Here is a 72,089-nt window from a genome sequence, read left to right on the forward strand (position 1 = left end):
CTTGCAAAACTCTTTGCAGACCTCCGTGCAAGCTTTAGAACAAGATTTTGGATGTTTTCTTTACTGGCAGAGTTTCTCTTTGCAAGATATGGTGGAGAAGATTTTTGCTGAGTGTTGAGCGGCAAGACACGCAGAAGACGCAGATACGCAGCTCTCCGAAGCTAAGTGCCGGTCCACGGATTCTTTCGGCAGAAGCCGCTCTTAGGTGCTCACCGCGACCGGCCCAATGCTCTGTGTGCGAAGAAGCCGCTTCTTCGCCTCCGGGAGAATCGACGAGCGGCAGATTCCCAAAGGCGAAGATGTAAGCCGCACCACGCAGGCACAGTGTGGGCAGCATTCAGACTTAGAGAAACCAGTACTTTACCACTCTCCTGCCTTTTCCATTGTTATTATATTCGAAAAGAACGAGTTTTGGACAACTACCTTTCATTCTTGCAAAATTCTTTGCAGACCTCCGTGCAAGCTTTAGAACAAGATTTTGGATGTTTTGTTTACTGGCAGAGTTTCTCTTTGCAAGATATGGTGGAAAAGCTTTTTGCTGAGTGTTGAGCGGCAAGACACGCAGAAGACGCAGATACGCAGCTCTCCGAAGCTAAGTGCCGGTCCACGGCTTTTTTCGGCAGAAGCCGCTCTTAGGTGCTCACCGCGACCCGCCCAATGCTCTGTGTGCGAAGAAGCCGCTTCTTCGCCTCCGGGAGGATCAGCGAGTGGCAGCTTCCCAAAGGCGAAGGTGCAAGCCACACCATGCAGGCACAGTGTGGGCAGCATTCAGACTTAGAGAAACCAGTACTTTACCACTCTCCTGCCTTTTCCATTGTTATTATATTCGAAAAGAACGAGTTTTGGACAACTACCTTTCATTCTTGCAAAATTCTTTGCAGACCACCGTGCAAGCTTTAGAACAAGATTTTGGATGTTTTCTTTCCTGGCAGAGTTTCTCTTTGCAAGAAATGGTGGAAAAGCTTTTTGCTGAGTGTTGAGCGGCAAGACACGCAGAAGACGCAGATACGCAGCTCTCCGAAGCTAAGTGCCGGTCCACGGCTTCGTTCGGCAGAAGCCTCTCTTAGGTACTCACCGCTACCGGCCCAATGCTCTGTGTGCAAAGAAGCCGCTTCTTCGCCTCCGGGAGAATCGGCGAGCGGCAGCTTCCCAAAGGCGAAGGTGCAAGCCGCACCACGCAGGCACAGTGTGGGCATCATTCAGACTTAGAGAAAACAGTACTTTACCACTCTCCTGCCTTTTCCATTGTTATTATATTCGAAAAGAACGAGTTTTGGACATCTACCTTTCATTCTTGCAAAACTCTTTGCAGACCTCCGTGCAAGCTTTAGAACAAGATTTTGGATGTTTTCTTTACTGGCAGAGTTTCTCTTTGCAAGATATGGTGGAGAAGATTTTTGCTGAGTGTTGAGCGGCAAGACACGCAGAAGACGCAGATACGCAGCTCTCCGAAGCTAAGTGCCGGTCCACGGATTCTTTCGGCAGAAGCCGCTCTTAGGTGCTCACCGCGACCGGCCCAATGCTCTGTGTGCGAAGAAGCCGCTTCTTCGCCTCCGGGAGAATCGACGAGCGGCAGATTCCCAAAGGCGAAGATGTAAGCCGCACCACGCAGGCACAGTGTGGGCAGCATTCAGACTTAGAGAAAACAGTACTTTACCACTCTCCTGCGTTTTCCATTGTTATTATATTCGAAAAGAACGAGTTTTGGACAACTACCTTTCATTCTTGCAAAATTCTTTGCAGACCACCGTGCAAGCTTTAGAACAAGATTTTGGATGTTTTCTTTACTGGCAGAGTTTCTCTTTGCAAGATATGGTGGAAAAGCTTTTTGCTGAGTGTTGAGCGGCAAGACACGCAGAAGACGCAGATACGCAGCTCTCCGAAGCTAAGTGCCGGTCCACGGCTTCGTTCGGCAGAAGCCGCTCTTAGGTGCTCACCGCGACCGGCCCAATGCTCTGTGTGCGAAGAAGCCGCTTCTTCGCCTCCGGGGGGATCGGCGAGTGGCAGCTTCCCAAAGGCGAAGGTGCAAGCCACACCATGCAGGCACAGTGTGGGCAGCATTCAGACTTAGAGAAACCAGTACTTTACCACTCTCCTGCCTTTTCCATTGTTATTATATTAGAAAAAAACGAGTTTTGGACAACTACCTTTCATTCTTGCAAAACTCTTTGCAGACCTCCGTGTAAGCTTTAGAACAAGATTTTGGATGTTTTCTTTACTGGCAGAGTTTCTCTTTGCAAGATATGGTGGAAAAGCTTTTTGCTGAGTGTTGAGCGGCAAGACACGCAGAAGACGCAGATACGCAGCTCTCCGAAGCTAAGTGCCGGTCCACGGCTTCTTTCGGCAGAAGCCGCTCTTAGGTGCTCACCGCGACCGGCCCAATGCTCTGTGTGCGAAGAAGCCGCTTCTTCGCCTCCGGGAGAATCGACGAGCGGCAGCTTCCCAAAGGCGAAGGTGCAAGCCGCACCATGCAGGCACAGTGTGGGCAGCATTCAGACTTAGAGAAACCAGTACTTTACCACTCTCCTGCGTTTTCTATTGTTATTATATTCGATAAGAACGAGTTTTGGACAACTACCTTTCATTCTTGCAAAACTCTTTGCAGACCTCCGTGCAAGCTTTAGAACAAGATTTTGGATGTTTTCTTTCCTGGCTGAGTTTCTCTTTGCAAGAAATGGTGGAAAAGATTTTTGCTGAGTGTTGAGCGGCAAGACACGCAGAAGACGCAGATACGCAGCTCTCCGAAGCTAAGTGCCGGTCCACGGCTTCGTTCGGCAGAAGCCGCTCTTAGGTGCTCACCGCGACCGGCCCAATGCTCTGTGTGCGAAGAAGCCGCTTCTTCGCCTCCGGGAGAATCGACGAGCGGCAGATTCCCAAAGGCGAAGGTGCAAGCCGCACCATGCAGGCACAGTGTGGGCAGCATTCAGACTTAGAGAAAACCGTACTTTACCACTCTCCTGCCTTTTCCATTGTTATTATATTTGAAAAGAACGAGTTTTGGACAACTACCTTTCATTCTTGCAAAACTCTTTGCAGACCGCCGTGCAAGCTTTAGAACAAGATTTTGGATGTTTTCTTTACTGGCAGAGTTTCTCTTTGCAAGATATGGTGGAGAAGCTTTTTGCTGAGTGTTGAGCGGCAAGACACGCAGAAGACGCAGATACGCAGCTCTCCGAAGCTAAGTGCCGGTCCACGGCTTTTTTCGGCAGAAGCCGCTCTTAGGTGCTCACCGCGACCGGCCCAATGCTCTGTGTGCGAAGAAGCCGCTTCTTCGCCTCCGGGAGAATCGGCGAGCGGCAGCTTCCCAAAGGCGAAGGTGCAAGCCGCACCATGCAGGCACAGTGTGGGCAGCATTCAGACTTAGAGAAACCAGTACTTTACCACTCTCCTACCTTTTCCATTGTTATTATATACGAAAAGAACGAGTTTTGGACAACTACCTTTCATTCTTGCAAAATTCTTTGCAGACCTCCGTGCAAGCTTTAGAACAAGATTTTGGATGTTTTCTTTCCTGGCAGAGTTTCTCTTTGCAAGAAATCGTGGAAAAGCTTTTTGCTGAGTGTTGAGCGGCAAGACACGCAGAAGACGCAGATACGCAGCTCTCCGAAGCTAAGTGCCGGTCCACGGCTTCTTTCGGCAGAAGCCGCTCTTAGGTGCTCACCGCGACCGGCCCAATGCTCTGTGTGCGAAGAAGCCGCTTCTTCGCCTCCGGGAGAAACGACGAGCGGCAGCTTCCCAAAGGTGAAGATGCAAGCCGCACCACGCAGGCACAGTGTGGGCAGCATTCAGACTTAGAGAAACCAGTACTTTACCACTCTCCTGCCTTTTCCATTGTTATTATATTGGAAAAGAACGAGTTTTGGACATCTACCTTTCATTCTTGCAAAATTCTTTGCAGACCTCCGTGCAAGCTTTAGAACAAGATTTTGGATGTTTTCTTTACTGGCAGAGTTTCTCTTTGCAAGATATGGTGGAAATGCTTTTTGCGGAGTGTTGAGCGGCAAGACACGCAGAAGACGCAGATACGCAGCTCTCCGAAGCTAAGTGCCGGTCCACGGCTTCGTACGGCAGAAGCCGCTCTTAGGTGCTCACTGCGACCGGCCAAATGCTCTGTTTGCGAAGAAGCCGCTTCTTCGCCTCCGGGAGAATCGGCGAGCGGCAGCTTCCCAAAGGCGAAGGTGCAAGCCGCACCATGCAGGCACAGTGTGGGCAGCATTCAGACTTAGAGAAAACAGTACTTTACCACTCTCCTGCCTTTTCCATTGTTATTATATTCGAAAAGAATGAGTTTTGGACAACTACCTTTCATTCTTGCCAAACTCTTTGCAGACCTCCGTGCAAGCTTTAGAACAAGCTTTTGGATGTTTTCTTTACTGGCAGAGTTTCTCTTTGCAAGATATGGTGGAAAAGCTTTTTGCTGAGTGTTGAGCGGCAAGACACGCAGAAGACGCAGATACGCAGCTCTCCGAAGCTAAGTGCCGGTCCACGGCTTCGTTCGGCAGAAGCCGCTCTTAGGTGCTCACCGCGACCGGCCCAATGCTCTGTGTGCGAAGAAGCCGCTTCTTCGCCTCCGGGAGAATCGGCGAGCGGCAGCTTCCCAAAGGCGAAGGTGCAAGCCGCACCATGCAGGCACAGTGTGGGCAGCATTCAGACTTAGAGAAACCAGTACTTTACCACTCTCCTGCCTTTTCCATTGTTATTATATTCGAAAAGAACGAGTTTTGGACAACTACCTTTCATTCTTGCAAAATTCTTTGCAGACCTCCGTGCAAGCTTTAGAACAAGATTTTGGATGTTTTCTTTACTGGCAGAGTTTCTCTTTGCAAGATATGGTGGAAAAGCTTTTTGCTGAGTGTTGAGCGGCAAGACACGCAGAAGACGCAGATACGCAGCTCTCCGAAGCTAAGTGCCGGTCCAGGGCTTCGGTCGGCAGAAGCCGCTCTTAGGTGCTCACCGCGACCGGCCCAATGCTCTGTGTGCGAAGAAGCCGCTTCTTCGCCTCCGGGAGAATCGGCGAGCGGCAGCTTCCCAAAGGCGAAGGTGCAAGCCGCACCATGCAGGCTCATTGTGGGCAGCATTCTGACTTAGAGAAACCAGTACTTTACCACTCTCCTGCCTTTTCCATTGTTACTATACTGGAAAAAAACGAGTTTTGGTCAGCTGCTTTTCATTCTTGCAAAACTCTTTGCAGACCTCCGTGTAAGCTTTAGAACAAGATTTTGGATGTTTTCTTTCCTGGCAGAGTTTCTCTTTGCAAGAAATGGTGGAAAAGCATTTTGCTGAGTGTTGAGCGGCAAGACACGCAGAAGACGCAGATACGCAGCTCTCCGAAGCTAAGTGCCGGTCCCGGGCTTCGTTCGGCACAAACCGCTCTCAGGAGCTCCCTGCGCTCGCCACAATGTTGTGCGCAAAGAAGCCGCTTCTTCGCCTCCGGGAGAATCGGCGAGCGGCAGCTTCCCAAAGGCGAAGGTGCAAGCCGCACCATGCAGTCACAGTGTGGGCAGCATTCAGACTTAGAGAAAACAGTACTTTACCACTCTCCTGCCTTTTCCATTGTTATTATATTCGAAAAGAACGAGTTTTGGACAACTACCTTTCATTCTTGCAAAATTCTTTGCAGACCTCCGTGCAAGCTTTAGAACAAGATTTTGGATGTTTTCTTTACTGGCAGAGTTTCTCTTTGCAAGATATGGTGGAAAAGCTTTTTGCTGAGTGTTGAGCGGCAAGACACGCAGAAGACGCAGATACGCAGCTCTCCGAAGCTAAGTGCCGGTCCACGGCTGCTTTCGGCAGAAGCCGCTCTTAGGTGCTCACCGCGACCGGCCCAATGCTCTGTGTGCAAAGAAGCCGCTTCTTCGCCTCCGGGAGAATCGGTGAGCGGCAGCTTCCCAAAGGCGAAGGTGCAAGCCGCACCATGCAGTCACAGTGTGGGCAGCATTCAGACGTAGAGAAAACAGTACTTTACCACTCTCCTGCCTTTTCCATTGTTATTATATTCGAAAAGAACGAGTTTTGGACATCTACCTTTCATTCTTGCAAAACTCTTTGCAGACCTCCGTGCAAGCTTTAGAACAAGATTTTGGATGTTTTCTTTACTGGCAGAGTTTCTCTTTGCAAGATATGGTGGAGAAGATTTTTGCTGAGTGTTGAGCGGCAAGACACGCAGAAGACGCAGATACGCAGCTCTCCGAAGCTAAGTGCCGGTCCACGGATTCTTTCGGCAGAAGCCGCTCTTAGGTGCTCACCGCGACCGGCCCAATGCTCTGTGTGCGAAGAAGCCGCTTCTTCGCCTCCGGGAGAATCGACGAGCGGCAGATTCCCAAAGGCGAAGATGTAAGCCGCACCACGCAGGCACAGTGTGGGCAGCATTCAGACTTAGAGAAAACAGTACTTTACCACTCTCCTGCCTTTTCCATTGTTATTATATTCGAAAAGAACGAGTTTTGGACAACTACCTTTCATTCTTGCAAAATTCTTTGCAGACCACCGTGCAAGCTTTAGAACAAGATTTTGGATGTTTTCTTTACTGGCAGAGTTTCTCTTTGCAAGATATGGTGGAAAAGCTTTTTGCTGAGTGTTGAGCGGCAAGACACGCAGAAGACGCAGATACGCAGCTCTCCGAAGCTAAGTGCCAGTCCACGGCTTCGTTCGGCAGAAGCCGCTCTTAGGTGCTCACCGCGACCGGCCCAATGCTCTGTGTGCGAAGAAGCCGCTTCTTCGCCTCCGGGAGGATCGGCGAGTGGCAGCTTCCCAAAGGCGAAGGTGCAAGCCACACCATGCAGGCACAGTGTGGGCAGCATTCAGACTTAGAGAAACCAGTACTTTACCACTCTCCTGCCTTTTCCATTGTTATTATATTAGAAAAAAACGAGTTTTGGACAACTACCTTTCATTCTTGCAAAACTCTTTGCAGACCTCCGTGTAAGCTTTAGAACAAGATTTTGGATGTTTTCTTTCCTGGCAGAGTTTCTCTTTGCAAGATATGGTGGAAAAGCTTTTTGCTGAGTGTTGAGCGGCAAGACACGCAGAAGACGCAGATACGCAGCTCTCCGAAGCTAAGTGCCGGTCCACGGCTTCTTTCGGCAGAAGCCGCTCTTAGGTGCTCACCGCGACCGGCCCAATGCTCTGTGTGCGAAGAAGCCGCTTCTTCGCCTCCGGGAGAATCGACGAGCGGCAGCTTCCCAAAGGCGAAGGTGCAAGCCGCACCATGCAGGCACAGTGTGGGCAGCATTCAGACTTAGAGAAACCAGTACTTTACCACTCTCCTGCGTTTTCTATTGTTATTATATTCGATAAGAACGAGTTTTGGACAACGACCTTTCATTCTTGCAAAACTCTTTGCAGACCTCCGTGCAAGCTTTAGAACAAGATTTTGGATGTTTTCTTTCCTGGCTGAGTTTCTCTTTGCAAGAAATGGTGGAAAAGATTTTTGCTGAGTGTTGAGCGGCAAGACACGCAGAAGACGCAGATACGCAGCTCTCCGAAGCTAAGTGCCGGTCCACGGCTTCGTTCGGCAGAAGCCGCTCTTAGGTGCTCACCGCGACCGGCCCAATGCTCTGTGTGCGAAGAAGCCGCTTCTTCGCCTCCGGGAGAATCGACGAGCGGCAGATTCCCAAAGGCGAAGGTGCAAGCCGCACCATGCAGGCACAGTGTGGGCAGCATTCAGACTTAGAGAAAACAGTACTTTACCACTCTCCTGCCTTTTCCATAGTTATTATATTGGAAAAGAACGAGTTTTGGACAACTACCTTTCATTCTTGCAAAACTCTTTGCAGACCGCCGTGCAAGCTTTAGAACAAGATTTTGGATGTTTTCTTTACTGGCAGAGTTTCTCTTTGCAAGATATGGTGGAGAAGCTTTTTGCTGAGTGTTGAGCGGCAAGACACGCAGAAGACGCAGATACGCAGCTCTCCGAAGCTAAGTGCCGGTCCACGGCTTTTTTCGGCAGAAGCCGCTCTTAGGTGCTCACCGCGACCGGCCCAATGCTCTGTGTGCGAAGAAGCCGCTTCTTCGCCTCCGGGAGAATCGGCGAGCGGCAGCTTCCCAAAGGCGAAGGTGCAAGCCGCACCATGCAGGCACAGTGTGGGCAGCATTCAGACTTAGAGAAACCAGTACTTTACCACTCTCCTACCTTTTCCATTGTTATTATATACGAAAAGAACGAGTTTTGGACAACTACCTTTCATTCTTGCAAAATTCTTTGCAGACCTCCGTGCAAGCTTTAGAACAAGATTTTGGATGTTTTCTTTCCTGGCAGAGTTTCTCTTTGCAAGAAATCGTGGAAAAGCTTTTTGCTGAGTGTTGAGCGGCAAGACACGCAGAAGACGCAGATACGCAGCTCTCCGAAGCTAAGTGCCGGTCCACGGCTTCTTTCGGCAGAAGCCGCTCTTAGGTGCTCACCGCGACCGGCCCAATGCTCTGTGTGCGAAGAAGCCGCTTCTTCGCCTCCGGGAGAAACGACGAGCGGCAGCTTCCCAAAGGTGAAGATGCAAGCCGCACCACGCAGGCACAGTGTGGGCAGCATTCAGACTTAGAGAAACCAGTACTTTACCACTCTCCTGCCTTTTCCATTGTTATTATATTGGAAAAGAACGAGTTTTGGACATCTACCTTTCATTCTTGCAAAATTCTTTGCAGACCTCCGTGCAAGCTTTAGAACAAGATTTTGGATGTTTTCTTTACTGGCAGAGTTTCTCTTTGCAAGATATGGTGGAAATGCTTTTTGCGGAGTGTTGAGCGGCAAGACACGCAGAAGACGCAGATACGCAGCTCTCCGAAGCTAAGTGCCGGTCCACGGCTTCGTACGGCAGAAGCCGCTCTTAGGTGCTCACTGCGACCGGCCAAATGCTCTGTTTGCGAAGAAGCCGCTTCTTCGCCTCCGGGAGAATCGGCGAGCGGCAGCTTCCCAAAGGCGAAGGTGCAAGCCGCACCATGCAGGCACAGTGTGGGCAGCATTCAGACTTAGAGAAAACAGTACTTTACCACTCTCCTGCCTTTTCCATTGTTATTATATTCGAAAAGAATGAGTTTTGGACAACTACCTTTCATTCTTGCCAAACTCTTTGCAGACCTCCGTGCAAGCTTTAGAACAAGCTTTTGGATGTTTTCTTTACTGGCAGAGTTTCTCTTTGCAAGATATGGTGGAAAAGCTTTTTGCTGAGTGTTGAGCGGCAAGACACGCAGAAGACGCAGATACGCAGCTCTCCGAAGCTAAGTGCCGGTCCACGGCTTCGTTCGGCAGAAGCCGCTCTTAGGTGCTCACCGCGACCGGCCCAATGCTCTGTGTGCGAAGAAGCCGCTTCTTCGCCTCCGGGAGAATCGGCGAGCGGCAGCTTCCCAAAGGCGAAGGTGCAAGCCGCACCATGCAGGCACAGTGTGGGCAGCATTCAGACTTAGAGAAACCAGTACTTTACCACTCTCCTGCCTTTTCCATTGTTATTATATTCGAAAAGAACGAGTTTTGGACAACTACCTTTCATTCTTGCAAAATTCTTTGCAGACCTCCGTGCAAGCTTTAGAACAAGATTTTGGATGTTTTCTTTACTGGCAGAGTTTCTCTTTGCAAGATATGGTGGAAAAGCTTTTTGCTGAGTGTTGAGCGGCAAGACACGCAGAAGACGCAGATACGCAGCTCTCCGAAGCTAAGTGCCGGTCCAGGGCTTCGTTCGGCAGAAGCCGCTCTTAGGTGCTCACCGCGACCGGCCCAATGCTCTGTGTGCGAAGAAGCCGCTTCTTCGCCTCCGGGAGAATCGGCGAGCGGCAGCTTCCCAAAGGCGAAGGTGCAAGCCGCACCATGCAGGCTCATTGTGGGCAGCATTCTGACTTAGAGAAACCAGTACTTTACCACTCTCCTGCCTTTTCCATTGTTACTATACTGGAAAAAAACGAGTTTTGGTCAGCTGCTTTTCATTCTTGCAAAACTCTTTGCAGACCTCCGTGTAAGCTTTAGAACAAGATTTTGGATGTTTTCTTTCCTGGCAGAGTTTCTCTTTGCAAGAAATGGTGGAAAAGCATTTTGCTGAGTGTTGAGCGGCAAGACACGCAGAAGACGCAGATACGCAGCTCTCCGAAGCTAAGTGCCGGTCCCGGGCTTCGTTCGGCACAAACCGCTCTCAGGAGCTCCCTGCGCTCGCCACAATGTTGTGCGCAAAGAAGCCGCTTCTTCGCCTCCGGGAGAATCGGCGAGCGGCAGCTTCCCAAAGGCGAAGGTGCAAGCCGCACCATGCAGGCTCAGTGTGGGCAGCATTCAGACTTAGAGAAACCAGTACTTTACCACTCTTCTGCCTTTTCCATTGTTACTATACTCGAAAAAAACGAGTTTTGGACAACAACTTTTCATTCTTGCAAAACTCTTTGCAGACCTCCGTGTAAGCTTTAGAACAAGATTTTGGATGTTTTCTTTCCTGGCAGAGTTTCTCTTTGCAAGAAATGGTGGAAAAGCATTTTGCTGAGTGTTGAGCGGCAAGACACGCAGAAGACGCAGATACGCAGCTCTCCGAAGCTAAGTGCCGGTCCCGGGCTTCGTTCGGCACAAACCGCTCTCAGGAGCTCCCTGCGCTCGCCACAATGTTGTGCGCAAAGAAGCCGCTTCTTCGCCTCCGGGAGAATCGGCGAGTGGCAGCTTCCCAAAGGCGAAGGTGCAAGCCGCACCATGCAGGCACAGTGTGGGCAGCATTCAGACTTAGAGAAACCAGTACTTTACCACTCTCCTGCCTTTTCCATTGTTATTATATTCGAAAAGAACGATTTTTCGACAACTACCTATCATTCTTGCAAAACTCTTTGCAGACCTCCGTGCAAGCTTTAGAACAAGATTTTGGATGTTTTCTTTACTGGCAGAGTTTCTCTTTGCAAGAAATGGTGGAAAAGCTTTTTGCTGAGTGTTGAGCGGCAAGACACGCAGAAGACGCAGATACGCAGCTCTCCGAAGCTAAGTGCCGGTCCCGGGCTTCTTTCGGCAGAAGCCGCTCTTAGGTGCTCACCGCGACCGGCCCAATGCTCTGTTTGCGAAGAAGCCGCTTCTTCGCCTCCGGGAGAATCGGCGAGTGGCAGCTTCCCAAAGGCGAAGGTGGAAGCCGCACCATGCAGGCACAGTGTGGGCAGCATTCAGACATAGAGAAACCAGTACTTTACCACTCTCCTGCCTTTTCCATTGTTATTATATTCGAAAAGAATGAGTTTTGGACAACTAACTTTCATTCTTGCAAAACTCTTTGCAGACCTCCGTGCAAGCTTTAGAACAAGATTTTGGATGTTTTCTTTACTGGCAGAGTTTCTCTTTTCAAGATATGGTGGAGAAGCTTTTTGCCGAGTGTTGAGCGGCAAGACACGCAGAAGACGCAGATACGCAGCTCTCCGAAGCTAAGTGCCGGTCCACGGCTGCTTTCGGCAGAAGCCGCTCTTAGGTGCCCACCGCGATCGGCCCAATGCTCTGTGTGCGAAGAAGCCGCTTCTTCGCCTCCGGGAGAATCGGCGAGTGGCAGCTTCCCAAAGGCGAAGATGCAAGCCGCACCACGCAGGCACAGTGTGGGCAGCATTCAGACTTAGAGAGACCAGTACTTTACCACTCTCCTGCCTTTTCCATTGTTATTATATTCGAAAAGAACGAGTTTTGGACAACTACCTTTCATTCTTGCAAAACTCTTTGCAGACCTCCGTGCAAGCTTTAGAACAAGATTTTGGATGTTTTCTTTACTGGCAGAGTTTCTCTTTGCAAGATATGGTGGAAAAGCTTTTTGCTGAGTGTTGAGCGGCAAGACACGCAGAAGACGCAGATACGCAGCTCTCCGAAGCCAAGTGCCGGTCCCGGGCTTCGTTCGGCACAAACCGCTCTCAGGAGCTCCCTGCGCTCGCCACAATGTTGTGCGCAAAGAAGCCGCTTCTTCGCCTCCGGGAGAATCGGCGAGTGGCAGCTTCCCAAAGGCGAAGGTGCAAGCCGCACCATGCAGGCACAGTGTGGGTAGCATTCAGACTTAGAGAAACCAGTACTTTACCACTCTCCTGCCTTTTCCATTGTTATTATATTCGAAAAGAACGATTTTTGGACAACTACCTATCATTCTTGCAAAACTCTTTGCAGACCTCCGTGCAAGCTTTAGAACAAGATTTTGGATGTTTTCTTTACTGGCAGAGTTTCTCTTTGCAAGAAATGGTGGAAAAGCTTTTTGCTGAGTGTTGAGCGGCAAGACACGCAGAAGACGCAGATACGCAGCTCTCCGAAGCTAAGTGCCGGTCCACGGCTTCTTTCGGCAGAAGCCGCTCTTAGGTGCTCACCGCGACCGGCCCAATGCTCTGTGGGCGAAGAAGCTGCTTCTCCGCCTCCGGAAGGATCGGCGAGCAGCAGCTTCCCAAAGGCGAAGGTGCAAGCCGCACCATGCAGGCACAGTGTGGGCAGCCATCAGACTTAGAGAAACCAGTACTTTACCACTCTCCTGCCTTTTCCATTGTTATTATATTGGAAAAGAATGAGTTTTGGACAACTACCTTTCATTCTTGCCAAACTCTTTGCAGACCTCCGTGCAAGCTTTAGAACAAGATTTTGGATGTTTTCTTTACTGGCAGAGTTTCTCTTTGCAAGAAATGGTGGAAAAGATTTTTGCTGAGTGTTGAGCGGCAAGACACGCAGAAGACGCAGATACGCAGCTCTCCGAAGCTAAGTGCCGGTCCACGGCTGCTTTCGGCAGAAGCCGCTCTTAGGTGCTCACCGCGATCGGCCCAATGCTCTGTGTGCGAAGAAGCCGCTTCTTCGCCTCCGGGAGAATCGGCGAGTGGCAGCTTCCCAAAGGCGAAGATGCAAGCCGCACCACGCAGGCACAGTGTGGGCAGCATTCAGACATAGAGAAACCAGTACTTTACCACTCTCCTGCCTTTTCCATTGTTATTATATTCAAAAAGAATGAGTTTTGGACAACTAACTTTCATACTTGCAAAAATCTTTGCAGACCCCCGTGCAAGCTTTAGAACAAGATTTTGGATGTTTTCTTTACTGGCAGAGTTTCTCTTTGCAAGATATGGTGGAGAAGCTTTTTGCCTAGTGTTGAGCGGCAAGACACGCAGAAGACGCAGATACGCAGCTCTCTGAAGCTAAGTGCCGGTCCATGGCTTCTTTCGGTAGAAGCCGCTCTTAGGTGCTAACCGCGACCGGCCCAATGCTCTGTGTGCGAAGAAGCCGCTTCTTCGCCTCCGGGAGAATCGGCGAGCGGCAGCTTCCCAAAGGCGAAGATGCAAGCCGCACCATGCAGGCTCAGTGTGGGCAGCATTCAGACTTAGAGAAACCAGTACTTTACCACTCTTCTGCCTTTTCCATTGTTACTATACTCGAAAAAAACGAGTTTTGGTCAGCTACTTTTCATTCTTGCAAAACTCTTTGCAGACCTCCGTGCAAGCTTTAGAACAAGATTTTGGATGTTTTCTTTACTGGCAGAGTTTCTCTTTTCAAGATATGGTGGAGAAGCTTTTTGCCGAGTGTTGAGCGGCAAGACACGCAGAAGACGCAGATACGCAGCTCTCCGAAGCTAAGTGCCGGTCCACGGCTGCTTTCGGCAGAAGCCGCTCTTAGGTGCCCACCGCGATCGGCCCAATGCTCTGTGTGCGAAGAAGCCGCTTCTTCGCCTCCGGGAGAATCGGCGAGTGGCAGCTTCCCAAAGGCGAAGATGCAAGCCGCACCACGCAGGCACAGTGTGGGCAGCATTCAGACTTAGAGAGACCAGTACTTTACCACTCTCCTGCCTTTTCCATTGTTATTATATTCGAAAAGAACGAGTTTTGGACAACTACCTTTCATTCTTGCAAAACTCTTTGCAGACCTCCGTGCAAGCTTTAGAACAAGATTTTGGATGTTTTCTTTACTGGCAGAGTTTCTCTTTGCAAGATATGGTGGAAAAGCTTTTTGCTGAGTGTTGAGCGGCAGGACACGCAGAAGACGCAGATACGCAGCTCTCCGAAGCCAAGTGCCGGTCCCGGGCTTCGTTCGGCACAAACCGCTCTCAGGAGCTCCCTGCGCTCGCCACAATGTTGTGCGCAAAGAAGCCGCTTCTTCGCCTCCGGGAGAATCGGCGAGTGGCAGCTTCCCAAAGGCGAAGGTGCAAGCCGCACCATGCAGGCACAGTGTGGGTAGCATTCAGACTTAGAGAAACCAGTACTTTACCACTCTCCTGCCTTTTCCATTGTTATTATATTCGAAAAGAACGATTTTTGGACAACTACCTATCATTCTTGCAAAACTCTTTGCAGACCTCCGTGTAAGCTTTAGAACAAGATTTTGGATGTTTTCTTTACTGGCAGAGTTTCTCTTTGCAAGAAATGGTGGAAAAGCTTTTTGCTGAGTGTTGAGCGGCAAGACACGCAGAAGACGCAGATACGCAGCTCTCCGAAGCTAAGTGCCGGTCCACGGCTTCTTTCGGCAGAAGCCGCTCTTAGGTGCTCACCGCGACCGGCCCAATGCTCTGTGGGCGAAGAAGCTGCTTCTCCGCCTCCGGAAGGATCGGCGAGCAGCAGCTTCCCAAAGGCGAAGGTGCAAGCCGCACCATGCAGGCACAGTGTGGGCAGCCTTCAGACTTAGAGAAACCAGTACTTTACCACTCTCCTGCCTTTTCCATTGTTATTATATTGGAAAAGAATGAGTTTTGGACAACTACCTTTCATTCTTGCCAAACTCTTTGCAGACCTCCGTGCAAGCTTTAGAACAAGATTTTGGATGTTTTCTTTACTGGCAGAGTTTCTCTTTGCAAGAAATGGTGGAAAAGATTTTTGCTGAGTGTTGAGCGGCAAGACACGCAGAAGACGCAGATACGCAGCTCTCCGAAGCTAAGTGCCGGTCCACGGCTGCTTTCGGCAGAAGCCGCTCTTAGGTGCTCACCGCGATCGGCCCAATGCTCTGTGTGCGAAGAAGCCGCTTCTTCGCCTCCGGGAGAATCGGCGAGTGGCAGCTTCCCACAGGCTAAGATGCAAGCCGCACCACGCAGGCTCAGTGTGGGCAGCATTCAGACATAGAGAAACCAGTACATTACCACTCTCCTGCCTTTTCCATTGTTATTATATTCAAAAAGAATGAGTTTTGGACAACTAACTTTCATACTTGCAAAAATCTTTGCAGACCCCCGTGCAAGCTTTAGAACAAGATTTTGGATGTTTTCTTTACTGGCAGAGTTTCTCTTTGCAAGATATGGTGGAGAAGCTTTTTGCCTAGTGTTGAGCGGCAAGACACGCAGAAGACGCAGATACGCAGCTCTCTGAAGCTAAGTGCCGGTCCATGGCTTCTTTCGGTAGAAGCCGCTCTTAGGTGCTAACCGCGACCGGCCCAATGCTCTGTGTGCGAAGAAGCCGCTTCTTCGCCGCCGGGAGAATCCGCGAGCGGCAGCTTCCCAAAGGCGAAGATGCAAGCCGCACCATGCAGGCTCAGTGTGGGCAGCATTCAGACTTAGAGAAACCAGTACTTTACCACTCTTCTGCCTTTTCCATTGTTACTATACTCGAAAAAAACGAGTTTTGGTCAGCTACTTTTCATTCTTGCAAAACTCTTTGCAGACCTCCGTGTAAGCTTTAGAACAAGATTTTGGATGTTTTCTTTCCTGGCAGAGTTTCTCTTTGCAAGAAATGGTGGAAAAGCTTTTTGCTGAGTGTTGAGCGGCAAGACACGCAGAAGACGCAGATACGCAGCTCTCCGAAGCTAAGTGCCGGTCCTGGGCTTCGTTCGGCACAAACCGCTCTCAGGAGCTCCCTGCGCTCGCCACAATGTTGTGCGCAAAGAAGCCGCTTCTTCGCCTCCGGGAGAATCGGCGAGCGGCAGCTTCCCAAAGGCGAAGGTGCAAGCCGCACCATGCAGGCACAGTGTGGGCAGCATTCAGACTTAGAGAAACCAGTACTTTACCATTCTCCTGCCTTTTCCATTGTTATTATATTCGAAAAGAACGAGTTTTGGACAACTACCTTTCATTCTTGCAAAACTCTTTGCAGACCTCCGTGCAAGCTTTAGAACAAGATTTTGGATGTTTTCTTTACTGGCAGAGTTTCTCTTTGCAAGATATGGTGGAAAAGCTTTTTGCTGAGTGTTGAGCGGCAAGACACGCAGAAGACGCAGATACGCAGCTCTCCGAAGCTAAGTGCCGGTCCACGGCTTTGTTCGGCAGAAGCCGCTCTTAGGTGCTCACCGCGACCGGCCCAATGCTCTGTGTGCGAAGAAGCCGCTTCTTCGCCTCCGGGAGAATCGGCGAGCGGCAGCTTCCCAAAGGCGAAGGTGCAAGCCGCACCATGCAGGCACAGTGTGGGCAGCCTTCAGACTTAGAGAAACCAGTACTTTACCACTCTCCTGCCTTTTCCATTGTTATTATATTGGAAAAGAACGAGTTTTGGACAACTACCTTTCATTCTTGCAAAACTCTTTGCAGACCTCCGTGCAAGCTTTAGAACAAGATTTTGGATGTTTTCTTTACTGGCAGAGTTTCTCTTTGCAAGAAATGGTGGAGAAGCTTTTTGCCTAGTGTTGAGCGGCAAGACACGCAGAAGACGCAGATACGCAGCTCTCTGAAGCTAAGTGCCGGTCCATGGCTTCTTTCGGTAGAAGCCGCTCTTAGGTGCTAACCGCGACCGGCCCAATGCTCTGTGTGCGAAGAAGCCGCTTCTTCGCCGCCGGGAGAATCCGCGAGCGGCAGCTTCCCAAAGGCGAAGATGCAAGCCGCACCATGCAGGCTCAGTGTGGGCAGCATTCAGACTTAGAGAAACCAGTACTTTACCACTCTTCTGCCTTTTCCATTGTTACTATACTCGAAAAAAACGAGTTTTGGTCAGCAACTTTTCATTCTTGCAAAACTCTTTGCAGACCTCCGTGTAAGCTTTAGAACAAGATTTTGGATGTTTTCTTTCCTGGCAGAGTTTCTCTTTGCAAGAAATGGTGGAAAAGCTTTTTGCTGAGTGTTGAGCGGCAAGACACGCAGAAGACGCAGATACGCAGCTCTCCGAAGCTAAGTGCCGGTCCTGGGCTTCGTTCGGCACAAACCGCTCTCAGGAGCTCCCTGCGCTCGCCACAATGTTGTGCGCAAAGAAGCCGCTTCTTCGCCTCCGGGAGAATCGGCGAGCGGCAGCTTCCCAAAGGCGAAGGTGCAAGCCGCACCATGCAGGCACAGTGTGGGCAGCATTCAGACTTAGAGAAACCAGTACTTTACCATTCTCCTGCCTTTTCCATTGTTATTATATTCGAAAAGAACGAGTTTTGGACAACTACCTTTCATTCTTGCAAAACTCTTTGCAGACCTCCGTGCAAGCTTTAGAACAAGATTTTGGATGTTTTCTTTACTGGCAGAGTTTCTCTTTGCAAGATATGGTGGAAAAGCTTTTTGCTGAGTGTTGAGCGGCAAGACACGCAGAAGACGCAGATACGCAGCTCTCCGAAGCTAAGTGCCGGTCCACGGCTTTGTTCGGCAGAAGCCGCTCTTAGGTGCTCACCGCGACCGGCCCAATGCTCTGTGTGCGAAGAAGCCGCTTCTTCGCCTCCGGGAGAATCGGCGAGCGGCAGCTTCCCAAAGGCGAAGGTGCAAGCCGCACCATGCAGGCACAGTGTGGGCAGCCTTCAGACTTAGAGAAACCAGTACTTTACCACTCTCCTGCCTTTTCCATTGTTATTATATTGGAAAAGAACGAGTTTTGGACAACTACCTTTCATTCTTGCAAAACTCTTTGCAGACCTCCGTGCAAGCTTTAGAACAAGATTTTGGATGTTTTCTTTACTGGCAGAGTTTCTCTTTGCAAGAAATGGTGGAAAAGCTTTTTGCTGAGTGTTGAGCGGCAAGACACGCAGAAGACGCAGATACGCAGCTCTCCGAAGCTAAGTGCCGGTCCACGGCTTCTTTCCGCAGAATCCGCTCTTAGGTGCTCACCGCGACCGGCCCAATGCTCTGTGTGCGAAGAAGCCGCTTCTTCGCCTCCGGGAGAATCGGCGAGCGGCAGCTTCCCAAAGGCGAAGGTGCAAGCCGCACCATGCAGGCACAGTGTGGGCAGCATTCAGACTTAGAGAAACCAGTACTTTACCACTCTCCTGCCTTTTCCATTGTTATTATATTGGAAAAGAACGAGTTTTGGACAACTACCTTTCATTCTTGCAAAACTCTTTGCAGACCTCCGTGCAAGCTTTAGAACAAGATTTTGGATGTTTTCTTTACTGGCAGAGTTTCTCTTTGCAAGAAATGGTGGAAAAGCTTTTTGCTGAGTGTTGAGCGGCAAGACACGCAGAAGACGCAGATACGCAGCTCTCCGTAGCTAAGTGCCGGTCCACGGCTTTGTTTGGCAGAAGCCGCTCTTAGGTGCTCACCGCGACCGGCCCAATGCTCTGTGTGCGAAGAAGCTGCTTCTTCGCCTCCGGGAGAATCGGCGAGCGGCAGCTTCCCAAAGGCGAAGGTGCAAGCCGCACCATGCAGGCACAGTGTGGGCAGCATTCAGACTTAGAGAAACCAGTACTTTACCACTCTCCTGCCTTTTCCATTGTTATTATATTGGAAAAGAACGAGTTTTGGACAACTAACGTTCATTCTTGCAAAACTCTTTGCAGACCTCCGTGCAAGCTTTAGAACAAGATTTTGGATGTTTTCTTTACTGGCAGAGTTTCTCTTTTCAAGATATGGTGGAGAAGCTTTTTGCTGAGTGTTGAGCGGCAAGACACGCAGAAGACGCAGATACGCAGCTCTCCGAAGCTAAGTGCCGGTCCATGGCTTCTTTCGGTAGAAGCCGCTCTTAGGTGCTCACCGCGACCGGCCCAATGCTCTGTGTGCGAAGAAGCCGCTTCTTCGCCTCCGGGAGAATCGACGAGCGGCAGCTTCCCAAAGGCGAAGATGCAAGCCGCACCACGCAGGCTCAGTGTGGGCAGCATTCAGACTTAGAGAAAACAGTACTTTTCCACTCTCCTGATTTTTCCATTGTTATTATATTCGAAAAGAACGAGTTTTGGACAACTACCTTTCATTCTTGCAAAACTCTTTGCAGACCTCCGTGCAAGCTTTAGAACAAGATTTTGGATGTTTTCTTTACTGGCAGAGTTTCTCTTTGCAAGATATGGTGGAAAAGCTTTTTGCTGAGTGTTGAGCGGCAAGACACGCAGAAGACGCAGATACGCAGCTCTCCGAAGCTAAGTGCCGGTCCACGGCTTCTTTCGGCAGAAGCCGCTCTTAGGTGCTCACCGCGACCGGCCCAATGCTCTGTGGGCGAAGAAGCTGCTTCTCCGCCTCCGGAAGGATCGGCGAGCAGCAGCTTCCCAAAGGCCAAGATGCAAGCCGCACCATGCAGGCACAGTGTGTGCAGCATTCAGACTTAGAGAAACCAGTCCTTTACCACTCTCCTGCCTTTTCCATTGTTATTATATTCGAAAAAAACGAGTTTTGGACAACTACTTTTCATTCTTGCAAAACGCTTTGCAGACCTCCGTGCAAGCTTTAGAACAAGATTTTGGATGTTTTCTTTACTGGCAGAGTTTCTCTTTGCAAGAAATGGTGGAAAAGCTTTTTGCTGAGTGTTGAGCGGCAAGACACGCAGAAGACGCAGATACGCAGCTCTCCGAAGCTAAGTGCCGGTCCCGGGCTTCGTTCGGCACAAACCACTCTCAGGAGCTCCCTGCGCTCGCCACAATGTTGTGCGCAAAGAAGCCGCTTCTTCGCCTTCGGGAGAATCGTCGAGCGGCAGCTTCCCAAAGGCGAAGGTGCAAGCCGCGCCATGCAGGCACAGTGTGGGCAGCATTCAGACTTAGAGAAACCAGTACTTTACCACTCTCCTGCCTTTTCCATTGTTATTATATTGGAAAAGAACGAGTTTTGGACAACTACCTTTCATTCCTGCAAAACTCTTTGCAGACCTCCGTGCAAGCTTTAGAACAAGATTTTGGATGTTTTCTTTACTGGCAGACTTTCTCTTTGCAAGATATGGTGGAAAAGCTTTTTGCTGAGTGTTGAGCGGCAAGACACGCAGAAGACGCAGATACGCAGCTCTCCGAAGCTAAGTGCCGGTCCACGGCTTCTTTCTGTAGAAGCCGCTCTTAGGTGCTCACCGCGACCGGCCCAATGCTCTGTGTGCGAAGAAGCCGCTTCTTCGCCTCCAGGAGAATCGGCGAGTGGCAGCTTCCCAAAGGCGAAGGTGCAAGCCGCACCATGCAGGCACAGTGTGGGCAGCATTCAGACTTAGAGAAAACAGTACGTTTCCACTCTCCTGCCTTTTCCATTGTTATTATATTCGAAAAGAACGAGTTTTGGACAACTACCTTTCATTCTTGCAAAACTCTTTGCAGACCTCCGTGCAAGCTTTAGAACAAGATTTTGGATGTTTTCTTTACTGGCAGAGTTTCTCTTTTCAAGATATGGTGGAAAAGCTTTTTGCTGAGTGTTGAGCGGCAAGACACGCAGAAGACGCAGATACGCAGCTCTCCGAAGCTAAGTGCCGGTCCCGGGCTTCGTTCGGCACAAACCGCTCTCAGGAGCTCCCTACGCTCGCCACAATGTTGTGCGCAAAGAAGCCGCTTCTTCGCCTCCGGGAGAATCGGCGAGCGGCAGCTTCCCAAAGGCGAAGGTTCAAGCCGCACCATGCAGGCACAGTGTGGGCAGCATTCAGACTTAGAGAAACCAGTACTTTACCACTCTCCTGCCTTTTCCATTGTTATTATATTGGAAAAGAACGAGTTTTGGACAACTACCTTTCATTCTTGCAAAACTCTTTGCAGACCTCCGTGCAAGCTTTAGAACAAGATTTTGGATGTTTTCTTGACTGGCAGAGTTTCTCTTTGCAAGATATGGTGGAAAAGCTTTTTGCTGAGTGTTGAGCGGCAAGACACGCAGAAGACGCAGATACGCAGCTCTCCGAAGCTAAGTGCCGGTCCACGGCTTCTTTCGGTAGAAGCTGCACTTAGGTGCTCACCGCGACCGGCCCAATGCTCTGTGGGCGAAGAAGCCGCTTCTCCGCCCCCGGGAGACTCGGCGAGCGGCAGCTTCCCAAAGGCGAAGGTGCGAGCCGCACCACGCAGGCACAGCGTGGGCAGCATTCAGACTTAGAGAAACCAGTACTTTACCACTCTCCTGCCTTTTCCATTGTTATTATATTCGAAAAGAACGAGTTTTGGACAACTACCTTTCATTCTTGCAATACTCTTTGCAGACCTCCGTGCAAGCTTTAGAACAAGATTTTGGATGTTTTCTTTCCTGGCAGAGTTTCTCTTTGCAAGATATGGTGGAAAAGCTTTTTGCTGAGTGTTGAGCGGCAAGACACGCAGAAGACGCAGATACGCAGCTCTCCGAAGCTAAGTGCCGGTCCCGGGCTTCGTTCGGCACAAACCGCTCTCAGGAGCTCCCTGCGCTCGCCACAATGTTGTGCGCAAAGAAGCCGCTTCTTCGCCTCTGGGAGACTCGGCGAGCGGCAGCTTCCCAAAGGCGAAGGTGCAAGCCGCACCATGCAGGCACAGTGTGGGCAGCATTCAGACTTAGAGAAACCAGTACTTTACCACTCTCCTGCCTTTTCCATTGTTATTATATTTGAAAAGAACGAGTTTTGGACAACTACTTTTCATTCTTGCAAAACTCTTTGCAGACCTCCGTGTAAGCTTTAGAACAAGATTTTGGATGTTTTCTTTACTGGCAGAGTTTCTCTTTTCAAGATATGGTGGAAAAGCTTTTTGCTGAGTGTTGAGCGGCAAGACACGCAGAAGACGCAGATACGCAGCTCTCCGAAGCTAAGTGCCGGTCCCGGGCTTCGTTCGGCACAAACCGCTCTCAGGAGCTCCCTGCGCTCGCCGCAATGTTGTGCGCAAAGAAGCCGCTTCTTCGCCTCCGGGAGAATCGGCGAGCGGCAGCTTCCCAAAGGCGAAGGTGCAAGCCGCACCATGCAGGCACAGTGTGGGCAGCATTCAGACTTAGAGAAACCAGTACTTTACCACTCTCCTGCCTTTTCCATTGTTATTATATTCGAAAAGAACGAGTTTTGGACAACTACCTTTCATTCTTGCAAAACTCTTTGCAGACCTCCGTGCAAGCTTTAGAACAAGATTTTGGATGTTTTCTTGACTGGCAGAGTTTCTCTTTGCAAGATATGGTGGAAAAGCTTTTTGCTGAGTGTTGAGCGGCAAGACACGCAGAAGACGCAGATACGCAGCTCTCCGAAGCTAAGTGCCGGTCCCGGGCTTCGTTCGGCACAAACCGCTCTCAGGAGCTCCCTGCGCTCGCCGCAATGTTGTGCGCAAAGAAGCCGCTTCTTCGCCTCCGGGAGAATCGGCGAGCGGCAGCTTCCCAAAGGCGAAGGTGCAAGCCGCACCATGCAGGCACAGTGTGGGCAGCATTTAGACTTAGAGAAACCACTACTTTACCACTCTCCTGCCTTTTCCATTGTTATTATATTCGAAAAGAAGGAGTTTTGGACAACTACTTTTCATTCTTGCAAAACTCTTTGCAGACCTCCGTGTAAGCTTTAGAACAAGATTTTGGATGTTTTCTTTACTGGCAGAGTTTCTCTTTGCAAGATATGGTGGAAAAGCTTTTTGCTGAGTGTTGAGCGGCAAGACACGCAGAAGACGCAGATACGCAGCTCTCCGAAGCTAAGTGCCGGTCCCGGGCTTCGTTCGGTAGAAGCCGCTCTTAGGTGCTCACCGCGACCGGCCCTATGCTCTGTGTGCGAAGAAGCCGCTTCTTCGCCTCCGGGAGAATCGGCGAGCGGCAGCTTCCCAAAGGCGAAGGTGCAAGCCGCACCATGCAGGCACAGTGTGGGCAGCATTCAGACTTAGAGAAACCAGTACTTTACCCCTCTCCTGCCTTTTCCATTGTTATTATATTGGAAAAGAACGAGTTTTGGACAAGTACTTTTCATTCTTGCAAAACTCTTTGCAGACCTCCGTGTAAGCTTTAGAACAAGATTTTGGATGTTTTCTTTACTGGCAGAGTTTCTCTTTGCAAGATATGGTGGAAAAGCTTTTTGCTGAGTGTTGAGCGGCAAGACACGCAGAAGACGCAGATACGCAGCTCTCCGAAGCTAAGTGCCGGTCCCGGGCTTCGTTCGGCACAAACCGCTCTCAGGAGCTCCCTGCGCTCGCCACAATGTTGTGCGCAAAGAAGCCGCTTCTTCGCCTCCGGGAGAATCGGCGAGCGGCAGCTTCCCAAATGCGAAGGTGCAAGCCGCACCATGCAGGCACGATGTGGGCAGCATTCAGACTTAGAGAAACCAGTACTTTACCACTCTCCTGCCTTTTCCATTGTTAATTTATTGGAAAAGAACGAGTGTCCTAAGGTGACGTTAAGATGCTTGTATCCCCATTCATGTGTTCTGTTAATGTTGGATATTATGTTCTGTACCTTTAAGACCGGCTCTGAAGAGGGAAAGTTTTGTTTTGGTTTTCTTATCAGCCTGGCGGGACACAGAGACTGCAGTTTTTTTTGTTTTTGGCTTTTGCTCTTTAGCTAGTTCAGCTAAACTGTCCAATTTCTTCCTGGACGGTTTCTGCTTTCCTTTTTCTGATCATTTCGAACCTGCTCCGGACTGGGACCTGAGAAACACCAAGATCCTGCACCTTCTGGCCTGCAGCAGCAGCCCCAGCTCCGGAGGGACTGAGAACACAGTGACTACCCCCAGAGAGACTTTCTGAATTTGTCATCTTTTGCAGAGTGGTGTCATCCGGTATTGTTCATTTTGTGTGCTGGGGGGTGCTGTGCTTGTTAAATAAACAGGTTCTTTCCACTCCTCTCCGAGAAATCCTTCCCGAACCGGTTGGGGGGAGGGGCTGGGTGGGTTTGCTTACTGGAGGAGCCCTAATTTAGAAATTCTCCTCCAAATTTGCCCTAAACCTCGACAAAATTTTGGCGCCCAACGTGGGGCTCGAGAGAGTGAGTGGAAAAACCCTGTTTTGAGAGTATTTTAGTTGCCATTACTCTGTTTGTTTGAAGCAGTTAATAGCCATGCTTTTTAAATTCATGATGAGTGTTGGGGTGAAGGCTTGCATGTGCTTCTGGTCCCTAGGGTTTTTCGAGATTTTAATACCTCTGTGGTCCCTAGGTTTATTTTCCTATCCTGAAATAGTTCTAGTATTGTCCCTCATACGTAGTTTTCACAGCAGAGGGGCAGTGACCAGAATAGCTATCCTGCTAGGCTTGATGGCAATGATGTGCAAGAAGTTTATAAACATGTTGGGGTCTGCTCCAGGTATGAATGGTTCTTGGTTATGGTTATGCGTCCAGTTTGTTAGAGGAGGAGCAGTGGAGAATGAGGCTTTTCAGCCTTTGCTTTCCTTCTTCTCCTATGAATCGGTTACATCAGTAGTGAAAGATGTTCAGTTTCCCCTGAATGTTAGAGAAACCATCTTTCTTGTATTCAATCTGGTAACCTTCTTCTATACAGTCTGCTGTCTCTCCAGAATGAGGGCTAAGATTTCTAGACGGGCTGATGAGACCCCTGACTCAGGAGTAGACCCAGGTGTGAAACATCCTGAGTGGTGTGGGAAATGGGAGGAAATGGGCCACATCCTGAAAGAATTCTCCGACCCTATAGTCTGAGATTTTCCCCATAAACAAATTCAGAACCCAGCTGAGGTGGGGAAATATCTGAAAGAGAAATACCAGGATGAGCCTAAAGAGAGAAAGGTCATTGCAGTGAGCTGGGCCCTGGCATATGCTTATCGCACTCTGTTGGAGACTGTAAGACAGCAGACAGAGGCAGGGGGGCAGGGAGATAAATCAGCTATCCCAGTCACTCAGATTGCAGCCAACACCACAGGCTCAAAGCCAGCAGCCAAACCAGATAGTGAGCCTAAGCCAGCAGCTAAACCAATGGCTGTTGCTACCAGTACCAGAAGTGAGAAATGCACAGACAAAACCAATCGACCAGTAGATGATGATGATGATGATGATGATGCAGCAGAAAGAACCTCAATGCCTCCTGACATAAAATCAGGAGTCAAAGCAGCAGGTGCAAGACCAGATGCAAATATTGAGTCCTTTTCTCTGAAGGACCTTCGTGGCTTACAGAAGGATTACACCCGACGACCTGATGAATCTATAATTAGTTAGTTAGTCCGTCTCTGGGATGCTGCAGGCGAAGCTACAATTCTAAATGGCACAGAAGCGAGGCATTTAGGATCCCTATCACATGATCCTGTCATTGACCAAGGAATGATGAGGGGGGCAAACCCTCAGAGCCTCTGGGCACGGGTCTTAGAAAGTGTTGCACAAAGATACCTGTGTGCAGATGATCTTTATATGCAACAGACACAGTAGAAGACCATAGAGCAAGAGATCCAACGCCTGAGAGAGATGGCAGTGGCAGAGATTATCTTCTCAGATGATGTGACAACTAGGAACCCAGACTTGGTGCCATGCACGTCTGTGATGTGGCGGAAACTTGTGCGACTTGGGCCACACGAATATGCTTCTGCCCTAGCCATAATGAAGCGAGATGAGAAGGATGAAACTGTGCTAGATATGGCAAAGAAGCTCCGAGCATATGCAGATGCTGTGCATGGCCCAACACATGCCAGAATTGCAGCGGTAGAAACACGTCTGCAGAACTTAGAAGATAAGATAGAAGAGAATCATAAGAAGCTCAGAAGAGAGATTAAAGAAGACCTTCTCCAAATCTCGGCAGTACAGATCAGAGGTTCTGGTATCCAAGGCAGACGTTCCCCAGATAGCCAGAGAAAGTACACCCCACGAACAGAGCTGTAGTTCTACCTGCGTGACTGTGGAGAAAATATGAAGAGGTGAGATGGAAAACCTACTGCTGTTCTGGCACGACGGGTGCGTGAATTGAAAGAAGCCACCAGGAAGAAAGCAGCTCCAGTTGCCCGTAGCCGAACCACCAGGTATGATGCTGATGATGCCACGTCTGATCCCCTTGAAGGAACATCCAAGACATATGCCCAGGGAAAGAAGGATAACCAGACTTAGAGGGGCCCTGCCTCTAGCCAGGTAGAGGCCAGAGAAAATCGTGTTTTCTGGTCTGTGTAGATTCGTTAGCCTGGCACATCGGAACCACAAGAATATAAAGCTTTAGTTGATACTAGCGCGCAATGTACATTAATTCCATCGAGACATGTGGGGACAGAGTCTGTTTCTATTGCTGGCGTGACAGGGGGATCCCAAGATTTCACTTTAGTAGAAGCTGATGTGAGCCTCACTGAAAATGAGTAGAAGAAACATCCTATTGTGACTAGCCCAGAAGCCCCATGTATTTTAGGCATAGACTACCTTCGAAGTGAGTATTTCAAAGACCCAAAAAAACTCAAGTAGGCATTTGAGATAGCTGCTGTAGAGACAGAGGGCATCCAGCAATTGAACACCTTGCCTGGGCTGTCTGAGAATCCATCTGCAGTAAGATGTCTGATGAGAGAAGAGCAACGAGTGCCAATTGCCACCTCCATAGTGCATCGACGACAGTATAAAACCACTCGAGATGCTGTGATCCCCATCCATAAGATGATCCGAGAGCTGGAGAGCCAAAGAGTAGTCAGCAAGACCCACTCACCCTTCAACAGCCCCATTTAGCCTGTGCGAAAATCTGAAAGAGAATAGAGATTGACTGTAGACTACCGCGCATTGAATGAAGTGACTCCACCACTGAGTGCTGCCGTGCCAGACATATTAAAGCTCCAGTACGAGCTTGAGTCCAAGGCAGCGAGGTAGTACGCCACTATAGACATTGCCAATGCATTTTTCTCCATTCCTCTGGCAGCAGAATGCAAGCCTCAGTTTGCTTTCACGTAGAGGGGAGTGCAGTATACCTGGAACCGACTGCCCCAGGGGTAGAAGCACAGTCCTACCATCTGCCATAGACTGATCCAGACTGCACTAAAAAGGAGTGAGGCTCCAGAACATCTGCAATATATTGATGACATCATTGTGTGGGAGAACACAACTGCAGAAGTGTTTGAGAAAGAGAAAGAAGTCATCCAAATCCTCCTGAGAGCTAGTTTCGCCATTAAAAAGAGCAAAGTAAAGAGACCAGCTCGTGAGATTCAGTTCCTGGGAGTGAAGTGGCAAGATAGACGGCGTCAGATTCCTACAGACGTCATCAACAAGATCACAGCAATGTCTCCACCCACCAATAAAATAGAGACACATACTTTCCTGAGTGCCATAAGCTTTTAGAAGATGCACATTCCTGAGTATAGTCAGATCGTGAGCCCTCTTTACCTGGTCACCCGCAAGAAGAACACTTTCCACTGGGGCCCTGAGCAGCAACAGGCCTTTGTCCAGATCAAGCAAGAGATCGCTCATGCAGTAGCTCTTGGCCCAGTTAAGACGGAACCAGATGTGAAGAACATGCTCTATTCTGCAGCCGAAAACCATGGCTTGTCCTGGAGCCTTTGGCAGAAAGTGCCTGAGGAGACTCGAAGTCGACCACTGAGATTTTAGAGTCGAAGCTACAGAAGCTCTGAGGCCAACTACACTCCCACAGAGAAAGAAATCTTGGCAGCCTATGAAAGAGTCCAAGCCGCCTCAGAAGTGATTAGTACAGAAGCGCAACTCCTCCTGGCACCCCGACTACCGGTGCTGGGGTGGATGTTCAAAAGCAAAGTTCCTTCCACTCACCATGCCACCAGTGCCACCTGGAGCAAGTAGATTGCTCTTATCACTCAGCGCACCCATATAAGTAAACTGAATCGCCCTGAGATTTTAGAAGTAATTACAAATTAGCCCGAAGGTGAGAATTTTGGTGTCACAGATGAAGAACAAGAACCAGTGACACGGGCTGAAGAAGCCCCTCCATATAACCAACTGCCCCCAGAAAAAACACGCTATGCTCTTTTCACTGACAGTTCCTGTCGCATCGTAAAGATGAACTGGAAGTAGAAAGCAGCCGTATAGAGCCCCACACGACAAGTTGCACAAGCTACTGAAAGAGAAAGTAGATCCAGTCAACTTGCAGAACTCAAAGCCTTTCAACTGGCCCTGGACATTGCAGAAAGAGAGAAATGGCCAAAGCTCTACCTCTACACTGATTCATAGATGGTAGCCAATGCTCTGTAGAGATGGCTAGAGAAGTAAAAAAAAAGCTAACTGGCAGCGTAGAAGAAAACCAATTTGAGCTGCTGATGAGTAGAAAGACATTGCCACCAGAGTAAAAAAGCTACCTGTGAAAGTCCGCCATGTAGATGCCCATGTCCCCAAGAGTAAAGCCAATGAGAAGCACCAAAACAATGAGCAAGTAGACCAGGCAGCAAAGATAGGAGTGTCAAAGATAGACCTAGATTGAGAACACAAAAGAAAGTTATTCCTAGCTCGATGAGCCCATGATGCCTCAGGCCATCAGGGCAGAGATGCCACCTATAAGTAAGCACGAGACCGAAGGGTAGATCTAACCATGGACAGTATTTCACAAGTTATCCATGACTGTGAGACGTGTGCTGCCATCAAGCAAGCCAAGCGGGTGAAGCCCCTATGGTATGGCGGGCGGTGGTCCAAGTACAAGTATGGGGAAGCCTGGCAGATTGACTACATCACACTGCCCCAGCCACGCGAAGGCAAGCGCTACGTGCTGACCATGGTAGAAGCCACCACTAGATAGTTAGAAACCTACCCTGTGTCTCATGCTACTGCCCGGAACACCATCCTGAGCCTAGAAAACCAAATCCTGTAGAGACATAGTACCCCTGAGAAGATTGAGTCAGACAATGAGACTCATTTCAAGAACAGCCTTATCAACACCTGGGCTAGCGAACATAGCATTGAGTAAGTGTACCATATCCCCTACCATGCACCAGCTGCAGGCAAAGTAGAAAAGTACAATAGACTACTAAAAACCCAGCTAAAAGCTTTGGGTGGGGGATCTTTCAAAAATTGAGAGCAGCATTTAGCGAAAGCCACCTAGTTAGTTAACACCCGAAGTTCCACCAACCGAGCAAGTCCTGCCCAGTCTGAGTCCCTGAATGTAACAGATAGAGATAAAGTCCCAGTAGTACGTGTTAGAAATTTGTTAAAGAAGAATGTGTGAGTCAATTCTGCCTTGAGTACAGACAAACCCATTCGTAAAGTTGTCTTTGCTCAAAGACCAAGTTGCACATAGTAGATAATGCAAAGAGATAAAACAACACGATGTGTACCACAGAGAGATCTGATTGTGAAGTGAGAATGATATGTGTAGTAGTATGTTGATGATATAGAGATAAGGAGTAGAATGTCCTAAAGTGACGTTAAGATGCTTGTATCCCCATTCATGTGTTCTGTTAATGTTAAATATTATGTTCTGTACCTTTAAAACCGGCTCTGAAGAGAGAAAGTTTTGTTTTAGTTTTCTTATCAGCCTGGCGAGACACAGAGACTGCAGTTTTTTTTGTTTTTAGCTTTTGCTCTTTAGCTAGTTCAGCTAAACTGTCCAATTTCTTCCTGGACAGTTTCTCCTTTCCTTTTTCTGATCATTTCGAACCTGCTCCGGACTGGGACCTGAGAAACACCAAGATCCTACACCTTCTGGCCTGCAGCAGCAGCCCCAGCGCCGGAGGGACTGAGAACACAGTGACTACCCCCAGAGAAGCTTTCTGAATTTGTCATCTTTTGCAGAGTAGTGTCATCCGGTATTGTTCATTTTGTGTGCTGAGGAGTGCTGTGCTTGTTAAATAAACAAGTTCTTTCCACTCCTCTCCGAAAAATCCTTCCCGAACCGGTTAGGGGGAGGGGCTGAGTGAGTTTGCTTACTGAAAGAGCCCTAATTTAGAAATTCTCCTCCAAATTTGCCCTAAACCTCGACACATGGTTAGATCCACCCCTCGATCTCATGCCCACTTATAGGCAGCATCTCTACCCTGTTGACCTGAAGCATCATGAGCCCATCGAGCTAGGAACAACTCGTCCTTGTGTTGACAATCTAACTCTATCTATGACACCTCTATCTTTGCAGCCTGATCAACCTGCTCATTGTTTTGGTGCTCCTCATTAGCTCTACTCTTGGGGACATAGGGGCCTACATGGCGGGCTTTCATAGATAGTTTCTCGATGCTGGTAGTGATGTCTTTCTACTCTTCTGCAGCGCAAAGTGGTTTTCCCCTACTCTGCCAATTTGTCTTTTTCCACTTCTCCAGCCTTCCCCACAGAGCATTGGCTACCATCCATGAAGCAGTGTGGAGGTAGAGCTTTGGCCACTTCTCTCTCTCAGCAATGTCCAGGGCCAGCTGAACAGCTTTGAGTTCAGCAAGTTGCCTTGATCCACCTTCACCTTCAGTAGCTTGTGCAACCTGTCGGGCACCATACAGCTGCTTTCCGCTTTCATTTTATTCTTACAATGCAACAGGAAACATCAGTGAAAAGAGCGTAGCGTGTTTCTTCTCCTGGCAGTTGGTTGTACAGTGGAGCTTCTTCAGCACGTGTCACTGGTTCTTATTCTACTTCGTCAGTGAGACCAAAGTTTTCACCTTCGGTCCAATTTGTAATTCTCTCCAAAGTCTGAGGGCAATTCAGTTTTCCAATACGGATGTGCTTTGGGATGAGAGCAATCCACTTGGCTCCATGTAGCATTGGTGATGTGGTGGGTAGAGGGAACCTTTGTTTTGAACATCCACCCCAGCACCAGCAGTCAGGGTGCCAGGAGGAGTTGTGCTTCCGTGCCTATTACCTCTGAGGTGGCTTGGACTCCTTCATAGGCTGAAAAAAATTTCCTTCTCTGTTGGAGTGCAGTTGGCTTCAGACCCTCTGTAGCTTCGACTCCAAAATCCTAATGGTCAGCCTCAAGTCTCCCCAGGCACCTTCTGCCAAAGGCTCCAGGACAAGCCATAGCTCCCAGCTGCAGAGTAGAGCATGTTCTTCACCTCTGGTCCTGTCCTGACTGGGCCAAGGGCTACCGCATGAGCGATCTCTTGCTTGATCTGGGCAAAGGCTTGTTGCTGTTCAGGGCCCCAGTGGAAAGTGTTCTTCTTTCAGGTGAGCAGGTAAAGAGGGCTCACAGTCTGACTGTACTCAGGAATATGCATTCTCTGAAAGCCTATGACGCCTAAGAAAGCTTGTGTTTTCTTCTTCTTGGTGGGTGGAGACACTGCTGTGATCTTGTTAATGACATCGGCGGGAATCTGATGCCATCTGTCTTGCCACTTTACTCTCAAGAATTGGATCTCTCATGCAAGTCCTTTGATTTTGCTGTTCTTGATGGCAAAACCAGCTTTCAGGGGAATGTGGATGATTTTCTCTCCTTTCTCAAACATATTCTTTGCCGTGTTCCCCCACACAATGATGTCATTGATGTCCTGCAGATGTTCTGGAACCTCACCCTTTTCTAGTGCAGTCTGAATCAGTCCATGGCAGATGGTAGGACTGTGATTCCACCCCTGGGGCAATCAGTTCCAGGTATACTGCACTCCCCTCCATGTGAAGGCAAACTGAGGCCTGCATTCTGCTGCCAAAGGAATGGAGAAAAATGCACTGGCAATGTCAATAGTGGCGTACCACTTTGCTGCCTTGGACTCCAGCTTGTACTGGAGCTCTAACATAGTCCACAGTCAATCTCCATTCTGCTTCAGATTTGCGCACAGGCCAAATGGGGTAGTTGAAGCGTGAATGGATTTTGCTGACCACCCCTTGGCTCTCTTGCTCACGGATCATCTTGTGGATGGGAATCACAGCATTGAGTTGTTCTGTACTGTCGGCGATACACTGTCGAAGTGGCAATTGGTACTCGTTGCTCTTCCCCCTTGTTCCAGATTGCAAGTCAAGATGCATTCTACTACCATCTGTATGGCAGTTGTCTTTTGCCAAGTGGGCAGTTTTCCTTATCTTTTCCACAATCACTCCTCCCTCGAGAAGGGACATCTGCTGATAATGGGCTATTGAATGTCACTGCATGACTGATAAGTACTATAGCATCCTATTGTGAGATGCTCCACCAAGAAGGAGGAGCCAAGCATTGCTACCCAGGTATAATATGGAGATTCTGGAATACCAGCACGGCTTCTCCACTGGATTTCCCAGAGGAACAGCTGCCTCTTCCACTGGATCTTCAGAGGAAGACTACACCCTTCTACAGGATCCCTGCTCCAATAGAACCACACCTGACACTCCAGGAGGGCTGCAGCCACAATTCCAATTGGACTGCTACCAACATCCTGACCAATACGGTTTCAGGTTGAGTTCTGACTCTGTCAGTGTTGTTCTAGTGTACTGCATTGTTTATTTTATCTTTTTATTTTCTTCCCTATTAAAGAACTGTTATTCCTGCTCCCATATTTTTGCCTAAGAGCCCCTTATTTTAAAATTTATAACAATTCAGAGGGAGGGGGTTTACATTTTTCCATTTCAGGGGAGCTTCCTGCCTCCCTTAGCAGACCCTTGTCTTTCCAAACTAAGACCATTTCCTTGGAGAAAAGTGGAAAAAACTTTATTTAACAAACAAAGTATACACAAGCTTAAAAAAAATTGAATATTAAACAACAGAACCTCTCACTGTTCTGAAGATATGGCAAATTCAGAAAGTCCTTTTCATAGGGTGTAGCTCAGCTGTCTTAGTCTCTTATCAGTCCCTCTGGTGCTGGAAAATACCGTGTCCTAGGCCCTGGTGGGCCACAGGTGTGAGCTCCTGGTGTTTTTCTGTGTTTTCAGTCCAGAGCAGGTTGAACAGTCCCAAGAAAAAGAAAAAAGCCACAGCCTGGGGAACTTGTCTGTCTCAGCTAGCTAAAAAACTAACTAAAAGCAAAGGAGACCTCTCTCCCACATATCCGTACTGCAGACAACACTGTGTGAAGGATGAGGGGCAGCAAGTGCAGTTTCTGAAAACAAACTGTATGCTTCTTCTCTTCCCCCCTTTGCTCTCAAAACCAGTCTTAAAGGTGTAGAACTTAATATCCAGCACAAACAGAACAGACGATTGGGGATACAAGCATCATAAAGTCACCCCAGGGCATCCCTCAATAGGAAAGGCAAGGAAGAGAAGTGAAAACATAACATGGGGTGTGCTCAAGGCTCTGTATGCTGAGGCATCTAGTATGATGCAGTGTGTGGGGGCAGAACCCAATGCCACAAATTCCTTCTTGGCCTAGATGGACATTGTATTGGCTAACTCGAAAGTAAGACCTTTGATTTGTTTTGTTATTTAGCTGCTGTGTTATGGGTGTCAATGCACAAATCTACTGGGCTAATGTTTATGACCCTCCAGTGCTGCCTTCCAGTAACCTGGTGGGACCCAGAAATTCCCATTCCTAATAACAACTCTAAAATACTAGGAGGGGAATGGCTGCCCTCGTCTTGGTCATTAATTATCGGGACAGATTTGCTATCAATTGAAGGAAATCTAACTTTTGTAGCAGATTCTTGTCCCTTATGCTTAGCTTTTCCCAATGACAGCACTTGCACCCCTGTTGCTTTCTTGTGAAGGCCGCGGTGACCTGGTTTCGGAGTCCAGCACGGCGATCCCCTCCTTGGGATCCCTCGGGGCCAATAACGGACGCTGACACCAATGTGGTGGACGGTTAAAGGCGTTTATTGAGGGGTCTCAAGGGTATTTATGGACTAAGGGGTTTCTCTACGTCAGACAGGGGTTTGGCTATACTTTCTAGGGTTAGTATGGAGTGGAAAGTTACTGGCATGCATAGGTTAGGGGGGCTATACATTTGGCTACATTCCAAGGGTGATCCTTATCTATGGGGAGAGGGGTAGAAGGATTCCTGTAATTTTCCGTCACAGCCCGAAATCTTCCGAACGCCTGTCCCTATGCCTACCACACTTCCCCCCCCTCTTTCACAAATGAATGAGGTAGTCCTATACATAGGCACTGAAATGAGGTAGGAGGTTGAGATCTGACTAGGGAAAAGGGTCTTGGGAAACCTGAGTAAGTTTCTGCCAGGCAAGTCTCTCGTCACTGGCAGTGTTCTCTGTTGAATTCACAGTAATTGTTGCTGTCCCACGAACAGGATGTTAGTCCATTCTAGGCGGGCCTGAACGAATGAGACTAGCTTGTTCAGCAGGCATGGCCCGAAGGTAATAGCTAAAAGCAGCATTGCCAATGGACTTATTAGGGTAGAAATTAGGGTGGTTAGCCATGGTGATCGATTGTACCAAGATTCGAACCAGCCCTGTTGGGTTTCCCTGTCTTTCTGTCTCTGAGCCAGTCTATTTTGGAGTTCTGCCATGGAGTCTCTAACGACTCCTATGTGGTCAGCGTAGAAACAACATTCCTCTTTCAAGGCAGCACATAGGCCCCCTTGCTGCATGAACAGGAGATCCAGTCCTCTCCTGTTCTGCAGGACCACTTCCGAGAGCGAGGAGACTGACTTTTCTAGAAAGGAAATGGATTTCTCGATCCTCTGTAGGTCCTCATCAATGGTCATCTGCAGCTGAGACAGTCCTTGGTGTTGAGTTGCTAGGGCTGAGACACCTGTTGCCGTTCCAGCTGCTCCTAGGCCGAGCAGCATTGCGATAGTTATACCTGTTAGTATCTCTCTCTTGTGGAGCCGGCTGTTTTCCTCGAAAAGGTGGTACACCTCCTCGTCTGAGTGGTACAGGATCCTAGGGAAGATCAGAACTTGAACACAAAAGTCGTTAGAGTTATCGAATTTGGCAAGAGACACTCAGGGACTCACTCCAGATCTCTGGCAAACCCACATCCCAGATGTGGATGGGACTACTCACTTATTATTCTTCCTGTCGGGCTCAACTACTTCGGTGCAGACGTCGCCTTTCCGCTTAGCTAAGGTTGCATTGCCGAAGCATCTGCCCTGACCTGTGACTTGACTCAGGGTAATTCCTTTGCGGGGTGTGTCCCATCTGCACTGGCGAGGGGCATCGGCTGTGGAATAGCTGAAGGGGGTATCTAAAGCGATTCCTTCGTAAAAGGGGGGTTTAACATCATAGCAAAGCCAGCAGGGGTCGGTTAGGTTAGGGTTAGATTCATTCAGGGATAGAAAGGTAGCTTCTAACATGCGAAGGATTGGGTCCGAGCCTGACCTGGCTGAGCGGCCTATCTGGAAGGCTTCCTCATCGCCAGTCGGGACGTCGGTGACCCTTGTGGGCAAGGGTTTGGGGTAGGTCATGTTTCTCCCTTTCTGCGTGCTTTTATCTGTGGGAGCATAGGGTATGAAGATCCCCTGCCCCACTATGGGTTGGCATAGATGGGCCGTCTCGCATCCATAGCGGGAGGGGGCCGAATATGGCCCGCACGCCCCCCCCCCTCCCGTTTCCCCGGGGCCGGGATCTACAGTCCCTAACGAGGTGATCTCTCTTCCCACAGTTCCAGCAGGTCCCTTTGGGGCGCTGCTGGGGCGGGGGTGCTGCCTGGGGAAGCTGTGCCGGCTGGGGGCAGCTTGCTACGACATGACCTGACTGACCACATCTGAAGCAGGCCATCGCACTGGTTCGGGCGTGGACGGCCGCTTGGAGTGGGGTCAACTGCTCTTCCCTCACAACATGCTTAATCATGTCAGCCAGGCTGGCCCCGGCTGGCAGGGAACGCAATATATCTTTGGTTACGGTGTTACATTGCTGCCGAAGGCAGTCGGTTATCACCGGACCTTTAGCAACAGCGGGTAAATTAGAAGAGTCCACCGCAGCCTGAAGGCGGTCAACAAATTGTGTAAAGCCTTCACTCTCCCCCTGTTTGATGGTCGACCATGGTGTTGGTCTGTCCACAACCCTGGATGCGGCGCGTATAGCTTCTCTGGCCGCCCGGGAAGTCGCCCTGACTTCCTCAGTCCGAAGCTGCGCAGCTTGTTGCTGGGGTGTGGCTACCGCGTCATGCTTCCCCAACAACCTAGATAAACTCGACCCGTGGAGTGGCTGCCCTTCCCCCGCTGCCTGAGCGAGCATGGCCGTACATCGGTCTGTCCATTCCTGTTTAAATATTATCAAACCCGCCCCATCAAAAAGCATACGGCTTATTTGCACTATATCAAAAGGGAGTAAATCATCATTGCTAAAAAGACCGTCTACGAGAGTGGAAACCACCCCTGAGTTAATTCTTTTTTCTGAAATAGCTTTAACTATTGTTTGAACGTCTTTGGAATTAACGGGAGTATATGTTCTTTGCTGGTTCCCCTGGGGTCCTGTAATTCTCACCGGGAAGGCATGCACCGATGCTGCGGGTGCCCATCCCGCGCATTCGATTTTAATTTTACCCCAGTCGGTGAGTTCGTATTGGGGCTGGTTCTCGATTGTGTTAAAGGTTTCATTTGGTTTCGTCCGAAACCGCATTGGTTCTGTTTTCTCTGCTTCCGAGTCGCTGCTGGACTCGGTGGGCTCCGCAGAGCGATCTGGGGAGCTGTGGCTCCCTTCAGAGTCGGAAGTCGACTGCCAATAAACTTCCGGTCTCTGCTGCCGTTTTGTTCGGCTTCGGCCCCGCTCCTCCCCTCGGGGGCGGTGCCGGTGCCGGTCCCGCCCCCTGGGTTCGCCCTGCCTCCCGCAGGGAGGGATCTCTCCCATATATGGTGGCATCAGTGGGCGCGGTTCCCGAGCGAGTGTCCGCCCTCTGCCGCACCCCCACGCATGCGCGTCTGCTGGGATCCACAGCTCCCGGCTGGGCATGAGCTTAGCGCTGGTTTCCCGCGCATGCGTGTTAGCGGCTGGCCGCGTTTCTGGGTTCTTCCCGCCGCGGGCCGACGGGCTCCACCCCTCCTCCCGGCCACCCGCGCCATATTCAAACGGGTAGGGCGGCGGATCCCCTCCGCCGCTCGCCCGCGCGCCAGCCCTCTCGATATTTCAGGCTTCTGCCGCCAATCCCTCCCAAAAGGACTGTGCGAGTCCCTCCGCTTCTTGCGCTAAGTCGGCTATCGGCGGGGAAGGGATGGGCAAGGGGTCCGCGGGCACCCTGGGGGGCTCCGGAGGTGGTCTGGGCCCCGGCGGGTCCCCCGAAGGGGTCCGCGGGTCCCCCGGGGGCTCCGGGGGCTCTGGGCTCGGGGAGGGATGGGATGCGCCCGGCCCCCGCGTTTCCCCGTTTTCAATCGGGTCGCCACCAGGAGGGGTTCGCGTTATCGCCCCCTCCCCCCGCTGTGGCGTGATTAGCAGACGGGAACGCGCGGCGTTCCACGTCTCCTGTTCTTCTAATGCTTTGCGTAGGGCTGCTTCTACCTTCCCCCACGCTTTCAGGCTTTTGCTGCTGCCTGTGGCTTTTGTGTCCTCTGCTAGCGCGACAGTACATTTCTGCCACACTTCAGAGTGCAATATATCTATGGGTCTGTTAACGACCCCAAGCTCTAAGAGTCTCGTCAATGCAAGATTAAAATTCCTGAGCTCACATTTGATTCCCCATTGCATATGTATCGAACTTACGACCTTCGCTATTGCTTCCATATGAATCGCGATTCTTTGGGGCGTCCCCCTGTTTCGCCACAGTCGTTCCCGCGCTGTGGACGCTGTCCCCTGGCCAGGAGTATCCCCGTCGCCCGGACTCGACGCTCCCGGGTTTCGACACCACTATGTTGCTTTCTTGTGAAGGCCGCGGTGACCTGGTTTCGGAGTCCAGCACGGCGATCCCCTCCTTGGGATCCCTCGGGGCCAATAACGGACGCTGACACCAATGTGGTGGACGGTTAAAGGAGTTTATTGAGGGGTCTCAAGGGTATTTATGGACTAAGGGGCTTCTCTACGTCTGACAGGGGTTTGGCTATACTTTCTAGGGTTAGTATGGAGTGGAAAGTTACTGGCATGCATAGGTTAGGGGGGCTATACGTTTGGCTACATTCCAAGGGTGATCCTTATCTATGGGGAGGGGGGTAGAAGGATTCCTGTAATTTTCCGTCACAGCCCGAAATCTTCCGAACGCCTGTCCCTATGCCTACCACACACCCCTTTCACACTGCACATGCATTTGGTAAAAAATCATACTGGCAAGAGAACAACCTCACAAGCAATTGAAATTCCAGGGGTTAACACATCACACAACCCTCCCGCATGTGAGCTTAGAGCCCTCTCACCCTTGGTGCATATTTATGGTCTCCATGCAGGATGAAAAACCCTGAGCAACACCAGATACACTCCCTTAATATATCAGTATCAGAATGTGGCCCACAAGGCCATTTTATCTTTATCAATATCAGACTTTATGCCAATGGCTCCAGCTCAGGAAGCATTAGCTGGAGGAATGGAGGACTCTCAGGGCCTGTGTCCTGGGGTGACTTTATGACACACCGATCCATGATGCCAGTGGTGAATCCCCTCCTCACACAGTTCATTGGCGACTAATGCTTCCCTTCCTGCCTCCACAGATATGGGCTTTCAATTATTCTCGTGTCATTTGCATATTGGAAGAATGCCACTTATATTAAAACTCTTGACACCATGATCTGCACCACACATGATTATGCATTTTTATTACAACAAATATGACAGTTGAATCTTGTAATCAATCATATTGCAATGATGCCTTTTAGGTTTTGCCTTTTTTTCTTTTGTATGTTCTCTGTATTCTTCACACATGTATTTGCAACTGTCACCTATTGTATTAGCAGCTAGTTTTCCCAGTACTTTTCCATGGCCTTTCCCTAAGCAGAAAGACAAAACAAATTCCAGAGCTCCAAGCCCTGGGGGGTACAAGTCTGTGCTATCTTGGTTCTTCCTGGGAACCAAGGCCGAGAACAACTCTTTGTGATACATTCTCATGGACAAAGTACAAGTAGTGCTGAAGGAGGGACTCCAGAGAAGGGGCTTGACCTGGGGGAGAATTGTATAACGACTTTTTCTCCTAATTGGTGCCTTTTATCAATTATGCTAATTTCCTAAAACCTATAAAAATGTACTCACGGGGCAGGGGGCGGGGGGGGGGGGCGGGGAGGTTGGGGTTTTGTGGACATCTTTCCATAACTGCCTCTGAAGGCCTCCAAATAAAGATCTCCTTTTATATTACCTCTTTACTAAAATTATCTTGAGTTTCATTTCCAGGTTGGGGAAAAGGCAACAGCATCACAGCTGTCAACCCTATGTACACCTCCTCCATTGCCCCTGAAAATACAACTGAAAGGAATTTTACTTCTCTAACCCCTATGTTGTTGTGCAGAACTGTGGATTCCTGTGAATCTTACACAGAAATGGGAAGAAGAATCAGAAGTCATGTATCTAAAACACTTGTTTTTAAAGGAATACAAAGAAACTAATATTTATTGCTTGGTTTATTGCTTTTATCATATCTGTTATTATATTTTTAGCTTCATCTACTATTGCTATGGCTGCTTTAATGGAATCAGTAAAAACAGCCCATAAAGTTAGTTCTGTAATGAGTTACAAATGCGGACAGTAATTGATAAAAAAATACTGGCACACTTAAATGCCCTTGAGGCTGCTCTGCTATGGGTAGAAGGAAAACAAGATACCCTAAATACTCAGTTACGCCTTCACTGTGATTGGCAGCACACAGATGCTAACAGGTGTGTTATCCCCATAGAATGGAACAGTTCTGAAACTTCTTGGGATAAGGTGAAGGCTCATCTAAAGGGGGCATTTTCTACAAATATGGATAAAACCATAAATGCATTAAGAGATAGCTTTAGAAAACAATCTCAAAACCTGCAAACCATGTCTGCACAGAGTTTCTATGACACAGTTGCTAGTGACTTTACCTGGCTTAATCCAAAAACTTGGTTTAGGGGACTAAATTTAAGCATATGGCTGTTTGGCACTTCGGGGATGGGTTTCTTATTCTCATTACAGGATTTCTCTGTCTCTGGAGACTGTTTTGAGTCCGTAAAAAGGTAGAAGAAAATGTGATGGCTGCTCTCGTGATCAATTCCTCCTTAAACAAAGAAGAGGGAGATGTCGAAGCGGCTGCTCCTGGTCAGCTTTAACAAGCACCTTTTTCCCATGAGAAAGTACATACCAAAGATCATCTGCAGCCATAAATACCTATGTGTGAATGTTTCAATTAAGCAGACCAAAACACTGAGCCGCTAAGACTGTGTGGGATGTGTGAGAGTGTCCGAGATAAAAGAGCAAGGAACATCAGCTCTGCCATTTATTTTCGGGATTGGTTAGTCTTCTACTCACTGGCTGCATAGTTTGATCCTAAACTTATACACTGAAAAAAACATAAATACTGGTGTGCGCTTAATAAAGCAATTCTGTCAACTTAGAACAGGGTCTGTGGTTTTTCCAATCCCTACATTAGCAATGTCAATAGTAGCACCACTTTACTGTCTTGGACTCCAGTTTGTATTGAAGTTCCAGCATGTCCAGCACAGCAGCACTCAGTGATGGTGTGACTTCATATAGGCCATGATAGTCCACTGCCAGTCTCCATTCTCCATTACACTTACACACTGACCATATAGGGCTATTTAAGGGTGAGCAAGCCTTGCTGACCATCCCTGGCTCTCCAGTTCACGGATCATCTTATCTATGGGAATCACTGAGTCTCGGTTTGTGCAGTATTGCCAATGATGCACTGTTGTGATGATTGGTACCTGTTGTTCTTTGACTCTTAGGGGTCCTATTGCAGAAGGGTCCTCTGAAAGACCAGTCAAGGTGTTCAACTGTCTAATGCCTTCTGTCTCAACAGCAACTATCCCAAAAGCCCACCAAAGTCTTTCTGGGTCTTTAAAGTAATCAATACCAAGAATACACAGGGCCTCTGGACCAGTCAAAATAGGGTGTTTCTTCAACTCTTTCCCAGTCAAGATCACCTCAACTTCCAACAGAGTCAACTGCTGAGATCCCCCTGTCACCCCAGCAATAGAAACCATTTCTGTCTCCACATGTCCTGATGGTATCAGACCACATTGTGCACCTGTGTCAACCAAAGCCTTGGATTTTTGTTGTTCTCATGTGCCAGGCCATCAGATCCACACAGTCCAGTAGACCCAATTTTCCTTGGCCTCTACCTGGCTGGAGGCAGGGCCCCTCTACTTCTGACTATTTTTCCCTCCCTGGGCATATATTCTGGAGGTCCCTTCAAGGAGATCAGACATGTCATCCTCCCTTCTGATATGCCTAGCAGCTTGGTCAAGGGAAACTGGAGCTACATTCATTCTTGTAGATCTCCCTCTGTTAGTAGTTTCCTCCTTTAGCTTACAAACCCGTGCTGCTAGGACAGAAGTGGATTTTCTATCCCATTTTCTCATGTCTTCTCCATGCTCAGACAGGAAGAATCACAGGTCAGTTTTTGGGGTATACGGCCTCTCCCTAGCTGGGGGATGTCTGCTTTGATAACAGGGGCTCTGGTCTGTAGTGACAAGACTTAGAGAAGGCCCTCTAAGCTCCTTGCTGAGTTTCTGATGGGTCTCTTCAATCCTGTCTTCCCATTTCCACATGTGCTTGTGTTGGAGTTAAGGAGCTCTCCTTTCGTTTCTTTCTCTTAGAGAATTCTCTGCCATTTTTTGTTGCTAGCTGTGAGAAACAGAGCTCAGTCTCTGAAATTTTAAAAGTTTAATAAGGGATAAAGGGAACAATATCCATGGCTAGGGTGTTTGGCAATATGCCAAAAACAAACCATAAGCTTAAAATAATGTTCTTATATATGGTTATATTATATGAGTTACATGCATATTCATGAGAGTTTACACATATTCAAACATTGTTGTGAGTTTAGATGTTCTCTGAATTATTTTGCTTGATTTTAACTTTTGTCTTCATGCTATCTTGTAGATTAAATCAATATATTTTATTTCTTCTCGTGGTTCTATCCTGTTGTTTATACACTCCCTGATAATGAAGAGTCAATAAATTCTTCCCTTGGTGTTCTGGTTTTTGTCACTCCTGCAAGAAATGATACTCGCTTTCAAAAAATTTAAAATGTTTATTAAAACTCTATCAAAAATATAACAGAAGACTGAATAGAGAAAATATTACGGCGCTGGGAGCAGAGGATTTTTCCCACCATGTGCTCATCCACACAAGGGAGGTTTCACCTTTTAACCCTTTAGCCCCTCCCAAAGTTCGGTCCATTCACTACTTCTTTGCTGTCCAGTGGTGGAGTTTACTTCCTTAAATCTTGATTGGTGGTCAGTTGTTGCCATAGTAACAAGTCGACCATCCCAAATGTCCCAAACCCAGGCCACCCCTGATAACAACACAAGGTGGGGTAAAACATAACTATAAGTCTATAAAACTTCTCCCAACATATATACATGATATTTGCCTTTTAATTGTGAGAGTCAACCATCACATTACTCATCTATCACACTATCTGATTTGAATGATATGATAGTCCACAAATGTGAGAAACCACATAATTATTTTACACTATTGTCTGAATTAGTTACATGAATAAAAGCATTTTAACATTACATAGTCTCTATCTTAATATTATACTAAGGCCTAGGATATAATATGTTTATTACACTAATATAAGCTATATGGTGCATACATAAGCTGACAGATTATGCTATAGCAAAAGGCAATTGAAATAAACAGGGCAGGAGACTTTTTCTCCTTTTAATGCCTTTATTAAAAGTGATCAGCTCAAGATTGGGAAGCTCAACAGATCCGCAGCCTCCGTCTTCTCTCCCTGGGTGACTCGGAGAAGGAGGAATGTGCAGCTTTGTCCACTAGGGGCAGAGCTGGGGGTCCCATCCTCACGAGAGCAGTGGGTGTAACCCCGTGTTTCACAACTTTCAAGTGGTTCCCGGCTCAGCTCGATGTCTTCGTTCCAGATGAGATCTTTGCTCAGGGTGAGGGGCAACAAAGGTTCTCAGCATCTCTGCAGGCTCAGCACTCCGTTCCTCACGTCCAGACATCACTCTAATCTCCTAATTCTGTATTGGCTCGTTGTTTTTGGGGTCTTTTTCGTACGTTTGATGATGTTCCTTCCCATGGCAGGCTGGTCTCGAAGCTGTTTTGCATCTTCTCTGATGCCCCCCCATGTCCCCTCTACCCACCGTCTGGGGAGAAGGGCCATTAATTTAGCCCCAGACAGGGCCTTACTGATACAAAAGGAGCAATTAGCTACAACAACCGGTGATTACAATAACAGGTAGAACTCCACCTTGGCAACAACTAGTCCAACTGGTTTTGCAACTCTTTTTCTTCCCAAAAAATTTGGAAGATTTTTTATTTATAACAGTAGTTAAAGGGAATAACAATTGTACTATATCAAAATTTTGGTGATCAATAATAACTTGTGAAAGCCAATACATAAATGTGAAAGCCAATGATCATATTTGCAATTTATAACAATTTTCCTCCTTTGCTTTTTTCTTACTTTATTTGGCTTGAGCTTAAACTTTTTGTATTAGACACAGAAAGAAAAAGAAGGGAAGAAAGGAGAATAAAACTGAAAAGGAAGTATTCATGGGGGTGAGGGACAGAGAGAGTGACAGGGGTTTGGTGGAAGCATATCACTCCTCCAAAGGTTCTAATGATGTCTCATTCTTTTCTTTTACTTGTTCCTTTTAAGTGGGAACGCCTGGGTGTCTCCCTTGTAGGGGGTCAGTTTGACATTGTCTTTTGCAACACTGTGGATCTATTGCACTATGCTGCAGTGCTCTGGTGTAGGGTCTGGGGACCCTTTTGGGGAGGGCCTTTGATGGGTCATGACACCCCCTTCTGCTGTGGATAAGGTTGTTTTTTCCTTCGGGTGAAGGGATTCTTCAGCTGGGCTTTTCTGCACGGTGGAGGATGGGTGCTCATGCACCTCTGATCAGAGGCTTTTCTATACACATCTAAAGCCTCCCTCTCTTCTTCCCCTTTTGGTGTGAGGGTCTGTGCAAGTTTGGCAGCTGATAGCCTTGGGGCTGTCATTTTCTTCCCTGAAGGTGCTAAGCTTGTGTTTCATCAATGTTCACATCTTGAGTTGTTACTTTATCTTATCTTCATCAGCAAACGGTGTAGGGCTTTTCAGAGCCTTATTTAGGGTGTGGTGGTCATCTTTGCAGCTTTTGTAACACAGTTCTGCCATAATAGGCAAAAGTCTTTCCATGAAAATGTTTAAGTCATAAACTATAATATTTCAGTCTCTGACAGTACAACTTGACGTTGCATCCTGGTCGCAGGAGGCAATCGGCACATTCGCCAGGAGGGGCCATGCCCTGCCTCTGCCGCCAACAAGCAGGATTGCGGTATGGACACTGGCTGGGATCCTAAACCACCAGAGACAGACGATAAACGTGGGCCCAACGCCGAAGGATCAAGGTAAAGGAAAAAGGAAGGACTCTCCTTGCTTCTTCGAGCTGCTTTATTTCTTTCCCACGCAGAAGCGGTGCTGGGGCGGCGTCGCTTGGAACCGGCTGCGTGGCACAGGAGTTATTCTTTCCCTCGGTGGGAGCAGCGCTGAAGCGAGGCAAGTGATGCAACCTCACGGGTAGCAGCAACGGCAGCACCGGCAGTGGCAGTCTCTCGTGCGGCTGGAGCTGTGCGGGCAGCGGCAGAGATCCCCCCCACGGTAGGAGTCGCGCAGGCAGAGGCAGCGCCGGCGGCGTCAGTCGCGCGGGCGGCGCCAACCGTACGAGCGATATCTCTTGCTCAGCAGGAGGCGGCAGCACTGGCAGTGTGGGAGGAGCGCGGGGGAGGGCGCGCGGGGAAGGGCGGCGGCTTTCCCGTCACTGGAACAGGGCAGTTGATGCCACCCGGATGTTCTTCTCTCTTCTCTCTCGCGGCAGAGAGCGGTGCCAGCTGCAATGGGCTGCGCCGTGGCGGGTGCCAGTGGGGCGCAGGAGCTGCGGGACTCGAAAGGGGGGGACAGTAGCAGAGAGCAAGAAAAAGAGGAAAACAGCGTCTTTTATGGAGGAGGGGGGTGGAAACCCGGGAGGGGACTGTCTGGCTAGCTAGGAGGGGTCTAGGGTGACAACTGTAAACATAACCTGAAGTGGGAGAGACACAGACCAATAGCAAAAAGGAAAAATCAAAACTGACAGAGAATCCTCTAGATAAAGGGGCAGGATTTTTGAGGATAGACAGGGAAAAATCTGGAATTATTAACTGCCACGGCGAGACAGGGGGCAAATAACCTCAGACAGAGACTAAACATCTTCAAACCACCACTGCCACATCAACCTATGACTTAAATATTCTAATGACTTTTCTTCTGATGTTTTTTCCAGTTTGTGGGTTGCCGATGGTAGGTGATACATAAGAGTGGTTAGTAAGAGAAAAGATAGAAGTAATAATGCGAGTAATATAATAGTTATTTCAATTATCAAAAATGTAAATTTAATTAAAATCATCAATCAAATGCTTATTAGTGTGAAAAACGCCAATCACTTGTTTTTAAAATTTTGAAAGTTTAATAGTAATAAAAGGGTTATAAAAATAGTAATATAATTAGAGTAATAAAAATTTGGGCAATTAGGATTAGGACAATACGAGGAAATAAGAACAAAGAGTTACGGACAGTCCGGGTACCTCTTTCTGGGCAACATAAGCCTGAAAAAAGACACACGTTAACAGAGGATTAACCCTTAAAAGCAATAGCCTGTTGCATATTCATACACCTCATACATGATGCATAAATTCCATTCAAACAAAGGATTCTGCCTGGTCAGTGTCAATTTCTTCCTCTTAATCCTGACAGCATCTTCAGGGCTGAGCAAGGCGGGAAGAAGTTTCTTCTGATAATGGAGCAATAAATTCTTTTTCTCTGAAAGATTTAGGTGTTCTGTGGCTGCTATCTGGTGCCAGTACCTCATTCCTTTCTTTAAAAAAATATCCCACATACATAGTTTCTATTTTAACATTATGTTATAACCTAAAACTATATTTAACACACTCCTTAAGAAAATTAATGCAGCATAACTTTCTAACATAACACATATAATATTCATTTTAATATTTGCGAAAAGCCAATCATAAAATATGCATTTTTCACATTAGTTAAAGGGATCTTCAGCTCCTGTAATATAATTGCACCCTGGAACAATGTGAATAGATTTGTTGAACATGTGTGCTTTCTTACTTTAGAGGCTCTAAAATAGGTTGACTGCATTCACGTATAGTTTGAAGAATTTCATTAAACACATTTTTACATCAGGGCTATGTTCTATTTTTCAGGGACTAGATTGGGCACTGCTGTAATTTAAATTTTGACACAAAACAGAAATGGTAGCTTTATGGGTGAAAAAAAAATTTGATTCTTCCTTACGTTTAATTGCATTACCTTAAGAAACCTCTTTTTCCACTGACTTCTCACATTCTGCACCTATCGTGGAGTAGAGTGTGCTAGGGTTACAACATTGATTAGCATAATTAAAAGAAGTGAGGTAGAATTAAAATGCTCCTCTAGGACATAGGAAGCTCTATAGTACATTGAAGATGTTTAGGTGAATTTGAAAGTTGGTAGCAAATGGTTTTAAGAGGACTGAGGGATTTGTCTTTACAAACAAGCTGTGGGTCTGCAGGTAGATAAAACTAGCACTGAGAGATAAAAGAAACAACGGGAAAGATTCCACTGATTGATGAATGGAAAAAGATATTTGATTTTACAAATAAACTGTAGGTTTGCTGATAAATGAAATTGGACATTGAGAGATGAAAGAAACAATGGGGAAGAAAAACCCCTAAATTCTGTAAGAATTAAAAAATAAAAAGGAGGGTTATATATTAGAGGGAAATCTCTGGTATCAGGTGTATTGGTGTGCGAAATGGCTACTCACTATTCATAATTTTAGAAAGGTTTATTAAACCTTATCAAAAATACAACAGAAGACTGAATAGAGAAAATGTTACGGCGCTGGGAGCAAAGGATTTTCCCCATCATGTGCTCGCCCACACAATGAAGGTTTTGCCTTTTAACTCTTTAACCCCTCCCAAAGTTCTGTCCATCGACCCCTTCTTTGCTGACCAGTGGTGGAGATCACTTCCTCAAATACTGATTGGAGGTCAGCTGTTGCCATAGTGACAAGCCAACTCTCCAAAACGTCCCAAACCTGGCTGTGTCTGGATAACAATGCAACGGGGTAAAACATAACTATAAATCTATAAAACTTCTCTTAACCTGTATACATGATATTTGCCTGTTAATTGTGAGTCAATCATCGCATTACTCATCTATCACAATGGGAAGCCTGTCTCTCTCAAGTACCTCAGCCAATGGGGAAAGAGAGAAGGGAAATGCAGCTGGGAAATTAGGATAAAAAGGAGGCTGCATCCTCCAAAAATTTGAGAGACCCCAGGGGAATGCCCCATGGCCTCTCCCTTTATTTGAATAAAGTAAAAGGACTCCTCTGTCTCCTTTTTGGACATAAACCTCTGATGTTTGTGGATTAATTTTCCTAACAGTTTTGTATTTAATTTCTATTTTGTTCGTATTCTTTAGTTCATTAATTAATAGCTTTTAGAGAAATTTAGTCAAATCATAAAAAAGTCTTCTAAGGTAGAATTGGGAAGTTCAATATATATATGTATGATTTCATACACATATAAATTCTTGTACCAACTTTCAAGATAAAATTAGTTAAAATAACATGCATTCATAAGCCTTTTTGCTACACTAAATTTTCTCTTGTAGAAGGATGAAACAAGCTTGGCAAAACAACTCAAACTTAACCATATATAACATGCTTTAACTAATATTTGATTTTCTTGCAATGTAAACACAAACAAATTACAAAAGTTAAATTTGATAATGCAAGAAATTATGATGACAATTTAAAAGTTTCATTCATTCTTACACAGTTCTCATCTGTTGGTAGGTTCTTATAAATAAAAAATGGAAATCGACTTACTACAGACTAATATTAAAAGAAAACAAAAATTTCTTGTAGTTTTTACAGTGTGATGGAGCTTAAAGTGAAGAAATAGTTATCACATCTAGGCATGAATTCGCGGCTTGTAGTTTTCGTGTTCTCAAATTTGTTCTCCTTATCTGCAGTGCAAGGATGTTTGGAATTCCTAAAAAAAAACTTTCCTTGCAAAGAGTATGCTTAAGTGCAACTAGTTGTTAATTTCATCACATTGTTATTTAGATAGGGTTTTAGTTTTCATGTTCTGCCCCACAATTTTTCAGTGGGATCTCTTCTAATTGATTTCATGTTTCAGTTTCATTAGCATGTCAGCCAAGGCCCCAGAACTAACAGCATCACCAGCACATTCATCAATTCCATCCTGCCTGCTATTCCTCTGTGCCCAAAAATAAACATGGTCTTTCTGCTCTGCAACACCCCAATTGCTCTTACTGATCTGCTTGTTCTTTCTGCAGTAGCTGGGGTCTCTAAAAGCATGGGGCTGCAGAATGTGTCTCAAAGTCCCGGTCTTGCTTCTTCTGCTGCAGTCATGGACTAACAAGGCTTTCTTGATTGTAGGCTCTTTCTTCTGTCTCCCAATTGCAGCATTGCCCTAAGGATTGTGGTGGTTTTGGTTTGCCAATTTCAGATTTCCCAATTTTGAGATTTCCCCAACCAATGCACTAATGAGTGTGGTGGGCTTCAGTGCTGGCCAGTCACCAGTGCATTCATTTCCGGCTATGAGATAGGATTAGGAGAAAGGCAAAGCAGGCTCAAGACTTAAAAAGGGTATAAAGAAAATTTTATTAAAGGCAACTAAAATAAAAAGAGAGGGGAAAAAAACCAAACCCTTCAGAACGCTTCTTCTCCCCCCACAACCTTTTCTTTTCCACTGGCAATGCAAAGAAACAAAGCCTGAAATTTCCAGTCAGTTTACCACCTCTAAAATAGTCTTTCTTCAGCTCACTTAGGGAGAGAAGTCCCTCTTGTTAAGGTTATGAAAACTTCTCCACAAGAGAAAAGAAAACAGTTCTCTCATGGCTCTCAGTTTTGTCACAAATAGCAGCTGCCCAGGGAATCCTGCCATCGTGAAGTCCTTCCCATTGCCACAAGCCTTCCCACAGCTTGTCGATGGGCCATGTAGACTTATGGAGTATTGTTTTAAAGATGAGCTGTTCAAAGGCGAAAGTTCTCATTATTTATTTTTAAAATAATCTTCATCCCTGGGAACAGAGATCTTCTTCTTCTCCTGGAAGCAGAGGACTACTCTTCTCTCTTTCTATGTTCAAACTTCTCATGGGATCACAGCCATTTCAACATCTGCTTACTTTAACATGGAGGCCTTTACTCAATATCAATTTGAACCCTTCATCTCCCCATAGTTTCATGCGTTATAAGGAAAAAGAATCTTTTCTCCATAGCTTACAAGAGGATTTCAGCTCCGAAAACAAGGCATCTCCTCACCCCTCCCATCTGGGGCTTAACTTCTTCCTCACTGACTTCAATGTCTTCATGTTGTTCCTTTACATACTTGCATCTTGTTCCTTTCTCTCACTAGAGGGAGGATTGAAGGGTTAACATCACACCTGAGGCCTACCTGACCCTCTGGGTAACTTGTGTCGGAGAGCTGCGGCTCCGCTGTGTCAGGATCGGCCTCATGGTTGATCTTTGGTTTTTTGCACAGGCTGCAGGGGTCTCTGGTCTCAGCCGCACTGGGGAGAGGGGGCCTGATGGCAAGATCTTCACGGCCGCGGCCAGTCCTGCTCCGGCCAGGGCTCTGCAATCTCCCCTGTCTTCCTGCCCAGCAGCTGCTGGGGCTCGGCCTGGCCAGACCAGAGCCGATTGGGGGGGGGGGGGGGCGGCGGGCAGGGGGGAAGGGGCCCAGCCTGAGGCAGGACCTCCCAGCCCAGCCTGGCCGAGACAGGGGGCCAGGGCCGGGGCCCGCCACCTCCTCGCTGACCGGAAAAGAAAGAGAGTTCCCAGATTGTTTCATCTTTAACATGTGTTTCACAGACGCATGTCCAGCTTCTCAGTGGTTCAACAGACTGTCAGTTGCACAAAAAGCTTTGCATCTCTTCCCTGAATTTCCTCCCATTCCAAACCATGACAGGATAAAGAAACATATTTAGCACAAACCCACACCCCATAATGGTCTTACAGGTAAGACCCCCTAAATGCTACCATAGACAAAGAAAGGGAGCTCCCCACTATCACCCATCCTCTCTGTGTGGCGCCTCATATTTCAGTTTCCAATTCACAGGCCCATTGGCCAGTTCTTATTGTAATATATGTTATGAAGTAATTCATGCTTATAGACAGAATGTATTTTATAAGATTGTGAAATCCAAATGAGCCTGATCACAAGCAGCCCAGAGGCAGATGTCTACTTGGAATCTTGAGATTCCTGAAGGCGGCAGGAGAACAATACCCAGTTTACTTATGAGTAGACATGGCCAGCACGATGATTGCCACTCTCCAGAGTGATCAGAAGACGCCCAAGGATGATCATTGCCCGTCTGATAGCATCGATCCAGATAGCAGAAGTCGCCAGAAAAATACATCTCAATACACGACTTCCCCTGATGCGATCAACACCAGCTACCGCTCAGGAAACAGCGATTGTCCAGCTCTGCACAGTGAAAGAAACTGTCTTGAATATGCAGAGTTACAAAAGAAATTTGGACTCCTCTGCCTCAGGCATAAAAAACTGTATAAAATAGCCCCGCAAGAAACAGCGCTTGTGAACAGAGGGAGGTCTGATGCGATAGAGGTCAGATCTAGGTTCACCCAGCGCCGATCATGGGCTCAACGCTGTCTCTTTGGCTGTGGGGTTTTTGAGGGCCATATTTTGGTCACAGAAAAAAAAAAATCTTTTTCGCATTTTGATAAATTTGGCTTTTTGATTGATCATTTATAACTATTCTGGTGATCCCGATGTGATCTGAATTTGGGGTTCGGGGACCCCTCTCTGGTCAGGAGGTGCCCCGCTTATTTCGGCAGCCTGTCAGTATTGGGAGTCAGCAAAACCAATCAGACACTGAACCGAAGACAGAACCACAGCCAAAGAGGAATAAAATGGGCCCAGAGCTCTCTGGAAATTGGGAGCAATCCAGAGAGTGATCTCCGAGGCCGTGGTGCTTTTTCACACGGAAAATCGACGTGCATGTAGAATCCACGCGGGAAAAGGAACTGTGAGTACCATGTGGTTGAGTGGGGCGTGATCGAGCGTGTGTGAGTGAGACGTGATTCTATCACAAAGTGAGTGTGGACCCCAAAGATTGCAGTTCCACTCTCCCACGAGGGAAGTGGTCAGTCGCGGGGGAAGCGTGCACTTTTGCTTACCACACACGTGGGACCTGAGACTCGTAGGGAGTTCAGGGGGGTTGATCATGGTTTGGATCAGGAGGGAAGAGACTGTACCCAAAAGGTTTGGGAGCTGGTAAACCTTCTGATCCGGAAAAATCAGGTAAGAGAGCTCTTTACCAGTCGTAATGCCCATGGAACGGTTCTCCGTGTGGCCAAGTAAACTGGTAGTTTTTCATAGACTAAGAAACCAGTTCCGGACAGAGACTCGGGATTCGCGCCGAGAATCCCAGCCAAAAGGACTTGAGGTAAGAAAAATAACGAAAGGGGTTTTTTCGAAAGATGGGACTGAAAAAGAGCAAGTGCCAGACAAACCCCCAGGGAAACCCTCCCCAGGTTCCCGAAAAGGTTTTGCCAGAAATCCCAAGGGGAAGCCCATTGTTAGAACATTGGGATGTTAGAACATTGGGAAGACAGTCCCAGGAGGGTGGGGAAATTCAAGGAAAAGATGATCCATTTCTGTATGGAAAAGTGGGGAGGAAGGGAGATCGCAAAGTACGTGGTCTGGCCGGTTTTCGGCACCTTTGAAATATGGACGTGCGAGACCCTGTACAACCATGTAGTCAGTCAGTACCCACAGAATTTTGAAGAGATTGAGTATGCCGAGATGTGGAAATTTGCTCGCTCGGTATTGTTCCCGATAAGAGCCCACAGGCGCTCAGCAACCCGGGGCAGGGAATGGGAGCTGCTGGAGAACCTTTCACCTCCCTATCTAGTCCCTCTGCCCCAGCCCACGCAAGCTCAGGTACCATCGGTATCCACGCTGTTTCCAGAGGCATTGCTCCCGCAGGGACAGGCTTTGGCACCTCTGCTCCTACTGGAGCTGGCTATGGCACCTCCAAGTCTGCCAGAGCAGGAGACAGCACCTCCCTTCCCACGTGAACGGGCATTGGCACCTCTGCTCCCATGCGAGCAGCCCCAGCCCCCATCATCACCCAAATCTGAGGAGAAACAGATTCTTCCCACGAACCAGGCTAACTCTCCTCCAGCCCATCGAACGAGGCGAAGGACGAGGAAAGTGACCACTGGCGATAGTGGAGACGAGGAGAAAAAGCCCAATCTCTTCCCTTTACAGGAGGTACCAATGGCTCCGGGAGTCATCGGCTTCGTACATGCGCTGATCGACACGGGAGATGTGAGGGCTTTCAAGAAAGAAATGGGAAAACTGATGGATGATCCGTTGGGGGTGGCAGAGAGATTAAACGAGTTCCTGGGGACCAGCATCTACACTTACGAGGATCTCAATGCGATTTTGAGATCGCTGTTCAACAACTAGGAAAGGGAGATGATCAGGCAAGCCGTGATCAGAGACTGAGAACACAGCAACCTGCAGGGAGAGCAAGGGGATCAGAGGTGGCCAGACCAGAAGCTGTCTTGGAATGCCCAGATGGAAGAAGGTAGACAGAAAATGATAAATCTTAAAAATATGATGATACAAGGTATTCAGGAGGCGGTGCCAAAAGGGCAAAATATGAGTAAGGTGCTCAGACAATGCCAGGGAAAGGATGAGACACCCACAAAGTGGCTGGAAAGGCTCCAGAAAAGCCTCAGAATGTATTCCAGGATGGACCCTGAATCCCCAATTGGAGCAGTCCTGTTGAAAACCCAATTTGTGGCAAAATCATGGCAAGACATAAGGAAGAAATTAGAAAAGATAGATGGATGGCAGGATAGGGAACTGCAGGAATTGCTCTGGGAAGCCCAGAAAATCTTCATGACGAGAGATGAAGAAAAGCAGAAAATACAGGCAAAAGTGTTAGTGGCTGCAGTAAGGGAGGCACAAAAACAGGAACAGGTCCGAGACTCAGCAAAATCAGCGCCGTCAAAGAAACCGAACCCTTCCCAAGGTAAAGGCTCAAACAACCAGAAAAAGGACTTTAAGTGCTATTACTGCAAGCAAAAGGGACACATTCGGTGGAATTGTCCCAAGAAGGACAAAGATGAGAAAATGTTTCAGGAAGATTGGAGGTGTCAGGGGCTTTTTAGTTTGGGGTCCAGAACACCGAAGGAGCCCTTAATAAAATTGAGAGTAGGACCCCACCGGCAAGAGGTATGGTTTTTAGTACATTCTGGGGCTGAACGGACCACTGTGCAACAATTACCACAAGGGTGTTCTATAAGCAATGATACTATGATGGTAGTCGAGGCAAAGGGGGAACCATTTAAAGTCCCAATCATAAAAGATGTTGAAATAGAATCAGAAAACAAGAGATGCATTGGAAATATGGAAGAAGCAGAATTCAATCTGCTGGGAAGGGATTTGATGGTGGCACTGGAAATTGGTCTAGTGGTGCAGAATTCCCAGCTCACAGTGAAGTTGTATCAACTCACTGCCCAGGACATGGAGAAAATTGACCCAAAGGTTTGGTACATCCAAGGGGAGGCCGGGAGATTGGACATAGAGCCAATTCACATTGAAATTGAGAGGCCAGAAGACCCCATTCGGGTCAAACAGTACCCAATCCCTAAGGAGGGAAGGAGGGGGCTGAAACTGGTGGTTGATGAACTAGTGAAAAAAGGAATGTTGGAGCCGTGCATGTCCAGACACAACACCCCAATTTTGGCAGTGTGGAAAATGGGCGGTAGCTACAGGCTAGTGCAAGATTTAAGGGCTGTGAATCAGAGGACTAGGACACTGTTCCCCATGGTTTCAAATCCTTACACTTTGTTGAATAGCATCTCTCCCGAGTACATGTGGTACAGTGTAATTGACCTTAAAGATGCTTTCTGGACTTGTCCTTTAGCAAAGGACAGTAGAGATTACTTTGCGTTTCAATGGGAAGACCCAGAAATGAACAGAAAGCAGCAATTTAAGTGGATGTCGTTGCCTCAAGGCTTCGTGGATTCCCCAAACTTGTTTGGGCAGGCACTCGAACAAGTGCTGAGTCACTTTGTACCAGTGGAAGGAAGGAAATTGTTACAATATGTAGACAATTTGCTGATTGCAGGTCCAAGGGAGAAGGATGTAAGGATGAGCACTATCGAGCTCTTGAATTTCCTGGGGGAAAAAGGATTAAAAGTGTCAAAGTCAAAGCTGCAGTTCACAGAACCCGAGGTCAGGTATTTGGGACATTGGCTAACCAAGGGAAAGAAGAAACTAGATCCTGAAAGGGTGGCAGGAATTATCGCTCTGCCTCCCCTACAGACAAAGAGAGAGGTGAAACAGTTACTGGGGTTGTTGGAATATTGCTGGCAATGGATTGAAGGATACAGTGAAAAGGTGAAGTTTTTATACGAAAAACTCACCACGGACAAAATCAAATGGACAGAAAAGGACGAGGATGAATTTAAGGGAGTGAAGGAAGCACTTGTGGCAGCACCAGTGCTGAGCCTCCCTGATGTGAAATGGCCATTTCAGCTGTTTGTGGATGTCAGTAGTCACACAGCCCACGGTGTGCTAACGCAGGACTGGGCTGGGGCCAGTTAGTTGTCTAAGTTTCTGGACCCCGTAAGCAGGGGTTGGCCTGCGTGCCTGAAGCTATCGTAGCTGTGGCATTGTTGGTGGAGGAGGCAAAGAAAGTAACTTTTGGGGCCCCATTGGTAGTATTCGCACCACATAATGTGCGGGGTATACTACAACAAAAGGCAGATAAATGGCTCAGGGACACTAAGTTGCTGAAGTATGAGGCCATTTTGATCCACTCACCAGATTTGGAATTGCGAACAATGACAGTTCAAAATCCCGCCCAGTTTTTGTTCGGGGACATCTCGGAAAGGCTTGTTCATGACTGTGTGGAAACAGTGGAATTGCAGACCAAAATAAGACTAGATTTAGAAGAGGAGGAATTTGAAGACGGAGAAAAGTGGTTCGTGGACGGATCGAGCAGAGTGATCGAGGGAAAAAGGAAATCAGGATACGCGGTTGTGGACGGGAGAACAGGAAAAGTGATAGAAGTGGGTCCTCTGAACGCAGGATGGTCGGCACAGGCTTGCAAACTGTATGCAGTTTTGAGGGCTTTGAAAGGGCTGAAAAGAAGAAAGGGAACGATTTTTACAGATTCTAGGTATGCCTTTGGGGTGGTTCACACCTTTGGAAAAATTGGAAGAAGGTAAGCGGAAATTACCGGACAGGAGAGAATTCGTTTCAAAAGGCTTTACCAGGAGAATCTTGAGGAGGCTGCACCAGCGAACACATTGGGGGGCTCAGGCCCTGGCAGAACAATTTCTAAAGTTTTTCAGATGCAGAGGAATTTACGAATTGGCAAAATAGGAGGTACAGGGATGTCTGATCTGCCAGAAAGTTAACAAGACTAAGGCACGACAGGCAATCCTGGGAAGTCGTCCCATTGTGTACCGTCCTTTTGAAAGGATTCAAGTTGATTTTACAGAACTGCCCAGGGTGGGAAGGTACAAATTTGTGCTTGTGATAGTTGACAAATTGACCCATTGGGTGGAAGCTTTTCCAAGCCCAAGGGCGACAGCTCAAACTTTGTCCAGAAAACTGTTGGAGGAGATTGTACCTCGATATGGGGTGGTGAATTACATAGATTTAGACCAGGGAACTCATTTTACCTCAAAGATTATTAAGCAAATGGCAGAGGCACTAGGCATTTGGTGGGAATACCACACCCCATGGCATCCCCAGAGTTCAGGACAAGTTGAAAGGATAAATCAGACCTTGAAGGCACAATTATCTAAATTGTTATTGGAAACCCGGGTGTCCTGGTTGAAGTGCCTCTCTCTGACCTTGCTTAATATCAGGACTATGCCTCACTCAGAGACTGGGCTCTCACCGTTTGAAATGCTGTATGGAATGCCATATAAGCATGGGATGCCGGTGGGACACCCCAGGTTGGAGCATAGTCAAATTCAACCTTACTTGATAGAGATAAATAAGAATTTACAGGAACTAAGGAAACAGGACATAGTATCCCAGAGTGCTCCTCTGGGGTTTGCTATCCACAAAATTCAACTAGGTGACAGAGTGCATGTGAAAGCGTGGAAAGATGTACCCCTCTCCCCTCACTGGGAAGGTCCCTTTCTTGTCCTTCTGACAACAGACATGGCCATTCAGACGGCGGAGAAAGGTTGGACACAGGTGTCCAGGGTGAAAAAGGTCGAGCATCAGGAGGACGCTCCCGAAGTGGAGGATCACCTCTTCCCCAGGCGACCTAAAGATCAAGCTATGTCGTCCACATAAATGACCGACGGTGAACGGATAGGTTGTATACTGTCAAACTGTGTATGCTATCCCTTTGAGCACTTCAGGTGTGAATACTGTCAGGAAGTTTTTGTTGTACATTGTAGAAGGGGACAGAGACTGAAGGGGTTGTGCACTCACTGTTTGGAGGAAGAGCTTGAGCTGACTGACCGCATCTTAACTCTGGCCATAAATTTAGGTATTATTGAATTAGATTCACAGGAGTGGCTCCACATTTTCCAGAACAGGGTGCGTGGAAAACTCAGTTCAAAGGCAGAAATCTTGGATGTCGAGTGCCGGAAATTGATCAAGGTACTGTGCAGCTCAGATGCGGTCAAGATATTGAGGTGGGGCGCCTTTAAAAGGAGGTATGCGGGTATGCGGCACGGTCTGAGAATGCATTCCCTGAAGAGTACTCCTGCTGCCACAAAGATGATCTTCCTCACTGCTGGTGGCACCCCAGGGGGCGCAGGCAAAGGCAGAGAAGTACCCCTAGTGGGAATCCTGATTGGCCTGAGCCTAGCCATGTGCGGGACACTGAGTCTGCACATTGAGACCCCAGTCCACGCCGGGGAACGGAACCCCTGCGAATGAGTGCAGTAAGTGCACCCAGATTGTCCTGGTTGGACAAGGAAATGGGGAGATCTCAGCATACCAAGCCCTGGAGGATTGCATCAGGGAGCTAGGCAGGTACTGTGCCATAAACGGCACTCAGGTGAAATTACGTAGATTGGGCAAAGAAGTGTTGTGTTTTGATTCAGAGGCTGGAGTTGGGAATGGACGGTCAGGCAAGCTCAGGCACAGAATACTGAAAAGAAATGTGGAACCAATGTCAATCCCTGTTTGTAACCCATGTAATCGGACAATGTGGGTCGGGGGAAAGACTGAATCGGTTTTTGTAGTGTACCATCAAGTCAATCCATTGTGTTATGATAATTCGAAACTAGGAATGTGTATAATGAATGGGAGAACGTACTGGGTTGGGAAAAATTTGAAGTATGAAAGAAAGCTCACCCTAAATAGGGAGCCCGTCATGCTGGATCTTGTCCAGGCAAATGATGATAGAGTTTGTCTGCAGTATGATAGGGCTGTCTGTTTTGCAAAGAATAAAGAAGGGATAGATCCTGAGGGCAAAATGAAACAGATTACTCAGGAACTGAAAAGAAGGGAGTCGGAGTTGAGAAAGAAGAGGGTGGAGCAAGAAAGACTGAAAACATTAAGTGAACAGTACGAACAACTTGAGAAACAATATGCCGACGGAGGGCTACCTGCTCCTGATCGGAACCTATTCATTGATTTGGTCCAAGAAATTGCAACGGAATTGGGATTGTCAAATTGTTGGATTTGTTGGGGGAGAAGTCGGAGGAAAAATGGCCCTGGAAAGGTGAGAGTTTAGGTCCGGAACAACTTTTGAAGTGGGACAATCCACAGGTCTCAAAATTGGCGCAGAGACCTGAGGGATGGGTGTTAGACCAGCTGTCCTAGGGTGACGTTATGATGCTTGTATCCCCATTCATGTGTTCTGTTAATGTTGGATATTATGTTCTGTACCTTTAAGACCGGCTCTGAAGAGGGAAAGTTTTGTTTTGGTTTTCTTATCAGCCTGGCGGGACACAGAGACTGCAGCTTTTGCTTTTGCGGCTTTTGCTTTTTGCTTTTGCTCTCTCGCTTCTGCTTGCTTCGCTTCTGCTTGCTTTTGCTCTTTAGCTAGTTCAGCTAAACTGTCCAATTTCTTCCTGGACGGTTTCTCCTTTCCTTTTTCTCATCATTTCGAACCTGCTCCGGACTGGGACCTGAGAAACACCAAGATCCTGCACCTTCTGGCCTGCAGCAGCAGCCCCAGCACTGGAGGGACTGAGAACAGAGTGACCACCCCCAGAGAGACTTTCCGAATTTGTCATCTTTTTTCAGAGTGGTGTCATCCGGTATTGTTCATTTTGTGTGCTGGGGGGTGCTGTGCTTGTTAAATAAACAGGTTCTTTCCACTCCTCTCCGAGAAATCCTTCCCGAACCGGTTGGGGGGAGGGGCTGTGTGGGTTTGCTTACTGGAGGAGCCCTAATTTGGAAATTCTCCTCCAAATTTGCCCTAAACCTCGACACCAGCGAGTGATTGGAACTGTTTGTATCAGCCGAGAGGGAAGGGAATATACCAAAATGGTGGGATATACCCTGTGTATATCCACTCTAGCGGTAAATTCAAGTAGTAGGAGCAAAATCTGGCAACCAGAACCTCCTACAGTGTATTAGAGTCAGAAAAACGAATCAAATTGCAAATGGAATGTGACTGTGGTCACAAGGGTTTTCAGGGTGAAGAAGAGACGAGAATGTTGACTCCATGATCAGAAGGCTTGATTTATTATTTTATGATATATGTTACATTAGGACTATACTAAAAAGAAATAGAAAGGAAAAGGTTTCTTCAGAAGCTAGCTAAGCTAAGAATAGAAAAGAATGAATAACAAAGATCTGTGTCTCAGACAGAGCAAGAGCCAGCTCTGCCATGAGTGGTCAAGAAATCCAAACACCCACAGGAGACCAATCACGGCTCTACCTGTTGCATTCCACAGCAGCAGATAACCATTGTTTACTTTGGTTACTGAAACTGCAACTTCTCACAAGGAAAAATCCTAAGAAAGGATTTTTCATGAAAGATGTCTGCGACAATGGAATGGTCAGATTGGACTCTGCTGGGTCAAGAGCTCCAGAGTTAACCCTTACCAGTCATTGGGGGAACTGAGAGAATACTGGAGAGAGCCAGGAAAAACAAATATAAAATGGAAAGCCCCAGATGGAATTTATTGGATTTGCGGGAAAAAGGCATACAGTGAGTTACCTCCCAGATGGAGAGGAACATGCACTTTGGGCATGATCTGACCCATGTTCTTCACTCTCCCCTGAACTAAAAGTAACCTGCTAGCAGCCCCATTATATGAGACCCTAAACAGGGAGGAGTCTGAAGAAAATGATCCCTGTCATAAGTGAGAGGCAGACTTGGGGAGAGGAAGAGTGGCTGGCGGCGAGAATAATTGAATATTATGGACTGGCCACTTGGACTCAGGACGGAAGCTGGGGGTATAGGACCCCAATTTATCTACTGAACCAACTAATCAGGCTGCAGGCAGTGGTAGAGATAGTGTCAAATCACACCTCAGAGGCCCTTGACTTGTTAAGCTGGCAGCACACTCAGGTGCAGGCTTTTGTGTACCAAAATCGAATAGCATTAGACTATTTGTTGGCCAAGGAAGGGGGAGTGTGTGGAAAATTCAACGAGTCAGAATGCTGCATTGAGATCGATGATTATGGGGAAACCATAAGGGATTTGGCAGCAGAAATAAAGAAGGTGGCTCATGTCCCAGTTCAGAAATGGAATTCGATTTTACAGTCAACCTGGTGGGACAGACTATTCGATGGAGCCTGGTGGAACAAAATAATATTTTTTGTAATGTGTTCAGTAGCTGGGGTCATATTCCTCCCATGTCTAATACCTTGTTTTATTAGACTGATACACTCCATAATAGCAGTTGTGCCCGTGGACCTGGAGTTGGCTTCTGGAAACAACGTATCCAAGATCATGAGCCTGGGGGAGGGCGGATGTACGAGCAATGCCGCTGAGGTCCTTGCAAAATTTGAAAAACAAGTTAGAAGCAATGAGAATGGTTACAATGGCTATCAAGGAATCCCACAAGGAGAACAGGGCATGCAGAGAGTCTAAATAAGTCCTTCTCTTTGTAGGAGATCCTTGAAGGTGGAGGGTAGATGTAGAAAAATATATAGATAATAGTCATATGGGTTGTAGTGGGAGTATGAATTAATGTGTCTGTATTGAAGGGGAGGGATTGTAATATATGTTATGAAGTAATTCATGCTTATAGACAGAATGTATTTTATAAGATTGTGAAATCCAAATGAGCCTGATCACAAGCAGCCCAGAGGCAGATGTCTACTTGGAATCTCGCAATTCCTGAAGGTGGCAGGAGAACAATACCCAGTTTACTTATGAATAGACATGGCCAGCACGATGATTGCCACTCTCCAGAGTGATCAGAAGACGCCCAAGGATGATCATTGCCCGTCTGATAGCATCGATCCAGATAGCAGAAGTCGCCAGAAAAATACATCTCAATACACGACTTCCCCTGATGTGATCAACACCAGCTACGACTCAGGAAACAGCAATTGTCCAGCTCTGCACAGTGAAAGAAATTGTCTTGAATATGCAGAGTTACAAAAGAAATTTGGACTCCTCTGCCTCAGGCATAAAAAACTGTATAAAATAGCCCCGCAAGAAACAGCCCTTGTGAACAGAGGGAGATCTGATGCGATAGAGGTCAGATCTAGGTTCACCCAGCGCCGATCATGGGCTCAATGCTGTCTCTTTGGCTGTGGGGTTTTTGAGGGCCATATTTTGGTTGCAGAAAAAAAATAAAATCTTTTTCGTATTTTGATAAATTTGGCTTTTTGATTGATCATTTATAACATTCTGGTTCACAGTCTTTTTCAGAAAGCTCTTTGGGACTTTTTCTTGTTGTCCCCACACACGTTCTTCTGATGCTAGAATTTTGTTCTGGTTTTCTATTTTTGCAGGCAGTGTTACAGCACCATGCAACGCCTAAAGCCTGCCACAGTAATACTACATAGTCATCTTATTGGGCTGGGCCCAGATTCAGGGGCCTGTCAGTATGGCTCACAGGATTGGTCTCTTCTTTGCACAAGGCCAGGGATTGTGTAGGGGGCAGGGCTTGATGGGCTTCCTAGGAAGAGTCCATAGCATTTGGGAGTGTTCTAACTTGTTAGTGTCTCCCCCCTTTTTGATGTCAATTCACCCTCTTGACCTTACCATACCCCAGACATGTTAAAGCTTTTTCAATACAGAATAATGCCTTCAAATAGCTGCTAGCTCTGTTCAGCTTCTTTATCCCTGAGGGAAGCTTCCCAGAGGGTCCCATCTACCAGTCCCTTAAGCAACCGAAAATTTGCTTTCCTAAGGTTTCGGGCCTTGACTATATATTTTGCTTGGTCTATATCCTTCAAGAACATGATTTTCACCGAGGCATGGTCACTGACTTCTCCAAGGTAGATCCATGATCATAGAAGCCAAAACCTTGAGTACGGCACCATCTGTACAGCCAGGCATTCACCCGTTCAATTTGTCTCCTCTTTCCTGAACCCTTACTCTGACTGGGAGAATAGAGGAGAACACCACCAGTGCTCCTGACCCTTTTAACATTGTTCCAAGGGACATATGGTCTCTTTTGATGGTTCTAAGTTGTCTTGTTGTAGTATCATTAGACCCTACTAATAGGGGTAGTAGGAGTGGATGATAATCTCTACGGTTCATGAGGCTCGCCAGCCTCTCAGTGACATTGTGAATGCAAACTCCTGGTAGGCAGCAAACTTCTCACACTGTTATCTGTCACATCCAGCAATTTCTCATGTCATGCTATTTTAACATGTCCTGTTCAGTTAGCTGAACCTCAGGCCAGGGCCTGGTCATCTGCCTGCATAACTTAATACTGTTCACTTTATGTACAAAGTTTCTGCCCACCCTGAACAGACAGGATGGAAAGAAAGCCTCCCAGAAAGAACTGCTAAACCCCAGATATTTCAGAAGAATGTTGTCAACGTAAAACAAGAATAAAGAACTAACTGATCAGGCCCATCATTCTCAGAATATTGCATCACTAGTAGCATATTCTGTTATTTCAGTAGCCTGAGTTTTCTGGCCAATAAAGGAAAAATTTTCTTATAGTACTTGTTTACTTTATAGGTCTGCACTGGCTCAGAAACGTATAGGATTTGTACTGAATTTGAAAGTAGCAAGTTTGTTCCAGGAAGGCACTGCTCAATCTACCGTACCAGAAAAGACCTAGGTCCTATCAAGAAACTGCAGATTTGTGTTTAGTAGCAGCTGATGCCATACTTGAGGAACAAAAAGTGAGACACCCTAACCATAAAATCAGAAGTGGCTTAAGGCAAATGCTTTCTGTCCTTGTTTTTTACTTTTCTGAATTTACAGTTTTATTACTTGCTTTAATACTGAAAACATTATTTCAAAATTTTTTGAGCTTGGATGACTAGGACTGCTTCAGCATTTTCAATGAATTCTGTCTATCTCTTTGTTAATACTGCTCTCCTTAACCAACATCCCAGGCACTTGGAAGGTCAGACAGTTATACATTCCTGCACACTTCTTTCAGTCTTACCATGCGTTACTCTTTATGGACAGTCTCTCCTCCCCTCCCTTCCAATCTTCTGGTCAAATGCAAACCCCTCAGCCTTTACCAGGCTTCCTAGTCAATAATGAAAGAAGCAACAATGAACCCAGTGAAATAATGCACACGTATTGCAAACTGACATGCTTCTGAGCAAATTCAGTGCTGTTTCTGTACTCTTACCTACTGAATTTCTGATACCTCAGTGTTTTGCACCAGAAGATGCTGATCCATTATGATCCCAGTAAGAGAGGCACACAGACTCTGCAAAATATAATTTAAAATGTTATTTATTAGAGCTATCACTATAAAGAGAAAACAGCACAGACAGTCTTATGCCCCTATAGATGCTGGGAACCCCAAGTGATGTAGCATTGAACAAGCTTCCAACTCACAGCATGCTGGACAGACCTCATTCATAGAAGAGATTTTCACCTTTCCATCATTCAAGTTTTTCTTGCAAGAAAACAACTCTGCTTATCATTTTTACTGTCAAATAAAAAGAAGTTCTCATGAGAACTTCTTGGTGGGCTGTTAGATAAAGGCAAAGCCACGCAAGTTGTGTAATAACCAGTACCAAGTGGGAGCTGCTTGCAGGCTTCTCAGTTCCAATGAGCTAGCTGAATTTATCCTGCGGACGAAAAATTTGTGCAACACAACACAGGCCTGAAGGCCGTGCTGTCTGTATAGCATGGCACAGCACAGTAAGCACAGACCTGAGTCTACTCAGGTTAACTGTACTGTGCATCACTAACTCCTCAATATACAATGGTCTTCTGGTCAAAATCACTACATTCCACCCCATGATTCACAGACAGTTTACCTTCCCCAAAGATATTATAAGTTACAGATTATTTTAGTAATAAACTGTTTGGCTAAGAAAGTTTTGTTTTGGTTTGGTTTTAATGTACTGCAACCACTTTTGGTAAGAGCCCAATGTAATCTACTTGCCAGGTATGGCCAAGAACAGGGCCTTGTTGAATCTGCTCATAAAGCTGCTGAGACAACTTTTAAGCTTATAAACTGCACATCACTGTACTAGTTCCCAAATGGCTTTGTTGCCTGGAAAATAGAACAGATCTTCCCAAACAACATTGGAGTGATAATATAAAAGCAAACCTTTACTTGAAAGCTTTCAGGTAACACAATATGGTGAAAACCGCACGTGGTACAGTAATTCTACAATTTTTATAAGGTTAGTTGATTAGTATACTTATCACATATTATCCAATTAGGAGGTTAGTTAGGTAATAATTAATGGGGCCCTGTCCCACTGGAAGTGTTCCAGGGGCTTCTTTGCCCCACTTTTGTTGTCTGGTCCAGATTCTGGTTGGAAAAGAGAACATCCTTGTAGTTGGTTCTCTTCTTGGAATAAGACTAAACAATATTTTAGGAATGTTATAAAATTAGCTTATGCAGCAGGCACAGGGCCTGCAAGGCCTCCCCTGGCAGTCAGCAGCCTAAGATAGGGAATGCCTAGTCATGATGACTGGACCTACGAAACCCCTCTTCCGCCCTCAGACCCTTGCTTATCTCTCTGTAAGACTATAGGTCATATTCGCCTCGACCCTTACCATTAGACAATTTCCAAAACTCCTAAACCCTATATAAACACCCTCCTCTGCCCAGCTCGGCAGAAGAGCTGTCACTGAGACCCTTTGCAGAAAATACCAATAAAGACATCTCTGTGGAACCTCACATAGAGCTTCTCCTCTCTTTCCCTGCGTCTGCCAAAGGCACTTAGCAAGCAAAAGAGCTGAGAATCACTAATGAGCTGAGAATCACTAAAGAGCTGATCTCACTTAAGAGCTGAGCTTGCTAAGATTGCCTGCGGCCCTGGAGCCTGCCTGAGGGGCCCAGACAGGTTGTGCTTAACTGGACTTCTCTGTTTGGGACACCCACGGCAGCTGTTTTCGGGGACACCCTGAAAACCCCAGAGCCGTCTCAAGCTTATTCTTCCTAAATGTAGAGGAAAAGGATTGGAAAAGTATTAGGAGCTACAGCCATGTATTATCAATCTATAAAGCTACAAATATATGAAAAATATAAAAAGCAAAAAATCTTACGCATCAGCTTCTCAGGTACATGGGATTCCCTGGCTTTGAGTCCATCTATGTATGCAATTGACATCCAGGTGCCCAGAGTTTTTGTGGGCCCATTTGGCAGGGGCTTTCTCATCCGGAGATAGAGCATCAAGGGACAGGGGATCGGGAAGTAAAGTAGTGCTATTAACTTGCGATAAGTGATCAGCTGTGGCATTGTGTTCCCTCTCTTCCCTAACACTCCAGGTGACACAAATATCAACATGTTGAATCCACAGGTATAAATTCATGCATCTCATTGTCCAGTTGTCTGCCACTTGTTAACCCATGCAGTTAATCCCTTGTATACTGCCCAAGTGTCAGTATATATGTATAGCTCAGGAGCTGTGGTTTCTCCTGATGTTTCTTGTAGTTCAAATTATTTTTCTTACAGCATTTATTCAAGGAGATTTGCTTTCTCTATGAAAGATAATTGGTATCCAAAATAAATGCTGCTACTGTAGGTAGCCATATGCACCCAAAAATCCTTCCCTACAAACAGATCTAAAAGTGCAAAATTGGGAAATATGCAAGAAGTTGCTTATGAAATAGAAGAATCTAGTCTGGAAACAGTAAGACACTTTTGCCTCCACCCCACCCCCAATTTCCCTTCTTTCCCCTTCCCCCTGGAATGGAAATAACTGGAACTTTTCTCTCAAGCTCTTCTGCTCTTCTCTCCAAGTACAAGCTTCTCTGTGCAATCCATCTCTTATTCTGTCTCCATACAGTAATGTGTCCTGCACCGCATGTGCTTCCTCTGTCTCATCATTCCTCAACTAACTGCTAATTCAAGCCCACTCTGTGGCTCAGTCCCCCAGCCTCATCAGTGTCTTCCAACATCAGCCATCTATAAGCTCGAATCCCCCTGCACATGCTTTTTGCTCAGACTTAACCCCCTTCTTCTTGAGTTGGAAGCCACTTTCTCAAGCTGTGAGCTTTAACATACCTTACCTCGCCAAGGCCCAGCATACATTTGTTCTCTTCATTTACAGAAACATTCAAGCACAGAACTTTTCTTTTTTGACACCACCACCAAATCAAAAAACACAGCTGCCTATGTCCACTATATACTTTCACTGCAATGTTGCTTGTACTGTTATAAGGCCTATTTAGTTTTGGTGAAGTACATAGAGATTATCAGACAAAGGTTGCTATAAGAATACACTTGATTTATTAGTATGGAATTTTATGATTTTTACTACTATTAGTGAAACTAACTAAAATTAATTTACAATTAACTTTCAGTCTGTGAGCAACAATGAAATTTTATATATAGACAGAAGACTCAAAAGCAGTTCATTTTGACTTAGAGGAAGGTGACCATTATGAAATATCAACCAAGGATTCACAGTCCCTTGAAGGCATTGTTTACTTTTTATATCAAAACCACGTCTACATCTACATAAATAATATTATAGAACACTTGTACTCTTATGCTTTGTGTTTATCAGTCACTAGAGATAACATTTTATTGCATCTTTATGAAATGTTGATAGGAATATAATAAAAAATATTTTCAGCTTGCAGGAGGTATGTTGCATACTTGAAAATTAGATAATTTTGTTCATTTCCATTTGAGTTAATGAGATCTCTGCATTCTTTACCTATAAAAAGAGGGAAAACAAAGTCAAGAAGTATGAAGTAAATAAAAAGAGAGAGAATTACATTTTTTGGGGAGTATTTATTTTTTCTTTAAAACTGAAATGTGGGGGAAAGTTGAAAACGGTATGATTGTTACTTGCTTATCAAAACTTTATTTTCTTATAGAAACTGAACTTTTTAAAGGAATAAAAATGCATATACTCTTTAGCTAATACATTCAGGGGTTTTTATACATTTATGAACTAAATTAATATAATTCAAAATTTAATAGAATGAAAATTATGACAAGTATACTGGAAACTAAGGCATTGAAGTGCGACTTGGTTTTTTTGAAGAACTTCTAACATGGGAAGAAATAAAATGTTGAAAACAAAAAGCATCAGTATTGCTAATTTATAGACAGAAATTAAAATTGTATTTGTATATAACATGAGCGGTTTGTGAATAGAAATCTAGTGTTATGATACAGATACAGAAGATAGTGATGTTTCTAAAGAGTGAAAATTATGTGTTATATGCAAATATATAGCTATACATACATATATTCATTATAATGTAGTTAGGGCAATATCATATTAGGAACCAAGGATAAAACTGGACAGCATCTAAGAAGGAAATGTAAGGTGAAGTGGGTAATGCCTTTCTCAGACACTGCCTGACATAATTCGTGGTCTTGTTGCAAGAGCCAGATAACACAAGCTCTTTGCTATCTGTGTAGCATTAAACAGGATTCTGACTCATGCAGCATATCATTCAGACCCCATTTGCGGAAGAAGTTTCCCCCCTTCAGTCATTCAAGCTATTATAGGATTCGATTGCAAAAAAACAACTCTATTAATCCATGTCTACTGTCTCAAACCTTATCTTTGCTGCCACCTAACTGCATTATTGCTTAATACATCAGATGGCTCAGTCATCTGATCTGCCCATTCTGTAATTAGTCTCTGCTACCCTCATTTCAGTCCATAATGCATATTATGCTGCTCATTTACTTTCTCTGTTATCAGTACATCATTTTCTCACTAGCATACCCAACCAGGACATTATCACCTACTAAATAACTAGTTCACTCTTCCTCTAACCTCCCCTTTTTGCATCTTCTCACAGACTACCAATCAAATACTTTTTACATTCTTTTTTCATCTTTATATTCTAGTGTCTAATTCCACTTTGCATATTACAAAACAGGCTACCTACAATCAATCAATCCATAACAATGTGATCTTTCTAATCAGTAACCCCTGTGCCAGCAACTCAATTTCTGTTTCTTTATAGCCCTAACCAGGTATTGGATTTCCAGATATGCTTTTGTTCAGAAGGGACAGACAAGGAAGGAACTTTTTCCTTCTTAAATATGTTATCACAGAAGTGCTATCACCATTGCTGATTGGCTCAGTCTTGGCCAGTAGTAGGTTCATCTTTGAGCCAGCTGGCATTGGCTCTATTGGACATAAGAGAAGCTTTTGGCATCTTCTCACAGAAGTCACTTATATAGGCCGCCCCCCGCTATCAAAACCTTGACATACAAACCCAATACATGTTCTGATTATCTTTCCTATCCCTCACATCCCACTGGAAAGATAGGGGAAGTCAGTGGCTGAGTGGGAGCTTGGCTGTTAGCCAGGGCTAACCCACCACACCAAAGAAGCATTCCAAAAATGCAATAGATATACACACAAAGTACAGACACAATTAACCATGTAGAAACCAAAACAGGCAGACAGCAATAGCTTTACCAGCACCCACATAAATACCAGCAGCACTCACATAAACAACACAGATCAACCCATCTTGTTCTTCCTTTCCAGTGTCAGAGAGGAGCAAGGGCCATCTGTTCCCTAAGGGACAGGGCACAAAAACCAATAACATAGCCAGCAGCAAACAGGCCTCACCAACTAGGGAACAGCCTTACAGTATGCAAGCTAGATTAAATCGAGTCCAGATCATCAGGCAAGTTCATGTTGATGAGCCAGGTCCAAAGTACAGCCAAAAGTTAATCCACAGGTCAGGATCAGAACCAGCTTTGGTGAGGGCAAACCGGCTCAGATATAGGCTAATGATTGCTAGGAAGGTCCACAGTGTTAGGAAAATTAATCCACAAACATCAGCAGTTTATGTCCAAAAAGGAGACAGAGGAGTCCTTTTACTTTATTCAAATAAAGGGAGAGGCCACGGGGCATTCCCCTGGGATCTCTCAAATTTTTGGAGGATGCAGCCTCCTTTTTATCCTAATTTCCCAGCTGCATTTCCCTTCTCTCTTTCCCCATTGGCTGAGGTACTTGAGAGGTACAGACTTCCCGATAAGCCTGATACCGAAGATTTCCCTCTGATGTATAACCCTCCCTTTTAATTTTTAATTCTTACAGAATTTAGGGGTTTTCCTTCCCCATTGTTTCTTTCATCTTTCAATGTCCAATTTCATTTATTAGCAAACCTAAAGTTTATTTGTAAAGGCAAGTATCTTTTTCCATTCATCAATCAGTGGAATCCTTCCCCACAGCTTGTTTGTAAAGATAAATCTGCCATTGCTCTCAACAGCAATAATATCTCTGATGGCAAAAAAATCCACAAGTCAATGAAGATTGATCCCAGTGGGACCGATAGCCTGGCATAAGCAATCCTGTGGTTGAGGCAGAGACCACTACTCCTACAACATAGCGCAAACAGAAAGCAGGGTTCCTGCTACTGGGGTCATGGACAGAGGCTGTAGGTAAAGGCAAAAAGTGAGGCTACTCAGGGCCCTGACAGGATTGATTAGGACTGAAGTTCACTAGTGGAACATATACCCTAAGTCTTGATTCATGTGCACACTCTCATTTGCAGATCCCTTGAACAGTGTCATGGACTTGAGGTCCACCCAGTAGCCAGGCCCAGACCCTGAGCCCTTTATTCAGTCATGGGGCATGGGTATTTCCAGATGTTGTTCTCCTTACTGGCTAAGCCTGACTTGAAGCTTGCTAGCAGAACATATACATATGCTTATAGACACACACAGAATAGAGATGGAGCAGAAACAGAAAACAGTTAGGAATAGAGTTTAATAAGAGGATAGGACAGACTGCAGTGATTGGATGCAGGGCTTGCCCAGACACACATACTGACCAGCAGTTTTCTTAAATGAGACCAGCTCCTTTGGATTTCCAGATATGGTTTTGTAGCAGGTTGATCCTCTTTCAGTCTCTTTCTCTCTAGTAAAATGTGTTTCCTATTCCAGAAAGCTGATTCTGTACTTTCAACATAGTCTCCCACAAAATATTGATTCTGTTTCCTCTAACCCATTAAAACTGACCCCATTTCAGAGTCCCTCCAGAACTTTTTTCTCCTCACTCCAGAAGAGACACATTCTGTTGTTAGCTGTAGCTGTAAGAGAAAGACTGATCTGCAAAACAGAAGACACTGCAAAGGATTTTATTGTGACTCTGTTCCCTTTACTGTGGTGGTAGAGTGGAATCAGGGCAAAGCTGAAGACAGCTTGATTTGTCTCTTCTTAATTATGATTATTAACCCACATTCCTACTGTATTCCTCTGCATTAATATCTTTGAATGTTTCAGGGAACCCAAGAAGGCTGGCAAATGCACTACATTACTTGAATTGGAGCTTGTACCATCACCACCAGTCAATAAACCAAACTCTGAACTTGTGTGTCTGACACTGGTGTCACACTGTAGTAGGTATAGTTACAGGAAGGTGTGCTATCTCAATAGCAGAGATGGAACAATGGAGATAAAAAGGCAAGGAACAGATTTATTTCTGCTGCCTTTTCAAGTTATTAATACTCATAAATCAGGCCTTAAAAGTAACTCAACCAAGGCTACAGTGCAAATTATGTCAGACCTGAAATTAATATACAGGGGTCTTTGCTATCATACTTATACAAAAAAAAGTCACAAAAACCACATCTCTATCATCTGGAACTTGTCAGTTTTTTATCTCAGTCTCTAAAGTTTTATTGCTTGGGCGACAAAGCTGCTGCGAACTCTGCCCCCAAAAATGTAGGCTTCAATGCTCTCAGGTATAATAGCATCACAGAGAGCTATATCCATAAGCTGAATCTCACTAAGTACTGCAGCAGATATGTTTTTACAGTACCATTTAACCAGAATCACTTCCTATGTCACTGGTATAATTTGCAGGCCTGAGACTAGAGACGCTTTGCCCTGTGAGGGAACAAGAAGACACGCTTGCCTCCCATAGGAACGATAATGGCCTCTTCTCTACTCTCCGCCTACTCAGGTCCTTGATAGAACTATCAAGCCGGAGAAAAAAAGACGCCATCCAGAGAATGCTTAAAGAAAGGGGCTGGGGCTGGGACTGGGACTGGGACTGGGACTGGGACTGGGCTGAGCGAGGCTGGGCGTGACTTTGTGTAAAGCTGAATGCAGAAAGAGAAGTGATGATGCTATCTGTTCTCCCCCCACTTCCCAGTGTTATCTCTTTATGGCTGAGGGCTCTCACAAGTTCACTATTGGCACATTGACCTCTGTATGAGAGTGGTAGAGGCTAGTAAATGCACTCTGAGGATTGGTGATGGCTCCTGGTGGTGTTTGTTAGACCTGCTTGTGGCAATTCCTGCCAGACCTCATGTTGTGCTGGCTTGGAGAGCTTACAGTTCTGTTTGTGTGATTATGAGGTACACTTGGGAAGTACACAAGGACCGGGTCAGGTCTCCTTTACTTCTCTGCACTCTTCTGAGCGAGGCCTGTGTGCAGGGAGCTTCGTGCCCGTCCATCGGGATTCAAAAAACCTGCTTCCACTGAGCTGAACAAAAGTGAGGGAAATGTCTGTTCGGTCTTCTGTTATCACGCACTAGGAGAACAAGACCTCCTCTTCACCGTGGGTGGCTGAGCTAGCAGAAGGAGCACGCCATGTGGATCCAAGTTCGTACCACAGACAACACTGAGACACATACTATTGATGATCTGAGCTGTCTCACCCGGATTGAATGTTTGCGGGAGAAAATCCAGAAGACCTTCTGTGTGAGCCCCAACCACCAGCACCTCTTCTACCGGGGCAAGCAGGTGAGGTGGAGACCTGGTGGGGTTGAATGGGGGGGAGCTTGTCAGCTTCCCTTTCTTATGTTCTGCTCTCTGTGACTGGATGCAAAGCTCCTTATTGCTTCCAGTCCTGGGATCTCTGGCTTTTGTTTTCTCTCCTCTCACTGAGTTTAGGAGATGGTGAGGGATTAAGAGGGAAGACAAGCTTCCTGGCATGACAACAAAAGGCTCTGGGCCCCCCAATTGGTTTCTTTGTATACTTTTCTTTTTCCCTCTCCCCCCCCCCCACCCCACCCAGTAAGTGAGTGGGTACTAATGAATGAGATCCCTTTGTTATTTCCTTTTTTTTTTTTTTCACCCAAACTGAGGGGGGCTCCTTCAGTTTATCGAACCTAAATGACAGAGCAGACTGGGGTGTGAGAGGGAGCAAACTCCCTGCTTTGCTTTTTCGACCAGGCAAGAGGACACAGGTGTTTTCTCTGGGTTCTTGCCCTCTCAGTGCCCCATCTGGGTATAAGGAAAGCATTTTTTGTGTGTGTGTCATGCAAGTGGTTTCCAAGGCCTAGGTGCCACATCACAGACTAAGGGTTTTTGGGGACTCTGGACTCCAAACTCATTCCATCCACCAGAAGAGGAGAGACTGAAGACTCCTTAGACTCCTTAGAATCCTTCCTGGAGGTGGGTATGCAACAATTGGGGGCGGGGGGGGGTGGGGGGGGACTGCGGCACGGTGGGGTGGGGTGAAGTGACAGCCTGCGTTTCCTTGCACTCCCTGGCTCCCTTGTATTGAAGCTGTGAGAGTTTAGCGTCCTAGTCCTTTTAGGTGCTGCAAACAGCCTTTGACCGAGAAGGATGTCCGTTTTAGCCTATATCTCAAGAAGTGCTTAATCTACACCTGGTTCCAATGGTATTGGGGATCACTGATTAGAAAGGTTTATTTCTGAGACTTGATACTGTGAAAAATGCATGTATTTTATGATTGGCTTTTCGCAAATATTAAAATGAATATTATATGTGTTGTGTTAGAAAGTAATGCTGTATTAGTTTTCTTAAGTACTGTGTTAAATATAGTTTTAGGTTATAAAAATTGTTAAAATAGAAACGATGCTATGTAGGATACTTTTTTAAAAAGAAAGGACTCGCAGCAAGATAGCAGCCACAGAACACCTAAATCTTTCAGAGAAGAAGAATTTATGGCCCTCTTATCAGAAGA

Source organism: Molothrus aeneus, chromosome W (assembly GCF_037042795.1).
Source record: "Molothrus aeneus isolate 106 chromosome W, BPBGC_Maene_1.0, whole genome shotgun sequence".
Classification (NCBI taxonomy): domain Eukaryota; kingdom Metazoa; phylum Chordata; class Aves; order Passeriformes; family Icteridae; genus Molothrus; species Molothrus aeneus.